The 72,089-nt window shown below is 38.6% G+C and overlaps 2 long non-coding RNA genes across 2 annotated transcripts; both read left to right on the forward strand.

Moving 5' to 3' along the window:
• The first annotated feature begins 18,972 nt into the window (after positions 1-18,972).
• Positions 18,973-25,833, forward strand: LOC124905303 (uncharacterized). The gene is made up of 3 exons (XR_007068456.1): positions 18,973-20,964; positions 21,052-21,800; positions 21,889-25,833. It is a non-coding gene; the product is annotated as an uncharacterized LOC124905303 (long non-coding RNA).
• A 3,617-nt stretch (positions 25,834-29,450) lies between these two features.
• On the forward strand, positions 29,451-30,251 carry LOC105377219 (uncharacterized). Its single transcript, XR_001756090.2, has 3 exons — positions 29,451-29,533; positions 29,621-29,706; positions 29,795-30,251. It is a non-coding gene; the product is annotated as an uncharacterized LOC105377219 (long non-coding RNA).
• Positions 30,252-72,089: the final 41,838 nt, after the last annotated feature.

A 72,089-nucleotide genomic window follows, 5' to 3' on the forward strand; every position in this document is an offset into this window, starting at 1 on the left:
ATCTGTGCCTGGGAGGTAGTATGGCAATCCAAAAAAATATTTACTACTTTAAAATTGTCTCTTTTGATGGTTTCTTGATTGATACAAACCACTGATTTACAGGGTTCAGACAGTTTTTGATTGGTTTGATGTTTCTTTGAATGGTTTGAATCTGCTGCCAGCCCTGCAGTTTTGCCCTCATTTTTATGTGGGAAGCACTGATTGTTTTGTAATGTCAGAGTTTATTTTTATTTAGGAGATCTATTATTTGTCCCATGAAAATATTGTTTAAAATGCTTAAATTGAATTTTACACTTCTAATTGGTGTTTCTAATTGTTAGGTTTTTGTTTTAGTGGTTACAGTATGAAGTTTGTTGTTTGCTTTTTATTAATTGATGTTATCAATTTCATATAAAAGGCAAGGACAATATTCAGTATTATGAATTACAACTTGGTTTTATGTAAAACATGTATACAATTATTTGTTTACAAAGTGACTTTCAAGTACCTATCTAAATAAAACAATAAGGGAATAATTATGTAGGCATGCAGCAAGATTTACAAGTGTGATGATCTCTGGCAGAAGCCTGCATAAATTGTTTGAAAAACAACCAGGTCACTGTGGATGGAACAGACTATGGAAGGAAAATGACTGTAGACAATGAGATTATAGGGGAAACACACAGTCGATGTGATTGTCTAGGATTTCCATAGGTCAGTAGATTTTACATTAGTTTTACTCTAAGCCAAGTTCATGACTGGAAGTGGAATTGGTAAGATTATTACTAGCCTCTAGTGCCAAGAGGCTAGAAATGCTGTTGAATATCTTAAAATCTAGTCTCAGGCACCTTTCAGCAATTAACAGTATTGAACTATCTCTCCAGAAAATTGTAAAAAGAAGCACACTTTTTAGAAAACATTGATTTTATATTTTCAAGGTTACTTAACTCAATCTTTGGTTTCTGTAAATCAGAAGGATTTTAAGAAGCTCTTGTAAAGTTCATTTGATTCAAGTTAGGGTAACTGTTAGTAAAGTGAAGTCAGTTCAGTTAATCAAGAATTAGAAAGTAAACTGTAGGCCAGGTGCGGTGGCTATAATCCCAGCACTTTAGGAAGCCAAGGTGGACCGATCACAAGGTCAGGACATCAAGACCATCCTGGCTAACACGGTGAAACCCCATCTCTACTAAAAATACAAAAAAAAAAAATTAGCTGGGCATGGTGGCGGGTGCCTGTAATCCCAGCTACTCAGGAGGCTGAGGCAGGAGAATGGCATGAATCCAGGAGGTGGTGCCACAGCGCTCCAGCCTGGGTGAGAGAGTGAGACTCCATCTCCAAAAAAAAAAAAAAAAAAAAAAAAAAAGAAAGTAAACTATCTATTTCCTTTTTTCTCCACCTTTCTTTCCCATTAATTTTAAATATTTCTGTAAAACACTAATATAGCCAAATAAAACCCTAGGCACACTCTGTTTTTGGGATATCATGGAGAACACTCAAAGGCTTTTGGGACAGAACTAATCTTGAATACAACTGGAAGTCATACAGAATACAGATACATATACGTGCATTAGTGCAATTCATTATGCATACACACTAGGCATAATGATTGTCATAAGACAAATATTAAATGTCTTATGACATAAACTTTGCTAAGATTTTACAATAACCAAGCCAAATGGAAACCAAGATTTCAAGGATTATAGCCAGGGTCAGAGAATTCTACGTGATGAGTAGAATGAAAACTCAAGCATCTTCTAGGAGAGGTCATGACTGTTGCCATAACCAGCACAGGGATTATCTCTACAGAAACAAGTGAAAGGGCTGATGGCAGCATGAACCACATTCTTCCTGGAAGCAGAAACATAATTTGAGATTATCTGAATGGCAGAGCTGAATGACCTGGAACACAAACAGGGATAAAAGTTTCCCCTTGCTTATCACATTGTGGTAAGACAAAAATAAAACAAGAGCTGTGGCCTTTCAGTGTTCACAGACCTAGGAGCTCTCAAAGCCAGGGAGAGCCATCACACCCTTTGGGGCTTTACTTTTTCCGGCATCTGCAAGATTCTGGGTATCACTACATTCCCCAGTATCAGCTGTGGAAGCTGCTTGCAGTAGGCCTGGTCCAGCTGCAGTTTTTCAATGATCTAGCAGTTATCTTGGCACCTAAAACTTCCTGGTCTGATACAGCTGGCATGACTGATCATGTTTAGCAGCTGGAGTCCACACTTGCTCATACACCACTCACCACTCATCCATGTTTGCCCTTGGCAGGTGATAACTCCTGGCTGTTAACACCAGCTGAGTGCAGCATGTCAGGTAGTGTGGGTAGAACAACTTTGCAGGCCTGATTAAAGCTCAGGGAAAGGCACCACTGGTCACAGAGGTTTTCATCTGGCAAAGTGACTCCCGTAAAATCCCATAGCAATAGAAGCATAGCTGGTTATGTTTAAATGGCTTACTTTTTTCGGTTCATGAAATAATGATTATTCAGCGTCCTATATTTTGGTATTTTTTAACCTCATTTGCAAATGATTATCTTTCAAAATTTTTACAGAATCAAATTTGAAAAATTATTATTTGTATTGAACAACGTGATTGGTCTTATGTACACTGCATTATTTTAGGATGGAGTTTCACTTTTGTCATCCAAGCTGGAGTGCAATGGCATTTTCTCAGCTCATTGTACCTCCTGCCTCTGCTTCCCACAGAGCTGGAATTACAGGAACCCACCATGATGTGCAGCATGGCATTGGAGTTCAGATCAGCATTCTCCTAGTAGATTATGAAGCTTACTTATGAAAGAGTATTTCTAATTCCTGGGCTTTGATGTTGTGTACTTAATATAATTTCTGTTTGAGACTCACTTTTGCTCGGGATTGTAATATGATGAGCAGCATTTCTGGCATTTTCTGCTACATGCAATACTAAAAACCATTTTCTGTGGTTGAAATACCCTAACATATTTGTGTCTCATGGAATCTAAATTGTTGGCATTTACTATTCTAGAGAGTTCTGAAGAAGAAATTAAAAGCCACTTTTTAAAATTTTGCAGAGGCCAGGAGAGGTGGTTCACACCTGTAATCCCAGAAACTTTGGAGACTGAGGTAGGAGGATCACCTGAGTTTAGGAGTTTTAGACCAACCTGGTCAATAGGGTAAAACCTCGTCTTCACTAAAATTACACACACACACACACACACACACAAAGAAAAATCAGCTGGGTGTGGTGGTGGACAGCTGTAATCCCAACTACTCAGGAGACTGAGGCAGGAAAATCACTTAAATCTGGGAGGTGGAAGTTGCAGTGAGCTGAGATCACACCATTGCACTCCAGCCTGTATGACAAGAGCAAACCTCCGTCTTAAAAAAATTTTGCATAAATTTTATATGAGATGTCATTTTTCTCTAATTTTTGACTATTCTAAAATCCTGATATTTTCTCTAACTTGCTGCTATCCTAACATTCTGTCATTTGTGAAATATACCAGGGTGTCCTGCAGGTACCGTGGAACTTAATATAAAACAATATTAAATTAATTAAATATAAATAAAAAGCTTTTTTTTTTCCAGATGTGAGGTTATAGTAGCTTTAAAACGTGTGCCACACATTATTTAAAACATTTTGTAATTACAAATCAGCACCGTCACAAACTGCATTGAAAAGCAAATAAATAGTATATCTCAATTTTTAGCTGATTGAATTTCTTTTCTTTTATTTTTAGAATGAAATCTCACACTATCTCTTTGGCTGGAGTGCAGTGGTGCAATCGTAGGACACTGCAACCCCCTGCCTCCCAGGTTCAAGTATTTATTCTTCCTCAGCTTCTTGAATAGCTGAGAATACAGATGCACACCACCACACCTGATGGATTTTTAGCATATTGGCCACACTTGTCTCAAGCTCCAGACCTCAAGTACTCTGCCTGCCTTGGCCTCCAAAAGTACTGGAATTACATGTGTGAATCACCATGCTTGGCCCCTGATTGAAATTCTAATTCAAAAAAATCCCTCTTGCAAAACCTTATTTTCTATATTATATTTTTGATGAGTTTCTTTATATGTCTCATAATTAAAGCAAATGGTATCATTTTAATGTATTTTCTTATACTTGAAAATGAATTTATTTTTATTAATCTGTAATTAAAATAGTAGGTATATTTAGAATGTTAATTTGCTGTGTGTAAACATGATTAGAAATTTCTTTAAAAAACTAATTTGGATAATTAATTACATTAGTTGATTGTACTTGTGTTATTTTCCTCAGGATTTTCTTTTCTTTTCTTTTATTATTATTATAATTTAAGCTTTAGGGTACATGTGCACATTGTGCAGGTTAGTTACATATATATACATGTGCCATGCTGGTATGCTGCACCTATTAACTCGTCATTTAACATTAGATATATCTCCTAATGCTATCCCTCCCCACTGCCCCCACCCCACAACATTCCCCAGAGTGTGATGTTCTCCTTCCTGTGTCCATGTGTTCTCATTGTTCAATTCCAACCTATGAGTGAGAACATGCAGTGTTTGCTTTTTTGTCCTTGCGATAGTTTACTGAGAATGCTGATTTCCCATTTCATTCATGTCCCTACAAAGGACATGAACTCATTATTTTTTATGACTGCATAGTATTCCATGGTGTATATGTGCCACATTTTCTTAATCCAGTCTATCGTTGTTGGACATTTGGGTTGGTTCCAAGTCTTTGCTATTGTGAATAGTGCCACAATAAACATACATGTGCATGTGTCTTTATAGCAGCATGATTTATATTCCTTTGGGTATATACCCAGTAATGGGATGGCTGGGTCAAATGGTATTTCTAGATCTAGATCCATGAGGAATCGCCACACTGACTTCCACAATGGTTGAACTAGTTTACAGTCCCACCAACAGTGTAAAAGTTTTCATATTTCTCCACATCCTCTCCAGCACCTGTTGTTTCCTGACTTTTTAATGATTGCCATTCTAACTGGTATGAGATGGTATCTCATGGTGGTTTTGATGTGCATTTCTCTGATGGCCAGTGATGGTGAGCATTTTCTCATGTGATTTTTGGCTGCATAAATGTCTTGTTTTGAGAAGTGTCTGTTCATGTCCTTCGCCCACTTTTTGATGGGGTTGTTTGTTTTTTTCTTGTAAATTTGTTTGAGTTCATTGTAGATTCTGGATATTAGCCATTTGTCAGATGAATAGGTTGTGAAAATTTTCTCTCATTTTGTAGGTTGCCTGTTCACTCTGATGGTAGTTTCTTTTGCTGTGCAGAAGCTATTTAGTTTAATTAGATCCCATTTGTCAGTTTTGGCTTTTGTTGCCATTGCTTTTGGTGTTTTAGACATGAAGTCCTTGCTCATGCCTATGTCCTGAATGGTAATGCCTAGGTTTTCTTCTAGGGTTTTTATGGTTTTAGGTGTAATGTTTAAGTCTTTATTCCATTTTGAATTAATTTTTGTATAAGGTGTAAGGAAGGGATCCAATTTCAGTTTTCTACATATGATAGCCAGTTTTCCCAGCACCATTTATTACTAGGGAATCCTCTCCCCATTGCTTGTTTTTCTCAGGTTTGTCAAAGATCAGATAGTTGTAGATATGCGGCATTATATCTGAGGGCTTTGTTCTGTTCCATTGATCTATATCTCTGTTTTGGTACCAGTACCGTGCTCTTTTGGTTACTGTAGCTTTGTCGTATAGTTCGAAGTCAGGTAGCGTGATGCCTCCAGCTTTGTTCTTTTGGCTTATGATTGACTTGGCGATGCAGGCTCTTCTTTGGTTCCAAATGAACTTTAAAGTAGTTTTTTCCAACTCTGTGAAGAAAGTCATTGGTAGTTCAATGGGAATGGCATTGAATCAATAAATTACCTTGGGCAGTATGGCCATTTTCACGATATTGATTCTTCCTACCCGTGACTATGGAATGTTTTTCCATTTCTTTGTATTCTATTATTTCATTGAGCAATGGTTTGTAGTTCTCCTTGAAGAGGTCCTTCACATCCCTTGTAAGTTGGATTCCTAGGTATTTTAATCTCTTTGAAGCAATTGTGAATGGGAGTTCATTCATGATTTGGCTCTCTGTTTGTCTGTTATTGGTGTATAAGAATGCTTGTGATTTTTGTACATTGATTTTGTATCCTGGGACTTTGCTGAAGTTGTTTATCTGATTAAGGAAATTTTGGGCTGAGACAATGGGGTTTTCTAGATATACAATCATGTCATGTGCAAACAGGGACAATTTGACTACCTCTTTTCCTAATTGAATACCCTTTACTTCCTTCTCCTGCCTAATTGCCCTGGCCAGAACTTCCAACGCTATGTTGAATAGGAGTGGTGAGAGAGGGCATTCCTGTCTTGTGCCAGTTTTCAAAGGGAATGCTTCCAGTTTTTGCCCATTCAGTATGATACTGGCTGTGGGTTTGTCATAGATAGCTCTTATTATTTTGAAATATGTCACATCAATACCTAATTTATTGAGAGTTTTTAGCATGAAACATTGTTGAATTTTTTCAAAGGCCTTTTCTGCAACTATTGAGATAATCATGTGGTTTTTGTCTTTGGTTCTGATTATATCTGGATTACATTTATTGATTTGTGTATATTGAACCAGTCTTGCATCCCAGGGATGAAGCCCACTTGATCATGATGGATAAGCTTTTTGACGTGCTGCTGGATTCACTTTGCCAGTATTTTATTGAGGATTTTTGCATCAATGTTCATCAAGGATATTGGTCTAAAATTCTCTTTTTTGGTTGTGTCTCTGCCTGGCTTTGGTACCAGGATGATGCTGGCCTCATAAAATGAGTTAGGGAGGATTCCCTCTTTTTCTATTGGTTGGAATATTTTCAGAAGGAATGATACCAGTTCCTCCTTGTACCTCTAGTAGAATTCGACTGTGAATCCATCTAGTCCTGGACTCTTTATGGTTGGTAAGCTATTGATTATTGCCACAATTTCAGAGCCTGTTGTTGGTCTATTCAGAGATTCAACTTCTTCCTGGTTTAGTCTTGTGAGGGTGTATGTGTCAAGGAATTTATCCATTTCTTCTAGATTTTCTAGTTTATTTGCATAGAGGTGTTTGTAGTATTCTCTGATGGTAGTTTGTATTTCTATGGGATCAGTGGTGATATAGCCTTTATCATTTTTTATTGTGTCTATTTGATTCTTCTGTCTTTTCTTCTTTATTAGTCTTGCTAATGGTCTATCAATTTTGTTGATCTTTTCAAAAAACCAGCTCCTGGATTCATTAATTTTTTGAAGGGTTTTTTGTGTCTCTATTTCCTTCAGTTCTGCTCTGATCTTAGTTATTTCTTGCCTTCTGCTAGCTTTTGAATGTGTTTGCTCTTGCTTTTCTAGTTCTTTTAATTGTGATGTTAGGGTGTCAATTTTGGATCTTTCCTGCTTTCTCTTGTGGGCATTTAGTGCTATAAATTTCCCTCTACACTCTGCTTTGAATGTGTCCCAGAGATTCTGGTATTTTGTGTCTTTGTTCTCGTTAGTTTCAAAGAACATCTTTATTTCTGCCTTCATTTCATTATGTACCCAGTAGTCATTCAGAAGCAGGTTGTTCTATTTCCATGTAGTTGAGCCGTTTTCAGTGAGTTTCTTAATCCTGAGTTCTAGTTTGATTGCACTGTGGTCTGAGAGACAGTTCGTTATAATTTTTGTTCTTTTACATTTGCTGAGGAGAGGTCTACTTCCAACTATTCAATTTTGGAATAGGTGTGGTGTGGTGCTGAAAAAATGTATATTCTGTTGACTTGGGGTGGAGACTTCTGTCGATATCTATTAGGTCCACTTGGTGCAGAGCTGAGTTCAATTCCTGGATATCCTTGTTAACTTTCTGTCTCATTGATCTGTCTAATGTTGACAGTGGGGTGTTAAAGTCTCCCATTATTATTGTGTGGGGGTCTCAGTCTCTTTGTAGGTCACTGAGGACTTGCTTTATGAATCTTGGTGCTCCTGTATTGGGAGCATATATATTTAGGATAGGCAGCTCTTCTTGTTGAATTGATCTCTTTACCATTATGTAATGGTGTTCTTTGTCTCTTTTGATCTTTGTTGGTTTAAAGTCTGTTTTATCAGAGACTAGGATTGCAACCCCTGCCTTGTTTTGTTTTCCATTTGCTTGATAGATCTTCCTCCATCCTTTTATTTTGAGCCTATGTGTATCTCTGCACGTGAGATGGGTTTCCTGAATACAGCACACTGATGGGTTTTGACTCTTTATCCAATTTGCCAGTCTGTGTCTTTTAATTGGATCATTTCGTCCACTTATGTTTAAAGTTAATATTGTTATGTGTGAATTTGATCCTGTCATTATGATGTGAGCTGGTTGTGTTGCTCATTAGTTGATGCAGTTTCTTCCTAGCCTAATGGTCTTTACAATTTGGCATGATTTTGCTGTGGCTGGTACCGGTTGTTCCTTTCCATGTTTAGTGCTTCCTTCAGGAGCCCTACAAGGCAGGCCTTGTGGTGACAAAATCTCTCAGCATTTGCTTGTCTGTAAAGTATTTTATTTCTCCTTCACTTATGAAACTTAGTTTGTCTGGTTATGAAATTCTGGGTTGAAAATTCTTTTCTTTAAGAATGTTGAATATTGGCCCCCACCCTCTTCTGGCTTGTAGAGTTTCTGCCGAGAGATCCGCTGTTAGTCTGATGAGCTTCCCTTTGTGGGTAATCTGACCTTTCTCTCTGGCTGCCCTTAATATTTTTTCCTTCATTTCAACTTTGATGAATCTGACAATTATGTGTCTTGGAGTTGCTCTTCTCGAGGAGTATCTTTGTGGTGTTCTCTGTATTTCCTGAATCTGAATGTTGGCCTGCCTTGCTAGATTGGGGAAGTTCTCCTGGATAATATCCTGCATAGTGTTTTCCAACTTGGTTCCATTCTCCCTGTCATTTTCAGGTACACCAATCAGTTGTAGATTTGGTCTTTTCACGTAGTCCCATATTTCTTGGAGGCTTTGTTCATTTCTTTTTATTATTTTTTCTCTAAACTTCCCTTCTCCCTTCATTTCATTCATTTCATCTTCCATCACTGATACCCTTTCTTCCAGTTGATCACATTGGCTCCTGAGGCTTCTGCATTCTTCATGTAGTTCTCAAGCCTTGGCTTTCAGCTTCATCAGCTCCTTTAAGCACTTCTCCATGTTGGTTATTCTAGTTATAGATTCGTCTAAATTTTTTTCAAAGTTTTTAACTTCTTTGCCTTTGGTTTGAATTTCCTCCTGTAGCTTGGAGTAGTTTGATTGTCTGAAGCCTTCTTCTCTCAACTCGTCAAAGTCATTCTCCATCCAGCTTTGTTCCATTGCTGGTGAGGAACTGCATTCCTTTGGAGGAGGAGAGGTGCTCTGCTTTTTAGAGTTTCCAGTTTTTCTGCTCTGTTTTTTCCCCATGTTTGTGGTTTTATCTACCTTTGGTCTTTGATGATGGTGATGTGCAGATGGGTTTTTGATGTGGATATCCTTTCTGTTTGTTAGTTTTCCTTCTAACAGACAGGACCCTCAGCTGCAGGTCTGTTGGAATTTGCTAGAGGTTCACTCCAGACCCTGTTTGCCTGGGTATCAGCAGCGGTGGCTGCAGAACAGCAGATTTTCGTGAACCGCGAATGCTGCTGTCTGATCGTTCCTCTAGAAGTTTTTTCTCAGAGGAGTACCTGGCCATGTGAGGTGTCAGTCTGCCCCTACTGAGGGGTGCCTCCCAGTTAGGCTGCTTGGGGATCAGGGGTCAGAGACCCACTTGAGGAGGCAGTCTGCCCATTCTCAGATCTCCAGCTGCGTGCTGGGAGAACCATTGCTCTCTTCAAAGCTGTCAGAAAGGGACATTTAAGTCTGCAGAGATTACTGCTGTCTTTATGTTTGTCTGTGCGCTGCCCCCAGAGGTGGAGCGTACAGAGGCAGGCAGGCCTCCTTGAGCTGTGGTGGGCTCCAACCAGTTTGAGCTTCCCAGCTGCTTTGTTTACCTAAGCAAGCTTCAGCAATGGCGGGCGCCCCTCCACCAGGCTTGCTGCAGCCTTGCAGTTTGATCTCAGACTGCTGTGCTAGCAATCAGCGAGACTCTGTGGGCGTAGGATCCTCTGAGCCAGGTGTGGGATATAATCTCCTGGTGTGCCATTTTTTAAGCCCACTGGAAAAGTGCAGTATTAGGGTGGCAGTAACCCGATTTTCCAGGTGCCGTCTGTCACCCCTTTCTTTGACTAGGAAAGGGAACTCCCTGACCCCTTGCAATTCCTGAGTGAGGCAATGCCTCGCCCTGCTTCAGCTCGTTCATGGTGCACTGTACCCACTGACGTGCGCCCACTATCTGGCACTCCCTAGTGAGATGAACTGGGTACCTCAGATGGAAATGCAGAAATCACCCGTCTTCTCCATGACTCATGCTGGGAGCTGTAGACCGGAGCTGTTCCTTTTCAGCCATCTTGGCTGCCCTCCAGGATTTTCTTTTGTAAGAAAACTCAAAATTGCTTCAAGATACATTGAGATGTTCAATTATGTGAAATGAACTTAAAGGTATTTTCTTTGAAAAGGAAGTTTTTATAACCTAACTTTTCTACTAATAATATGTGATTATTTTTTCTAACATATGAGAAATTAATTTTTTTCATCTTCCCTGCACCTAAAGTTCACCTGCAATATATGACAAGCAAAGAACTGCTAACAGAGAAGGCTGTTCTAGTCTGTAAGTCACCCATTACCATAAACTCTGGTTTTGAGCTACTTGCAGCAGCAGCTATTGGCTGTGTAAAAAATTTCACATTGATGCTACACTGTTTGACTGAAACATATTACGTAGACAAAGCAAAAACTGTGAGTATTTTAAATTATAAAGCAGTTTTGTTCATTAATCACACTTTTGTTTAAAATTCTATTATTTCCTTTAGAAAAATTAACTCATTTTTTTTGTTTGTTTGTTTTTGGTCAACTAGTTTACTATTTTGTAGTCATCAGGTATATAATTAAAGCCATTTAAGTAAGAGAACATTAATTTTTTAATAAGCATGTATTTCTTAACTTCTCTTCTATACTTGGTTTTGGTACTTTACCACAGTGGGTTTTATTTAGTCATATGTGAAAAAAAAAAATTAACCCTTTAGAATAACAAGAAACCAAATGTAATGCTACAAAAAGTTTATATTTAAAACGTATTCTTTAAAAAGATTTTCATAACCCAAACATTATAGTTGCTTAATTTATTTTACTTATATTCCGGGTGGTGTTTTTTTAAAAATCATAATGTGAGAAGAGAACATTTGAGTGCATTTTATTACTTTTAAATGTCCATATTAATTAAACAAAATGGGTAGCAATGTTGAAATCTTACACAAAACTGCAATTCAGAGTGGGAACCAATGTAAGTAAGTTAACAAACGATAACCTGAAATTTAGTTTATTTCAAGAGAAACCTGAGAGTTAAGAATATAATTAACAAAGCATTCTGTACAGATATTTCATTGGAAATGTGAAATTATATTTCTTTATATTTTTTCTCTGTGAGTATATTTTTTAATACATTGTAGGAGTTTCTAGCTAAACTCACTACTCAAAATTTCAGATGTTTATGTGTTCTGTAGGATCTACGTAGAGAGAAGAATTTCCTTTTTGAAAACACTTTTTTTTGTTTAACTATTGTATTGGAATAGTAAATATATATTTTCAAAAGAGTTTTTTAAACAAACAAAAAATAGTATTTGTTTAAACTATTTAGCCACTGTTTTCTTGTGATTAATATATATTTTCAAATATATAAGAGGACATGCAGTAAAAACTATGAACTTGTCACCAATAATATATTTCTGGTCCAGAGATTTTCTTTTAGGTATATGCGCATCTTCAAATGCTTAGCTATTTTTTTTTTATGGAAATGAGCATAAGCAATATACAATATGGTTAACCTTGTTTTGTACTTAGTCACACACCTGTCAATACATGAAGATCTGTTTAATTCTGTTTTGAAGCTACATAACTTGAAGTTCAATATGTTCTAATTTATGCAATCCACCTGTAAGATGGAGTGATGTGTAAGTTGTATTCTGTTTTACAAAAAGTAGCATTTACAATTTTCACAGGTATTTTAAAGACACCATCTAATTGACTTCTTCTCACAATAAAACTGTGAAGATATATAAAGCAATTATCACTATCAGCTGAGGAAGAAAGTGATATTTATGTGAAGGTTATAGTTTTTATGAGTCAGAACAATAATTTAAATGAAGTGCTCCATTAAAACTGAGAAAACGCTAATGTTCTATTTATATAAAGTTCTGATGGAAGTGTATTGTATACACTTATTTTAAGTGCAAAAGTTTTTTAATATGTAAAGTCATAACGATTAATGCTAAGTCTCTGTTTAACACATGAGAATTTAATATTATATCATCGTGTATGACTCTTTCTAAGAAAATTGTTGCAAAAACAATGCCGTTAAAAATGTGGACTTAAAAAGTCTGCATGCAATAGTCTTTATGGTGGCTCACATTGCTGATGTAAAAGTTTAAAGTACTCTTTCAAAATGGCTGTGTTAGCCTCATAGAATAAATTTCACAGCCTGATTAAGAGAACAATGGGTAAAATCATTATTTTTGTTGCATAAGCATTATTTTTTCTTAGCTTGTGAAGCACTCAGTGAACAGGAATATCTGCCCTCTGTTGGATCCTGCCCACCAAAAAATTGGTGGGACTCAGAGAAGCTGGTGCTACTTTTCACATAAATTCTGTGATCCAGCAACTATATATAATCCTAGTCATCAGAAACAGTATTTCTACAATTGAAAAAACAGTTAGTGATAAAGATGATGATTGTTCAAAGATGAGGAACAAAATTGTGAGGTAAGTTTTAATTATAATTTTTTTAATGGTCTGATAGTAAATACTGTTATTCTTCCTGAAATTAGTGTACTTTCATGAGATTTTTATCAGGACTGCATTTTGATGATACGGGTAGAATATGTGAGATACTATGACTGGCATGTTTACTGTGCTTGCTATCTAGTAACTTGAAATTTTAGTTAATAATATTTACTACTTTTTGTTTGTTTGTTTTCAAACCATGGTAGATATAATCACATTTGTGTGACACGGAAATGCAATTCAGTCTTTGAATAATGAGAATTTTTTTTTTTTTTTTTTTTTTGAGATGGAGTCTCGTTCTGTCACCCAGGCTGGAGTGCAGTGATGTAGTCTCAACTAACTGCAAGCTCTGCCTCCTGGGTTCATGCCATTCTCCTGCCTCAGCTTCCTGAGTAGCTGGGACTACAGGTGCCCACCATCACACCCGGCTATTTTGTTTTTGTATTTTTAGTAGGGATGGGGTTTCACTATTAGCCAGGGTGATCTGCTGACCTCGTGATCCACCCATCTCAGCCTCCCAAAGCACTGGGATTGCAGGCATGAGCCACCATGCCAGGCCTTTTATTTTTAGTAATTATATTTCCATTTTGTTTTTTAAAGTAGGCTTTTTTTTTTTACTGTTGTTCTGTCTGTGTTATATAAGTTGTGCTTATTTTTATGATTCTCTGCATATTTTTCTCAAATTCAGGTTTTTTCTGCTAAGGAAAAAAATCTTTTAAAAGAATCTGTGTAGTAACATTTTGGAGCTCATTGAGGCCTATGGGGAAAAAAACAGAATAACCCTAGAGAAAAACTAGAAAGATGCTATCTATGAAACTGCTTTGTGATGTGTGGATTCAACTTACAGAGTTAAACTTTTCTTTTGATTCAGCAGGTTGGAAACACTCTTTTTGGAAAATCTGCAAAGGGACATTTTGCAGCTCATTGTTGCCTATGTGGCAAAAGAGAATCCCCAGATAAGAACTAGAAAGAAGCTATTTGTGAAACTGCTTTGAGGTATGTGGGCTCATCTCACAGAAGTAAACTTTTCTTTTGATTCAGCAGGTGGAAAACACTCTTTTTGGAGAATCTTCAAAGGGACATTTGGGAGTCCGTTAAGGCCAATGGAAACAAACAAACAAACAAACAAATATCTCCAGATAAAAACTAGAAAGAAGCTATGTGTGAAACTGCTTTTTGACGTGTGGATTCATCTTGCAGTGTTAAATCTATTTTTTTTATTCAGCAGGCTGTAAACACTTCTTAGACAGTCTGTGAAGTGACATTTGGAGGACCATTCAGGCCTATGGTGAAAAAAACAAGATAGCCCTGAATAAAAATTAGAAAGAAGCTATGTGTGAAACTGCTTTGTGATGTGTGGATTCACCTCATAGGTTTAAACCTTTCTTTTGATTCAGCAGGTTGGAAACACTTATTTTGGAGAAGCCTGCAAAGGACATTTGGGAGACATTGAGGTCTATTGGGAAGAACCAAATATCCCAAGATGAAAACTAGAAAGAAGCAGTCTGTGAAACTGCCTTGTGATGTATGGATTTATCTCATAGAGTTAAACATTTCTTTCGGTCTAGCAGGTTGGATAGACTCTAATTAAGAATCTGTTTAGGGACATTTGGAAGCCTATTGAGGCCTATGCAGAAAAACTGAATATACCCAAATAAAAAGTCAAAAGAAGCTATCTCTTAAACCTCTTTCTGATGTGTGGATTCCTCTCACAGACTTAAAGCTTTCCTTTGATTCATCAAAGTGTAAACACTGTTTTTAGAAAACCTGCAGAGAAACATTTGGGAGCCCATTGAGGCCTATTGAGAAAAAATGAATATACCCAAATAAAAATTAGACAAAAGCTATATATGAAACTGCTTTGTGATGTGTGGAGTCCTCTCAAAGAGAAAAAGCTTTCTTATGATTCAGCAGTTTGGAAACACTCTTTCTGTAGAATCTGCAAAGAGAAACCTGGGAGCCAATTGCAGCATAAGGGGAAAACCTGAATAAACCCAGATAAAAACTAGAATAAAGCTCTGTGAAGATGCTTTGTGATGTGCGGATTCATCTTACAGATTAAAAGCTTTGGTTTATTCAGTAGGTTGAAAACACTCCTTTTCCAGAATCTATGAATGGTCATTTTAACTCCCCTAGAAGCCTATGGGAAAAAAAATTGAATATCCTTAGATAAACTAGAAAGAAGCTATCTGTGAAACTGTTTGTGACATGTGGATTCATGTTACAGAAGGAAATTTTTCTTTTGATTCAGCAGTTTGGAATCATCTTTTTTTTTTTAAAATGTGCAAAAGGATGTTTGAGGGCTTGCTTATGCCTATGGAGAAAAAACTGGATATTCCCAGATAAAAACTTGAAGGAGGCTATCTGTGAAATTGCCTTTTGATGTGTGGATTCATCTCACAGAATTAATTATTTTCTTTCAGCAGGAGGGAAACACTCGTTTTGGAGAATCTGTGAATTTGGGAGCCCAGTGATGCTACCAGGGAAAAATCAAATACACACAGTTAAAAATTTACAAGAAGTTATCTGTGAAACTGCTTTGTGATCCATGGATTCTTCTCACCAACTTGAACCTTTCTTTTCATTCAGCAGGTTGGAAACACTGTTTTTGGAGAATCTGTGAAGGGACATTTGGAAGCCCATGGAGGCCTATGGAACAAAACTGAATATCCCCAGATAAAACCTAGAAGGAATCTACCTGTGAAACTTCTTTGTGATGTGTGGATTCATCTCACAGTGTTAAGCCATTCTTTTGATTCAGCTGGTTATAAACACTCATTTTGGAGAATATGTGATGGGACATTTCAGAGCACACTGGGGACTGTGGGGAAAAATGGAATATACGCAGATAAAAACTAGAAAAAATATATTCCTGAAACGGCTTCATGATGTGTGGATTCATCTCACAATACTCAATCTTTCTTTTGATTTGGCAAGTTGGAAACACTCTTTTTGAAAATCTATGAAGTGACAATTTGTAACCCATTGAGGCCTATGGGGAAATACTGAATATCCCCAGATAAAAACTAGAAAGAAACTCTGTGAAACAGCTTTGTGATGTTTGCATTCAGCTCACAGCATTAAAACTTTCCTTTGATTCAGCAGATTGTGAACAGTCTTTTTGGGTAATTGGCAAAGGGACATTTTGGAGCCCATTAAGGCCTACGGGTAAAACGGAAAATCCCCAGATAAGAAACTAGAAAGAAGGTATCAGAGTAACTGCTTTGATTAATCTCACAGAGTTAAATTTTTCTTCTTATTCAGCAGGTTGGAAACATTTTCTTTGTAGAATCTGCAAAGGGATATTTTGGAGCCCATTGAGGCCTATAGGGAAAAAAAGAATATACCCAGATAAAAACTACAAAGAAGCTCTGTGTGATACTTCTTTGTGATGTGGGGATACGTCTCACAGAGTTAACGTTTTCTTATTCAGCAGGTTGGAATTACTATTTTTGGAGAATCTGTGAAGGGATATTTGGAAGTCTTTTGATGTCTAAAGGCAGAAAGAGAATATCCCCAGATAAAGATTAAAAAGCAGCTATGTGTGAAACAGCTTTGTGATGTATCGATTCGTCTCACAGAGTTAAACCTTTCTTACAATTCAGCAGTTTGGAAACACTCTTTTTGCGGTATCTGCAAAGGGACATTTGGCACCCATTGACGATTATGTAGAAAGGCAGAATATCCCAGAAAAATACTAGAAAGAAGGTCTCTGTGAAAGTGCTTCATGATGTGTGGACTCACCTGACAGAGTTAAATATTTCTTTTGATTCAGCATGTTGAAAATACTCTTTTTGTATAGTCTATGAGGATAAATTTCAGAGCCCATTGAGGATCAATATAAAAAAACAGAATATCTTCAGATAAAAACTACAAAGAAGCCATCTGTGAAACTGCTTTGTGATGTGTGGATTCATTTCACAGATTTAAAACATTCTTTTGATTCAGCAGGTTGGAAACACTCTGTGTAGAGTCTGTGAACAGACATTTGGGAGCTCATTGAGGCCTGGGGGAGAAAGAGAATAGCCCCAGATAAAACCTAGAAATAAAGTATTTGTAAAACTGCTTTGTGATGTGTGGATTCATTGAACAGAGTTAAATCTTTCTTTTCATTTAGCTCGTTTACAACACTCTTTTTGGAGAATCTGCAAAGGGACATTTGAACACCCATTGAGGTCTATGGGGACAAATCGAATATCCCCAGGTAAAACTAGAAAGAACCTATCTGTGAAACTTTCAGACATGTAGATTCATCTTAAAACAGTATTTTTTTTCTTTTCCTTCAGCAGATTGGGAACACCCTTTTTGTAGGATCTGCAAAGGAACACTTTGGAGCCCATTGAGAATTACTGGGAAAGAACAAATATCCACAGATAAAAACTAGAAGAAAGCTATTTGTGCTTTTTGATGTATGGATTCATCTCACAGAATTAATTTTTTCTTTTGATTCAGCAGGTGGAAAACACTGCTTTTGGAGGATCTGCAAAGGCACATTTATGAGCCAATTGATGCAGTCGAGGAAAACCCAAATATATTCATATAAAAACTAAAAACAAACTATCTGTGAAAATGATTTGAGATGTGCGCATTCATCTCACAGAGTTGAACCTTTCTTTCAGTTCAGCAGGTTGGAAACAGTCTTTTTGTAGAATCTGCAAAGGGACATTTGGGAGCTCCTGGAGGTCTGTGGGGCAAAACTGAATATCGTCAGATAAAAACTAGAAAGAAGATAGTCTGTCAAACTTTTTTGTGATATGTGGATTCATCTTACAAAGGCAAACATTTCTTTTGATTCAGCAAGTTGAAAGCACTCTTTTCAGAAAATATGCGATTGAATATTTGGGAGCCCTTTCAGGCCAAAGGGGAATAACCACATATACCCAGATAAAAACAACAAAGAAGCTATCTGAGGAACTTTTTGTGATACATATTTTCATCTCTCAGTGTTAAACTTTTCTCCTGATTCCACAGGTTTTGAAACACTCTTTATGCATAATCTACAAAGGGACATTTTGGAGACCCTTGAGGTCTATGGGGTGAAACCAAATATCCCCAGATAAAACTAGAAAGAAGGTATCCGTGAAACTTCTTTGTGATATCTGGATTCATGTCACAGAGATAAACCTTTCTTTTTATTCAGGAGATTGAAAATACTCTTTTTGAAAAATCTACAAAATGACATTTGGGATCCCATGGACAATTATTGGAAAAGAACGAATATCCCAAGACAAAAACCAGACGGAAGCTATCTGTGAAAATGCTTTGTGATGGGTAGATTCTTCTCACAGAATTATACTTTTCTTTTTATTCATCAGGTGGAAACATTCTTTTTGGAGAATCTGTGAAGGGCCATTTCTGTGCTCCAACTGGACTATGCAGAAAAACCAAGTATTTTCAGTTAAAAACTAGAATGAAGCTATCTGTGAAATTACTTTGTGATGTGTGGATTCACCTCACAGAAGTAAATTTTTCTTTTGATACAGCAGGTTGCAACACTTTTTGTAGAATCTGCAAAGGGACATTTTGGAGCTCATTGATGACTGTGGGGAAAAACAGAGTATTCCCAGGTAAAAACAAGAAAGACTCTATCTGTGAAATGGATTTGTGATGTGTGGATTTATCTCACAAAGTTAAACCTTCCTTTTTATTCAACTGGTTGGAAACACTCTTTTGGGAGAATCTGTGAAGGGATATTTGGGAGCCCTTTGAGACTATGGGGAAAAACAGAATATGCCCTGATAAAAATTAAAAAGAAGCTATCTTTGAAATGGCTTTGTGAGTGTGAATTCATCTTGCAGGATTAAACATTTCTTTTGATTCAGCTGGTTGGAGACACTTCTTTTGGAGAATCTGTGAAGAGACATTTGGGAGCCCATTGAGACCTATAAGGAAAAAAACAGAATATCCCAAGGCAAAAACTATAAGGAAGACACCTGTGAAACAGCTTTGTGATGTGTGGATTCATCTAACAGAGTTAAATCTTTCTTTTGATTCAGCAGGTTGGAAACACTCTTTTTGGAGAATCTGCAAAGGCATATTTGGGAGCCTAGTGAGGTCCAAGGAAAAACAACTAATATCCCCAGATAAAAACTAGAAAGAATCTGTGAAACTTATTTGTGATGCATGGATTTATCTCACAGAGTTAAACCTTTTTTTTTTTTTTTTTTTTTTGATTCAAGCATTTGGAAACACTTTTTCTGGAATATCTGTGAAGGGGTATTTTGGATACCAATGAGGTCCATGGGGAAAAACCAAATATCCGTAGGTAAAAACTAGAAAGAAAGTATCTGTAAAACTGCTTTGTGATGTGTAGATTCATCTCACAGACAAAAACCTTTCTTTTAATTGATCATGTTGGAAACCTGTTTTTGTAGAATGTGTGAAGAGATATTTGGAAATGCAATGAGGCGCAGGGGAAAAAAACAAATATCCACAGATAAAGAAGTAAAGACTACCTATCGGTGAAACTGCTTTGGGATGTGTAGATTCATCTCAAAGTGTTAAAACTTTCTTTTGATTCAGCAGGTTGGGAACACTGTTTTTGGAGAATCTACAAAGGGACATTTCGGAGCCCATTGCATCATATGGCCATAAAATTGAATATCCCGAGGTAAAAAGTAGAAAGAAGCTATCTGTGGCACTGTCTTGTGATGTGTGGATTCATCTCACCAAGTTAAACCTTTCTCTGCATTCAGTAGGATGGAAATACTCTTTTTGGAGAATCAATGGGATAATTGGGAGACCATAGATCCCAAATTAAAATCAATGGAAAATTTCCAGATAAAAACTAGGAAGAAGCTATCTGTGAAACTGCTTTGTGATGTGCAGATTTAGCTCATGGAGTTAAACTTTCCTTTTGATTCAACAGTTTGAAAACTGTCTTTTTTGAGAATCTGTGAAAGGACATTTTAGAGTCCATTAAGGCCCATGGGGAAAAAAGTATCCCTATGTAAATAAGGGAAACAAAGTATCTGTGAAATTGCTTTGTGACATGTAAATTCATCTAACAGAGTTAAAGCTTTCTTTTGATCCCACAAGTTGGAATCGCTCTTTTTGGAGAATCTGTGAATGGACAATTTGGAATCCATTCAGGCCCATGGGGAAAACCTGAATATCCCATAATAAAAACTAGAATGAAGCTATCTGTGAAAATGCTTTTTGATGTGTGGATTCATTACACAGAATTAAACATTTCTTTTGATTCACCAGGTTGGAAACACTCTTTTTGGAGAATCTGCCAAGGGCAGTTGAGGGCCTTTGAGGCCCATGGGGAAAAACAAATACAGATAAAAACTAGAAAGACGCTATCTCTAAAACTGTTTTGGGATGTGTGGATTCATCCCACAGAGTTAAACCTTTCTTTGGTTTAGCAGGTTGGAAACACTATTTTAGATAATCTGTGAAGGGACATCAGAGAGCCCACTGAGGCCCATAAAAAACAAAAAAACGAATATAGCCAGGTAAAAACCAGAAAGAAGCTATCTGTGAAACTGCTTTTTATGTGTGGATTTATCTCAGAGTTAAACCTTTCTGTTATTCAGCAGGTTGAAAGCTCTTTCTTGACAATATTTGAAAGGACATTTGGAAGCTCATTGAGGCCTATGGGCAAAAACTGAGTATCACAGGGTAAAACAAAAAGCAAACTATCTGTGAAACTCCTTTGTCATCTGTAAATTCATCTCACAGAGATAAAGTTTTCTGTTGATTCAGCATATTGCAAGCACTATTTTTGGAGAATCTGCAAAAGGATATCTGGTAACACATTGAGGCCCATGGTGAAAACAGAATATTTCATGATAACAACTAGAAAAAAACTATCTGTGAAACTGCTTGGTGATGTGTGGATTCATCTCACAGAATTAAACCTCTCTTTTGACAGCCAGTTGGAAACACGTTTATTGGATAAACTGTGAAAGGCCATTTTGGATAAAATTGAGGCCCATGGGGGGGAAAAAAAAACTAATATCCCCAGTTAAAAACTAGATAATAGCTATCTGGGAAACTGCTTTGTGATACGGATTCATCTCACAGAGGTATACCTTTCTTTTGATTCGGCAGATTGGAAACACTCTTTTGGAGATTCTGCCTGGGGACATTTTTGACCCCATTGAAGCCCATGAAAGAAAACCGAATATCCCCAAGTAAGAACTAGAGAGAAGCTATCTATGAAACTGCTTTGTCATGTGTGGATTCATGTCACCAAGTTAAAACTTTTTTTTTTGATTCAGGAGGTTGGAAACACTCTTTTTTGGAGAATGTGCAAAGGAATATTTTGGATCCCACTGAGGCCCATGGGGAAAAACTGAATAGCCTTAGGTAAAAACTAGAAAGAAGCTATCTCTGAATCTGCTTTGTGATGTATAGATTCATCTCACAGATTTAAACATTTATTTTGATTCAACAGATCGTAAACACCCTATTAGGAGAATCTGCAAAGGGACATTTGGGAGCCCATTGCAGCCTATGGGGATAAACAGAATAACCCCAGGTAAAAACCAGAAAGAAGACATCTGTGGCACTGCCTTGTCATGTGTGGATTCATCTCACTGAGTTAAATCTTTCTTTTGATACAGCAGGTTGGAAACACTCTTTTTGGAGAACATGTGAAGGGATATTTGGGAGCCCATTGAGGCCCATGAAAAAAAAAATTCTAGATAAAAACTAGGAAGAGGCTGTCTGTGAAACTGCTTTGTGATGTGTGGAATAATCTCACAGAGTTAAACATTTCCTTTGATTCAGCAGTATCTGCAAAGAGACATTTTGGGTCCCATTAAGGCCTTTCAGGAAAATTCTAATATCCTCAGTTAAAAACTAGAAAGACGATATCTGGGAAACTGCTTTGTGATTTGTGTTTTCGTCTCACTGAGTTAAGCCTTTCTTTTGATTCAATAGGTTGGAAACACTCTTTTTGGAGAATCTGCAAAGGGACATTTTGGACCCCCATTGAGACCTATTGGGAAAATCCTAATATCCACAGGTAAAAACTAGAAAGATGATATCTGGGAAACTACTTTGGGATTTGCGCTTTCATCTCACTGAGTTAAGCCTTTCTTTTGATTCAGCAGGTTGGAAACGCGGTTTTTGGAAAATCTGACAGTGGACATTTGAGAGACCGTTGAGAACCATGGAGAACAACGTAATAGCCCCAGGTAAAAGCTAGAAAGAAGCTATTTGTCAAACTGCTCAATGATTTCTGGATTCATCTCAAAGGTTTACACCATTCTTTTGAGTCAGCAGGTTAAAAACAATCTTTTTGGATAATCTGTGAAGGGACATTTGGGAGCCCCTTTGAGGCCCAATGGAAAAAAAAATATGCCCAGATAAAAACTAGAAAGAAGCTGTCTATGTAACTCCTGGCTGATGAAGACGAATATGCCCAGGTAAAAACTAGAAAGTAGGTATCTGGGAAAGTGCTCTATGATGTGTGGATTCATCTCAGAGGTAAATCCTTCCTTTGATTCAGCAGGTTGGAAACATTCTATTTGTAGAATCAGCAAAGGGACTTTTGGGAGCCCATTCAGGCCTAAAGGAAAAATTGAATACCCCTACATAAAAACTGAAAGAAGCTGTCTGTGTAACTGCTTTGTGATGTAAAGATTAATGAAAGAGTTAAACCTTTCATTTGATTCATCAGGTTGACAGAACTCTTTTTGGAAAATCTGTGAAGGTACATTCAGGGCCCATTGTGGCCTATGAGGAGAAAGCAAATATCCCCTGATGAAAATAAGAAAGAGGGGTGCAGCCAAGATGGCCAAATAGGAACAGCTCCACTCTACAGCTTCCACCATGACCAATGCAGAAGATGGGTGATTTCTGCATTTCTAACTGAGGTACTGGGTTCATCTCACTGTGGAGTGCCAGACAGTGGGTGCAGGACAGTGGGTGGAGCACACTGTGCATGAGCTGAAGCAGGGTGAGGCATCACCTCACCCAGGAAGCTCAAGAGGTCAGGGAATTCCCTTTCCTAGTCAAAGAAATGGGCAACAGACGGCACCTCGAAAATCAGGTCACTCCCACATTAATACTGTGCTTTTCCAATGGGCTTCAGAAATGGCACGCCAGGAGATTATGTCCCACACATGGCTCAGAGGGTTCTATGCCCACTGAGCCTCACTCATTGCTAGAACAGCAGTCTGAGATCAAAATGCAAGGTGGCAGTGAGGCTGGGGGAGGGACACCCGCCATTGCTCAGGCTTGAGTAGGTAAACAAAGTGGCTGGGAAGCTTGAACTGGGTGGAGCCCACCACAGCTCAAGGAGGCCTGCCTGCTTCTGTAGGCTCCACCTCTGGGGGCAGGGCACAGACAAACAAAAGACAGCAATAACCTCTGCAGACTTAAATGTCCCTGTCTGAGAGTTTGGAAGACTAGTGGTTCTCCCAGCACACAGCTGGAGATATGAGAATGGGCAAACTGCCTCCTCAAGTGGGTCACTGACTCCTGAGTAGCCTAACTGGGAGGCACCCATCAGTACAGGCAGACTGACACCTTACCGGGCCGGGTACGCCTCTGAGCCAAAACATCCAGAGGAATGATTAGGCAGCAGCATTTGCGGTTCACCAATATCCACTGTTTTGCAGCCACCACTGCTGACACCCAGGCAAACAGGGTCTGGAGTGGACCTTGAGTAAACTCCAACAGACCTGCAGCTGAGGGTCCTGATGGCTAGAATGAAAACTAACAAACAGAAAGGACATCCACACCAGAAACCCATCTGTACGTCACCATCATCAAAGACTAAAGGTAGATAAAACCACAAAGATGGGGAAAAAACAGAGCAGAAAAACGGGAAACTCTAAAAATCAGAGCACCTCTCGTCCTTCAAAGGAATGCAGCTCCTCACCAGCAATGGAACAAAGATGGACAGAGAATGACTTTCACGAATTGTGAGAGGAAGACTTCAGAAGGTCAAACTACCCTGAGCTAAAGGAGGAAGTTTGAACCAATGGCAAAGAAGTTAAAAACTTTGAAAAAAAATTAGATCAATGGATAACTAGAATAACCAATGAAGAAAGTCCTTAGAGAACCTGATGGAGTTGAAAAACATGGCGCGAGAACAACGTGCTGAATGCACAAACCTCAGTAACTGATGCAATCAACTGGAAGAAAGGGTATCAGCAATGGAAGATGAAATGAAGTGTGAAGATCAGTTTAGAGAAAAAAGAATAAAAAGAAATGAACAAAATTTCCAAAAATATGGGACTATGTGAAAAGACCAAATCTATGTCTAATTGGTGTACCTGAAAGTGACAGGGAGAATGGAACCAAGTTGGAAAACATTCTGCAGGATATTATCCTGGACAACTTCCCCAATCTAACAATTCAGGCCAACATTCAAATTCAGGAAATACAGAGAATGCCACAAAGATACTCATCAAGAAGAGCAACTCCAAGACATATAATTGTCAGATTCACCAAAGTTGAAAAGAAGGAAAAAATGTAAAGGGCAGCCAGAGAGAAAGGTCGGGTTACCCACAAACGGAAACCCATCAGACTAACAGCTCATCTCTCAGCAGAAACTCTACAAGCCAGAAGAGAGTGGGGGCCAATATTCAATATTCTTAAAGAAAAGAATTTTCTACCCAGAATTTCATATCAAGCCAAACTATGCTTCATAAGTGAAGAAGAAATAAAGTACTTTACAGACAAGCAAATGCTGAGAGATTTTGTCACCACCATGTCTGCCCTAAAAGAGGTCCTGAAGGAAGCATTAAATGTGGAAAGGAACGACCAGTAGCAGCCACTGCAAAAACATGCAAATTATAAAGACCATCAAGGTTAGGAAGAAACTCCATCAACTAACTAGTTAATATCATAATGACAGGATAAAATTCACACATAACAATACTAACCTAAAATGCAAATGGGTTAAATGCTCAAATTAAAAGGCACAGACTGGTAAATTGGATAAAGAATCAAGACCCATCAGTGTGCTGTATTCAGGAAACCCATCTCACAGGCAGAGACACACATAGGCTCAAAACAAAGGGATGGAGGAAGATCTACCAAGCAAATGGAAAACAAAAAAAGCAGGGGTTGCAATCCTAGTCTCTGATAAAACAGACTTTAAATGAAACAACATCAAAAGAGGCAAAGAAGGCCATTACATAATGCTAAAGGGATCAATTCAACAAGAAGACCTAACTACCCTAAATGTATATGCACCCAATATGGGAGCACCCAGATTCATAAAGCAAGTCCTTAGTGACCTATAATGAGACTTAGACTTCCACACAACAATAATGGGAGATGTTAACACTCCACTTCAACATTAGACAGATCAACAAGACAGAAAGCTAAAAAGGATATCCAGGAATTGAACTCAGCTCTGCACACAGTGAACCTAATAGACATCTACAGAACTCTCCACCCCAAATCAACAGAATGCACATTCTTTTTAGCACCACACCACTCTTTTTCCAAAATTGACCACATACTTGGAAGTAAAGCACTCCTCAGCAAATGTAAAAGAATAGAAATTATAACAAATTGTCTCTCAGACCACAGTGCAATCAAACTAGAACTCAGGATTAAGAAACTCACTCAAATCCGCTCATTTACATGGAAACTGAACAACCTGCTCTGGAATGACTACTGGGTACATAACGAAGTGAAGGCAGAAATAAAGATGTTATTTGAAACCAATGAGAACAAAGAAACAACATACCAGAATCTCTGGGACACATTCAGAGCAGTGCGTAGCGGGAAATTTGTAACACTAAATGCCCACAGGAGAAAGCAGGAAAGATATAAAATTGATATCCTAACATCACAATTAAAAGAACCAGAGAAGCAAGAGCAAACATATTCAAAGGCTAGCAGAAGGCAAGAAAAAACTAAGATCACAGCAGAACTGAAGGAAATAGAGACACAAAAAACTCTACAAAAAATCAATGAATCCAGGAGCTGGTTTTCTGAAAAGATCAACAAAATTGACAGACCACTAGCAAGACAAATAAAGAAGAAAAGAGAGAAGAATATAATAGAAACAATAAAAAATGACAAAGAGGATATCACCACCGATCCCACAGAAATACAAACTACCATCAGAGAATACTATAAACACCTCTAATGCTAATGAACTGGAAAATCTAGAAGAAATGGATAAATTCCTCGACACATCCACTCTCCCAAGACTAAACCAGGAAAAAATTGAATCTCTGAATAGATCAATAACAGACTCTGAAATTGTGGCAATAATAAATAGCTTACCAACAAAAAAGAAGCCCAGGACCAGATGGATTCACAGACGAATTCTACAGAGGTACAAGGAGGAGCTGGTACCATTCCTTCTGAAACTATTCCAATCAATAGAAAAAGAAGGAATCCTCCCTAACTCATTTTATGAGGCCAGCATCATCCTGATACCAAAGCCTGGCAGAGACACAACAAAAAAAGAGAATTTTAGACCCATATCCTTGATGAACATTGTTGCAAAAATCCTCAATAAAATATGGCAAACTGGATCCAGCAATACATCAAAAAGCTTATCCACCATGATGAAGTGGGCTTCATCTCTCGGATGCAAGGCTGGTTCATCATATGAAAATCAATAAACATAATCCAGCATGTAAACAGAACCAAAGACAAACAACACATGATTATCTTAATAGATGCAGAGAAGGCCTTTGACAAAATTCAACAACGCTTCTTGTTAAAAACTCTCAATATCATTGTTCAATTCCCACCTATGAGTGAGAATATGCGGTGTTTGGTTTTTTGTTCTTGCGATAGTTTACTGAGAATGATGATTTCCAATTTCATCCATGTCCCTACAAAGGACATGAACTCATCACTTTTTATGGCTGCATAGTATTCCATGGTGTATATGTGCCACATTTTCTTAATCCAGTGTATCATTGTTGGACATTTGGGTTGGTTCCAAGTCTTTGCTATTGTGAATAATGTTGCAATAAACATACGTGTGCCTGTGTCTTTATAGCAGCATGATTTATATTCCTTTGGGTATATACCCAGTAATGGGATGGCTGGGTCAAATGGTATTTCTAGATCTAGATCCATGAGGAATCGCCACACTGACTTCCACAATGGTTGAATTAGTTTACAGTCCCACCAACAGTGTAAAAGTGTTCCTATTTCTCCACATCCTCTCCAGCACCTGTTGTTTCCTGACTTTTTAATGATTGCCATTCTAACTGGTGTGAGATGGTATCTCATAGTGGTTTTGATTTGCAGGAAGGGGAATATCACACTCTGGGGACTGTGGTGGGGTGGGGGGAGGGGGGAGGGATAGCATTGGGAGGTATAACTAATGCTAGAAGACGAGTTAGTGGGTGCAGCGCACCAGCATGGCACATGTATACATATGTAACTAACCTGCACAATGTGCACATGTACCCTAAAACTTAAAGTATAATAATAATAAAAAAAACTCTCAATAAATTAGGTATTGATGGGATGTCTTTCAAAATAATAAAAGCTATCTATGACAAACTGACAGCCAAAATCATACTGAATGGACAAAAATTGGAAACAATCCCTTTGAAAGCTGGCAAAAGATAGAGATGACCTCTCTCACCAATCCTATTCCACATAGTGTTGGAAGTTCTGGCCAGGAAAATCAGGTAGGAGAAGAAGGCAAAGGGTATTCAATTAGGAAAAGAGGAAGTCAAATTCTCCCTTTTAGCAGATGGCATGATTGTATATTTAGAAAACCCCATCGTCTCAGCCCAAAGTCTCCTTAAGCTGATAGGCAGCTTCCGCAACGTATCATGATACAAAATCAATGAGCAAATATCACAAGAATTATTATACACCAATAACAGAAAAACAGAGAGCCAACCATGAATGAACTCCCATTCACAATTTCTTCAAAGATAATAAAATACCTAGGAATCCAACTTACAAGGGATGTGAAGAACCTCTTCAAGGAGAAATACAAACCACTGCTCAATGAAATAAAAGAGGATACAAACAAATGGAAGAACATTCCATGCTCATGGGTAGGAAGAATCAATATCATGAAAATGGCCATACTGCCCAAGGTAATTTATAGATTCAATGCCATCCCCATCAAGCTACCAGTGACTTTCTTCACAGAATTGGAAAAAACTACTTTAAATTTCATACAGAACCAAAAAGGAGCCCACATTGCGAAGACAATCCTCAGTGAAAAGAACAAAGCTGGAGGCATCACACTACCTGACTTCAAACTATACTACAAGGCTACAGTAACCAAAACAGCTTGGTACTGGTACAAAACAGAGATATAGACCAATGCAACAGAACAGAGCTTTCAGTAATAATGCCACATATCTACAACTATCTGATCTTTGACAAACCTGACAAAAAGAAGCCATGGGGAAAGGATTCCCTATTTAATAAATGGTGCTGTGAAAACTGGCTAGCCATATGTAGAAAGCTGAAACTGGATCCCTTCTTTACACCTTATACAAAAATTAATTCAAGATGGATTAAAGACTTACATGTTAGACTTAAAACCATAAAAACCCTAGAAGAAAACCTAGGCATTATCTTTCAGGATATAGGCATGGACAAGGACTTCATGTCTAAAACACCAAAAGTAATGGAAACAAAAGCCAAAATTGACAAATGGGATCTAATGAAACTAAAGAACTTCTGCACAGCAAAAGACACTACCATCAGAGTGAACAGGCAACATACAGAATACGAGAAAATTTTTGCAACCTACTCATCTCACAAAGGGCTAATATCCAGAATCTACAATGAAATCAAACAAATTTACAAGAAAAAAAAAAAAACAACCCCATCCAAAAGTGGGCAGAGGATATGAACAGACAGTTCTCAAAAGAAGACATTTAGGCAGCCAAGAAAACACATGAAAATATGCTCATCATCACTGGCCATCCAAGAAATGCAAATCAAAACCACAATGAGATACCATCTTACACCAGTTAGAATGGTGATTATTAAAAAGTCGGGAAACAACAGGTGCTGGAGAGGATGTGGAGAAATAGAAACACTTTTAGATTGTTTGTGGCACTGTAAACTAGTTCAACCATTGTGGAAGTCAGTGTGGCGATTCCTCAGGGATCTAGATCTAGAAATACCATTTGCCCAGCCATCCCATTACTCATTCTCAGCAATCTATTGCAAGGACAAAAAACCCAACAGCACATGTTCTCACTCATAAGTAGGAATTGAACAATGAGAACACATGGACACAGGAAGGGGAACATCACACACTGGGGACTGTTGTGCGGTAGGGGGAGGGGGGAGGGATAGCATTAGGAGATATACCTAATGCTAAATGATGAGTTAATGGGTACAGCACACCAACATGACACATGTATACATATGTAACAAACCTGCACATTGTACACATGTACCTTAAAACTTAAAGTATAATAACAATAATAATAATAATAAAATTGTGATGGGGTTAGACATTTAAAAAAAAAGAAAATAAGTAAGAAGCTATCTGTGAAACTACTTTGTGATGCCTGGATTCCTCTCATAGGGTTGAACACTTTTGGAGAATGTGTGATAGGACAATGGGGAGCCCACCAATGGCAATGAGGAAAATTCGAATAACCCCAGATAAAAACTAGAAAGAAGCTATCTGTGAAACTGTTCTGTGGTATGTAGATTCACCTCAAATAATTAAACCTTTCTTTTGATACTGCAGGTTGGAAACACATTTTCTGAGAATCTGCAAGGGGACATTTTGGAGCCCATTGAGGCCTGTGGGGAAAAATATGGTATACCTAGGTAAAAACTAGAAAGAACATATCTGTGAAACTGCTTTGTGTTGTGTGGATTCATCTCACAGAGTTAACCCTTTCTTTTATTCAGCAGGTTTGAAATACTCTTTTTAAAGGATCTATGAAGAAATATTTTGAAGTTAATTGAGGCCCATGGAAAAAATAAACGAATATCTTCAGGTAAAATCTAGAAAGAAGCTATCTGTGAAATTGCTTTGTGATGTATGGATTTGTCTCACAGAGTTAAATCTTTCTTTGGATTCAGCAGATTGGAAAAACTCTTTTTGGAGAATTTGTGAAGGGACTTTTTGGAGTCCACTGAGCTGTTGAATAACTGAATATCCCCAGAAAAACAGTGGAATCTATCTGTGAAACTGCTTTGTGATGTGTGGATTCATCTCACAGAGTTAATCCTTTCGTTTGATTCCGCACGTTTGGAGCACTCCTTTTGGACAATCTGGAACAATATATTTTGGTCCATTGAAGCCAATGAAGGAAAAAAAGGAGTATCCCTAGGCAAAACCTAAAAAGAAGCTATCTGTGAAAATGCTTTGTGATGTTTGGATTCATGTCCCAGAGTTAAACTTTTCTTTTTATTCAGCAGGTTGGAAACACTCTTTTTGAACAATCTGCAAAGGGAAACTGGGGAGGCCATGGAAACCCATAAGGAAAAACAGAATATTACCAGATAAAAATCAATAAAAACTATCTGTGAAACTGCTTTATGATGTGTGAATTCAACTGACAGAGTCAAACCTTTCTTTTGATTCAGCAGGTTGGAAAATCTCTCCTTGGAGAATCTGTGAAGGGATATTTGGGAGCACATTGAAGCCCACATGGGAAAACAGAATATACCCGAATAAAAAGTAGAAAGAAACTATTTTTTGAAACTGTTTTTGTGTTGTATGAATTCACTTTACATAGTTAAACCATTCTTTTATACAGACGGTTGGAAAAATCTTTTTGAAGAATTTGCAAAGTGACATTTGGGAGCCAATTGAGGTCCATGTGGAAAAACCTGATAGCCCAAGATAAAAACAAGATGGAAGCTATCTATTATAAGGGGAAACCAGCCCCCAATGTTTCAATGTAGATTTTTTTCTATTTTCCCCAAGTGTAGTCTGGCCTGAGAAATAAAGGGAAAGAGTACAGAAGAGAGAAATTTTAAAGATGGGTGTCCGGGGGAGACATCATATGTCAGCAGGTTCTGTGATGTACCCCAAGCCACAAAACCTGCAAGTTTTATTAGTGATTTTCAAAGGGGAGAGAGAGCATGAAAGGGTTTGGGTCATAGATATCACATACTTCACAAGGAAATAAAATATGGCAAGGCAAATGGGGGCAGAGTGAGATCACAGGACTGTGGTGAAATCAAAATTGCTAATGGAGTTTCATGTCCCACTAAGCATACATTGTCATTGATAACATCTTATCAGGAGACAGTGTTTGAGAGCAGACAACCAGTCTGACTAAAATTTACTAGGCAGTAACTTCCTCATTTTAATAGGCCTGGGAGCACAATGGGAGGCCAGGGCTTATTTCATCCATTACCTGCAATCCTATAAGACAGAAACTCCCAGACCGGCCATTTTAGAGACATATCCCTGGGAATGCATTCCCTTTCTCAGGGCTGTTGCTTGCTGAGAAAAATAACTCAGCAATATTTCTCCTATTCACTTTTGTAAGAGGAGAAATATGGCTGTTCCACCCAGCTCCCAGTCCGTCAGACCTAATGGTTTTCTCCCTTGTTCCCTGAACATCACTGTTATCCTGTTCTTTTTACAAAGTGCCCAGATTTCATATTGTTTAAACACACATGCTCTACAAACAATTTGTGCAGTTAATGCAATCATCACAGTGTCCTGAGGCAATGTACCTCCTCAGCTTAGAAAGATGACAGGGTTAAAAGATTAAAGTAAAGACAGGCATAGGAAATCACAAGAGTATTGATTGGGGAAGTGATAAATGTCCATGAAATCTTCACAATTTATGTTCAGAGGTTGCCCTAAAGACAGACATAAGAAATTATAAAAGTATTAATTTGGGGAAATAATAAATGTCCATGAAATCTTCACAATTTATGTTCTTCTGCCATGGTTTCAGCCGGTCCCTCCAACTGGGGTCCCTGACTTCCCGCAGCATCTCTCCCTTTCTTTTATATAAATGTGCCATGGTGTTAAAGGCTTGTTTGTTCTCTCAATTTTGAGGCAGGAGTCTTTGACTGTTCCAGCACACTAAAGACAAGCTTATTAAACAGAAAAACATAATTCCAAAATTTACTACAGTGAAGCCCCCACAGACTTAATTCAAGTTGTGAGGTTTAGCCCGGAAAGATTTTCTGCCACCTGATCTAATGCCCCAGCTGCAGGCACAATGGACAAATGAGATTGAGAGATTTCAAAAATTTGTTTCTTTAATTTACTTATGTCCAGTGATAAATTATCTTCCTGACCTAGAAGGTGTCCTTTGACCACTTCTCATGAATGATCTATCTCATTGTAGGAATACAGAGTAGTACAGAAATCAGAACTGTTCCAATTGCACTGCAATTGCGTGTGATGTTCGAGACTCACTACCTGATCTCCAAGCAAATAACAGACTGTCTTAAATCATTAATTTGATTAGCCAATTTTTGATCAATGCCTTGTTGAGAATTCCACATTTGGGTGGAATTGGCTTGCCAATCATTAAAAAAATCAGCTGTTTGAATAGATTGATGTAACACCATTCCGGCAGTGGTCACCAGTGCAGTGACTAATTAGGCCCATGATTACTGTGATTAACGTGAAAACAAATCTCTTAGATCTTTTTAGAATTCGTTGTAACAATTCATTAATTAAATGTATTGAGGGGGAAGATTCCCAAGGTCTGGGCAAAATTATTGGAATACAGATTCCTTCTTGAGTTCTAACCACAATACACTTTTCGTGGAGTGAAAATGGGGGTTAATGCAAGTGTATAATGACAGATGATGCATTGAACAGTTTGATTGTTCGTTCAAATTTTGATATTTCCCACTAACAGCATGTAAGGAGGCTTAACATATCTCTGTATGGGAACAGTCGGGTTAGAGGTAAGTAAAACATACTGTCTGGATCTAAGTCAATACTGAGAGAGAGGGATGGTAGTGGGGACAACAGACAGAATAGTTTCCCCTTTCCATGCTCACAGTCCAGACATGGCAATCGCCAATTTTCAAAGTTCTGGGTATTCTGAGCTCAGGATGGGGAATATTATATGCTGCCTCAATGGGGTGGGGTAATGCTTTCATCTTCCCATTTCAAGGGAAAGAATGAGCTCAACCTCCTATGTAAAGTAAAATGATGATTCTCGTTCTCCAGATAAGAAATAAAATAAGCAGCCTCCAGGCATTCCCTTCCACCAGAGGAGCAACAGATTTTAAATAACCCTTTGGTGCCCAGTCTATTACTAAACCATATGAGTCATTTTAAATGTTACTGCATGCGAGTTAACACTGTCTTCCAAAATTAAGGTTTTACATGAGCCATCAAAATTTTTAGGGCATGGTTTTCCTGCAGGTTTATATTGAAAGTATGGGGTATCTCCCATTACTCCCTCTTTCATTTCCTTTAAAGAAGAAAGGGAGAGGCCAGAGACCAAATGTCCCAGTTCCTCTGTGGCTGATCTCTCTGGAAGACAAGTAGCCCAGAATTGAGTTTCTAGATGGATACAATCAGGTGCATGTTGGAGGCACAGAGGTGGGTATTTATAACCCATGATAACATTAAATACAGTGCCTTCTTCCCCTGGTTGAGTGGAGCAATTGTCATCTGTAGCTGCAGTCATCCACACACTATCATTAGTGTAGATTTCTGCAGGAGCATCCGTCCAGGTGAGAGGTCAAACAAGTGGAGGAAAAGGCACATAAGCCCAGTAAGAATAATTTTGTGTAGCAGGTAAATCAGTGTGTGAGGAAACTAGTGAGACAGAAAGTATAAGGGGGAGAATGATTCAGTAAAACCTACTGTAAGCAAGATTTAGTGCTGAAGGAGGAAGAAAAGAACAGAGGGATGTTATTTTTAGGCCAACAGAAATGGTAAGATTTTTAGGTTTGTAAGGAGAAAAATAAAGGTAATTCGAAGTGTAATTAGTTAGATGGGTCTCCGTTGTCATTGGGGGGATTGAATCAGACCCATTGTGATTTAGTGTGCCAGCTTCTAAGGAGTTGACACAGATCTTACCACATCTAAGTGTGGTCTCTGACATTGACGTCTTTTCCCTGTGGTTTTCGTTTGATGATCTCCTGGTGAAACACAAGCATATCCTCTTTCCCACGTTAAATGGAATCAGAGACAATATTTAAAGGCTTGGGGAAATCCTATAAGACAACAATTACAGCAATTAACTCTGCCTCTCGAGTAGTGGTATAAGGGGTAGAAATAAGCTTGTCTGTAGGACCTATATAACCAGCATTTGCATTGCTGGAGCCATTAGTGAACACTGTGATGGCCCCAGGAATGGGCTGATTTTTGCTTAATCAAGGGACCACTGAAGACGTAAGTTTTATAAAATCAAACAATTTGTTCTTTGGATAATGATTGTCAATAATACCAATGAAATCAACCAAGTGAATTTTCCACAGAATGGAATGTTGAAAGGTGGCTTGAACTTTAAACCAGTTTAAAGGAACTACAATTAAATTTGGATCAAATCTGGAAATTTTAAGTATTTTATACCATGTCTATCCAATTGGATTGGCCAACTGATTTGTGATGTATCGATTAATCTCACAGAGCTAAATCTTTGTTTTGATTCAGTAGGTTGGAAACACTCCTTTTGGAGAATCTGTGAATTTATATTTGGGACCCCATTGAGGCCTTTGGGGGAAAACCAAATATTCCCAGGTAAAAATCAGAAAAAAAAGTATATGTGAAACTGATTTCTGATGTGTGGATTCATCTTACAGAGATAAAACTTTCCTTTAATACAGCAAGTTGGAAACAATCTTTTTTGAGCATCTGCAAAGGACATTTTGATGCCCCTTGAGGCACATGGAGAAAAACTGAATATCTCCAGGCAAAAACTAGAAACAATATATCGGTTAAACTGCTTTGTGATGTGTGGGTTCATCTCACAGTGTTGAATATTTCTTTTGTTTCAGCAGGTTGCAAACACTCTTTTTGGACAATCTACCAACAAACATTTGGTAGCCCATTGTGGCCCATGGGAAAAAAGAAATATCCCCATGTACAAATAAGAAGCTATCTGTGAAACTGCTTTGTGCTGGGTGGATTCATCTCACAGAGTTATATTTTTCTTTTGATTCAGCAGGCTTCAATACTCTTTGGAAAATCTGGAAGGGACATTTGAGAGTTCATTGAGGCCCACTGGGAAAAAAACAAAAATCTCAAGTAAAAACTAGAAAGAAGCTATCTGTGAAACTGCTTTGCAATGTATGGATTCATCTCAGAGAATTAAACCTTTCTTTTGATTCAGCAGGTTGGAAAAACTCTTTTTGGAGAATCTGTGAAGGGACTGTTGGGAACCCATTGAGGCCCACAGGGAAAAACCCAGTAAACTTGTGTAAAAAACAGAAAAAAATCTGTGAAATTGCTTTTTGAAGTGAGGATTAAACTCACAGAGTTAAACATTACTTTTGATTCATCAGGTTGGAAACACTTTTTTTTGGAGAATCTGCAAAGGGACATTTTGGATCCCATTGAGGCCCATGGGAAAAAAAACGGAATACATTTAGATCAAAACTAGAAACAAGCTATCCGGAAAAATGCTTTGCAATGTGTGGATTCATCTAAAAGCTTTGAACCTTGTTTTGATGCAGCAGGTTAGAAACACTCTTTTTGGTGAATCTGCAACTGGACATTTGGTAGCCCATTGAGGCCCATGAGGAAAAACTGAATAACTGCATGTAAAACCTAGAAAGTAGCTATCTGTGAAACAGCTTTGGGAAGTCCCGATTTATCTCACAGAGTTCAATGTTTTTTTTTTTTTTTTGATTTACCAGGTGGGAAAGACTCTTCTTTAAGAATGCCTGAAGAGACATTTATTTGGCAGTTCATCAAGGCCCAGGGGGGAAAATTCAATATCCCCAGAAAAATACTAGAAAGAAGCTATATGTGAAACTGCTTTGTGAGCTGTGGATTCATCTCATAGTGTTATATTTCTCTTTTGATACAGCACTTTGGAAACACTTTTTTTGGAGAATCTGTGAAGGGAAATTTGGGAGCCCATTGAGGCCTATGGGGAAAAATTAAATATTTCACAGTAAAAACTAGAAAGATGCTCTCTGTGAAACTGCTTTGTGATGTGTAGATTCATCTCACAGTGTTAACCCTTTCTTTTGATTCAGTAGATTGGAAACACCCTTTTTGGAGAAACTGCAAAGGGACATTTGGAAGCCCAGTGGGACCCATGCAAAAAAACTGAATATTTCCTGTAAAACCCACAAATAAGCTATCTGTAAAACTGGTTTGTGATGTATGGATTTATCTCACAGAGTTAAATCTTTCTTTTGATTCAGCAGGTTCAAGACACTTTTTTTGGAGAATCTCCAAAGGGACATTCAAGAACCCATTGAGGCCCATGGAAAATTTCAAATATTCTTAGATTAAAACTAGAAACAGGCTATGTGTAAAACTTCTTTGCAATTTGTGGATTCATCTCAAAGGTTTGAACGTTTTTTTCCTATTCAGCAGGTTAGAAACACTCTTTTTGATGAATATGCAAAGGGACATTTGGGAGCCAAGTGAGGCCCATGAGGAAAAACAGAATATCCACAGACAAAAACTAGGAAGAAGGTTACTGTAAAACTGCTTTGTGATTGCGGATTCATCTCAAATGAATAAACCTTTCCTTTTATTCAGCATGTAGAATCTGAGAAGGGACATTTTGAAACCTATTGATGCTCTATCAAAGAAACTGAATATTTCCAGACAAAAACTAGAAAGATGCTATCTGTGAAATGCCTTTGAGATGTATGGATTCATCTCACAGAGTTAAACCTTTCTTTTGATTCAGCAGGTTGGAAACACTCCTCTTGGAAAATTTACAAAGATAAATTTTGGAAACCATTGAGGCCCATGGGGAAAAAACTAAATATCTCAGGGTAAAAACTAGAATATATCCGTGAAACTGCTTTGTGATGCATGGATTCACCTCACAAAGTGAAATCTTTCTTTTGATTCAGTATCTTGGAAATACTCTTTTTGGAGAATCTGCCAGGGCATATTTGTGAGCCCATTGAGGCATATCAGAAAAAAACGAATATCCCCAAGTAAAATTAGAAAGAAGCTCTCTGTGAAACTGCTTTGTGATGTGTGGATTCATCTGACAAACTTAAACCTTCCTTTTGTTACAACAGGTTGAAACACTCTTTTTGGAGAATAGGTGAAGGGACATTTTGGACCTCATTGTGGGCTATGGGGAAAAAACAGAATGTCCCCAGGAAAAAACTATATAGAAACTATGTGTGAAACTGCTCAGTGTCATATGCATTCATCTCACAGAGTTAAACGTTTCTTTTAATTCAGCAGTTGAAAAAACTCTTTAGGAAGAATCTTCAAGGTGATATTTGGGAGCCCATTGAGGCCCATGGGGAAAAACAGAATATCTCTTGATAAAAACTAGAAAAATGCTGTCCATAAAACTGCTTTGTGATGTGTGGGTTCATCTCACGGAGTTTAACCCTTTTTTTATTTCTGCTGGATGGAAACACTGTTTTTGTAGAATCTGCTAAGGCATAATTGGGAGTCCATTGATGCTCATGAAAAAAATTATCCCCAAATAAAACTAGAAAAAAGCTACCTGTGATACTGCTTTGTGATGTGTGGATTCATCTCACAGAGTTAAATATTTCTTTATATTCAGTAGGTTGAAAACACTCTTTAGAAGAATCAGTGAAAGGACATTTGGGAGCCCACTGTGGCCCATGGGAAAATATGGAATATCCCCAGATAAAAAATAGAAAGAAGCTAGCTGTCTGTGAAACACTTTGTGTTGTCTGGATTCATCTCATAGAGGTAAACTTTTCTTTTTATTCAGCCAGTTGGAACAACTCTTTTTGGAGAATCTGCCAGGGGACTTTTGACAGCCAGTTGTGGCCCATGCAAAAAAACTGAATATCCCCAGAAAAAAAAAAAAAAACTAGAAAGAAGCTATCTGTGAAACTGCTTTGTGATGCCTGTATTCATCTCACAGAGTTAAACATTGCTTTTGATTCAGCAGGTTGGAAACTCCCTTTTTGGAGAATCTGCCAAAAAATATTTGGGATCTCGGTGAAGCCCATGGGAGTGGAATGTTCCTTGGTGAAAACTAGAAAGAAAATGTCCATGAAACAGCTATGTGATTTATGGATTCATCTCACAGAGTTAACCCTTTCTTTAGTTTCAGCAGTTTGGAAACACTTCTTTTGGAGGATTTGTGAAGTGACATTCAGGAGCCCATTGAGGACAATGAGAAAAAAAAAAAGAAAAGGAATATCCCCTAGTAACATCTAGAAAGATGCTATCTGTATAACAGCCTTGTATTTTGTGGATTCATCTCACAGAGGCAAACGTTTCCTTTGATTCAGCAGGTTAAAGACACTCTCCTTGGAGAATCTCTGAAGGGACATTTGGGAGCCCATTGAGGTCTGTAAGAAAAAAAAAAAAATCTCCAGGTAAAAACTAGAAGGAAGCTATCTGTGAAATTGCTTTGTGATGTGTGGATTCATCTAAGAGAGGTAAACGTTTCCTTTGATTCAGCAGGTTGGAAACTGTCTTTCTGGAAGATCTGCAAAGGAAATTTGTGATCTCAGTGAGTCCCAAGGGGAAAAAATACATATCCCCAGATAAAAACTAGAAAGAAGCTATCTGTGAAACTGCCTTGTGACTTGTGGATTCATCTCACAGAGTTAAACCTTTCTTTTGATTCAACAGCTTGGAAACATTCTTATTGGAGAATCTACAAAGGGACATTTGGGAGTTCATTGAGGTCTATGGGGAAAAAACAAATAATCCCAGGTAAAAACTAGAAAGAAGCTATCTGTGAAACTGCTTTGTGATGTGTGGATTCATCTCACAGAGTTTAAATATTCTTTTGATTCAGCAGGTTGAAAACTCTCTTTCTGGAGTATGTGTGAAGGGTCATTTGGGATCTCTTTGAGGCATAGGCAGAAAAAAACAAATATCCTTAGATAAAAACTGGAAAGGAGCTATCTGTGAGACTGCTTTGTGATGTTTGGATTCAACTCACAGTGGTAAACCTTTCTTATGATGCAGCAGGTTGGAAACACTCTTTTTAGAGAATCTGCTAAGGGACATTTGGGAGCCTATTGAGGCCTAGGGAAAAAATCAAATACCCAGAATAAATACTGGGAAGAAGCTGCATGTGAAACTGCTTTCTGATGTGTGGATTCTTCTCACAGGGTTAAACTTTCTTAGATTCAGCAGGTTCAAAACATTCTTTTTGGACAATCTGCAAAGGGACTCTAGGAAGCCTTTTGAGGTCCATGGAGATACACCAAATATCTCCTGATAAAAACTCGAAATAGGCTATCTGTGAAACTGCTTTGTGATATGTGGGTTCAACTTACAGAGTTAAACGATTCTTTTGATTCAACAGGATGGAAACACTCTTCCTGGAGACCTACAAAGGGATATTTGGGAGTCCATTGATGCCAAAGGGTTAAAAACAAAATATCCACAGGCAAAAACTAGAAAGAAGCTATTTGTGCAACTGCTTGGTGATGTGTGGTTTCATCTCACAGAGTTAAACGTTTTGTTTTGATTCAGCAGGTTGGAAACACATTTTGGGAGAATCTACAAAGGGACATTTGGGAGACCACTGTGGCCTAGGGGAATAACAGAATATCCCCAGGTAAAAACTAGAAAGAAGCTATCTGGGGAACTGTTTTGTGTTGTGTGCATTCATCTCACAAAGGTAAACTTTTCTTTTGATTCAGCGGGTTGCAATCACTCTTTCTGGTGAATCTGCAAAGGGACATTTGTGATCCCCTTCATGCATATGAAGAGAAAGGAATATTTCCAGACAAAAATTAGGAAGAAGATATCTGTGAAAATGCTCTGTGTTGCAAGGATTCATCTCACAGGGTTAAACCTTTCTTTTGATTCAGCAGGTTGAAAACACTCTTTTTGGAGAATCTGCAGGAGACATTTGGGAGCCCATGGAGGCTCCTGTGGAAAACCTGAATATTTCCAGGTAAAAACTAGAGAGAGGCTTTCTGTGTAACTGCTTTGTGATATGTGGATTCATATCACAGATTCAAACGTTTCTTTTGATTCCACCGGTTGGAAAAACTGTTTTTGTAGAATGTCTGAACCAACATTTGGGAGCCCATTTTAGCCCAAGGGAACAAATCAAATATTCCCAGATAAAAAATATAAAGAAGCTATCCGTGAAACTGCTTTGTGATGTGTGGATTCATCTTACAGTGATAAACCTTCCTTTGATTCAGCACGTTGGAAACTTTTTTTTAAGAATCTGTGAGAGGATATTTGTAAACCCATTGAGGTCTATGCAGAATAACTGAATATCCCCAGGTAAAAAGTAGAAAGAAGCTATCTGTGAAACTACTTTGTGATGTCTCAATTAATCTCACTGAGATAAACCTTTCTTTTGATTTTAAAGGTTGGAAACACTCATTTTGGAAAATTTGCCAAGAGACATTTGAGATCCTATTGAGACCAATGTGGAAAAACAGAATACCTCCAGGGAAAAACTAGAAAGAAGCTATCTGTGAAACTGCTTTGTGATGTGTGGATTGATCTCACAGTGATGAAACTTTCTTTTGACTCAGCAGTTTGGAAACATTCTTTTTGGAGAATCTGCATAGGGACATTTGGGAGCCAATTGTGGACTAAGGGAAAAAACAAATATCCCTAGGGGAAAACTGGAAAGAAGCTATCTGGGAAACTGCTTTTGGATGTGTGCATTCATCTCCCATAGTTAAACCTTTTTTTTTTTTTTTCATTTCACAGGTTGCAATCAGTCTTTTTGTAAAATCTGTGAAGGGACATTTTGGATCCCATTCAGGCCTATGAAGAAAATGGAATACATCCAGATGAAAACTAGAAAGAATCTATCTGTGAAACTACTCTGTGATGCATGAGTTAGTATTGCAGAGACAAACTTTTCTTTTGAATCAGCAGGTTGGAAATACCCTTTTTCTAGAAGCTGCAAAGGGACATTTGGGAGACCACTGCAGCCATGTTAAATAAATGAATATGGCCAAGTAAAAACTAAAAAGAAGCAATGTGTGAAACTGCTTTTTGATATGTGCGTTCATCTCAAAGAGTTAAACCTTTCTTTTGATTCAGCAGATTGGAAACACTCTTTTTGGGCAGTCTGTGAAAGGTCATTTGGAAGGCCCTTGAGGCCTATGAAGAAAAACCTAATATCCTCAGGTAAAAACTAGAAATAAACTATCTGTGAAACTGCTTTGTGATGTGTGGATTCATCTCACAGAGCTAAACTTTCCTTTTGATTCAGCAGGTTGGAAACACTCCTTTTGGAGAATCTGCAGAGGGACATTTGGGAGCCCAATGAAGCACATAGGAAAAAATATCCACAGGTAAAATTAAAGAGAAGCTATCTGTGTAACTGCTTTATGATGTGTGGATTCATCTCACAGAGATAGGCCATTCTTTTCATTCAGCAATTGGAAAGAGTCTCTTTGTTGAATATGCAAAGGGACATTTGGGATCTCATTGAGGACTATGGTGAAAAAGCAAATATCACCAGATAAAAACTAGAAAGAAGCAATCTGTGAAACTGCTTTGTGAAATGTGCATTCACCTCACTGAGTTAAACCTTTTGTTTGTTTGTTTTTGATTAAGCAGGTTGGAAATGCTCTTTTGGGGGTTCTGCAAAGAAACTTTTGGGAGCCCATTGAGGCCAATGTGAAAAGTACAACATCTCAATGTAAAACCTAGAAAGAAGCTATATGTATAACAGCTTTGTAGTTTTTGGATTCACCTCACAGAGTTAAACGTTTCCCTTTATTCAGCAGGTTGGAAACACTTTTTTGGTAGAATCTCAAAAGGACGTTTTGGAGCCAATTGAGACCAATAAAAAAACATTCCCAGTTAAAAACTAGAAAGAAGCTATCTATGAAACTGCTTTGTGATATGTGGATTCATCTCACAGAGTTAAACCTTTATTTTGATTCAGTAGGTTGGAAACTCTCTTTGTGAAGAATGTGCTGGGGGACATTTGGGAGCCCTTTGGGGCCTATGGAAAGTAACTGAATATTGCCAGAAAAAGAAAGAATCTATCTGTGAAATTTCTTTTTGATGTGTGGGTTCATCTCACAGAGTTAAAACTTTCTTTTGATTCAGCAGTTGAAAGCAGTCTTTCTGGAGAATCAGTGAAGGGACGTTTTGGAGCCCATTGCTTCCCATGTGGAAATAAGGAGTACCCCCAGTAAAATACTAGAAGGAGTACCCCCAGTAAAATACTAGAAAGAAACTATCTGTGAAACTGCTTTTTGATGTGTGGATTATCTCACAGAGTTAAACTTTTCTTTTGATTCAGCAGGTTGAAATCACTGTTTTTGAAGAATATACAAAGAGAGAGTTGGGAGCCCATTGAGGCTCAAGAATAAAACTGAATGTATCCAGGTAAAAACTGGAAAGAAGCTATCTGTATAACAGCTTTGTAGTTTGTTGATTCATCTCGCAGTGTTAAATGTTTCCTTTGATTCAGGAAGTTGGAAACACTCTGGAGGATCTGTGAAGGGATATTTGGGAGCCGTTTCAGACCTATAAGGAGAAAAAAAAAAAACAGTATTTCCAGGTAAAATTTGAAAGAAACTTCCTGTGAAGATTTTTTTTTTGTGACATTAGGATTCATTGCACAGAATTAAACACTTCTGATCCAGCAGGTTGGAAAAACTCTTTTGGGAGAATCTGCAAAAGGACATTTGGGAGACCATTGTGGCCCATGGGGATAAATTGAATGTCACCATGTAAAAACTAAAAAGAAGCTATCTGTGTACTGCTTTGTAATATGTGGTTTCATCTCACAGAATTAAATATTTCTTTTGATTGAGCAGGTTGGAAACACTCTTTTTGGGGAATGTGCAATGGAACACTTGGAAGCTCATCTAGGCCTGTGGGGTCCAAATGAATATGTCCCATTAGAGGACTAGAAAGTAGCTGTCTGTGAAACTGCTTTGTGATGTGCAGACTCATCTCACAGTGTTAAACCTTACTTTGATACAGCAGGTTGGAAACATTCTTTTTGGAGAATCAGTGAAGGGACATTTTGGAGTCCTTTGAGGCCTATGGGGAAAAACTGAATATCTTCAGAAAAAAAAAAACTGGAAAGAAGCTATCTGTGAAACTGCTTTGTGATGTGTGGATTCATCTAAATAGTTAAATCTTCCTTTTGATTCATAGGATTGGAAACAATCTTTTTGGAGGATCTGTGAAGCAACATTTGGTAGCCCATTGAGGCCTAGGTGAAAAACTACGTATCCCCAGATAAAAATTGGAAAAGAAATGTAGGTGAAACTGCTTTGTGATGTACAGATTGATCTCACAGAGTTAAACCTTTCTTTTGATTCAGCAGTTAAAAAACACTGTATTTGGAGAATCTGTGATGGGATATTTGAAAGCCCATTGAAGCCTAGAGTAAAAGCAAAATATCCCCATATCAAAATTGGAAAGAAGCTATATATGAAACTGTGTTGTGATGTGTGGATTCATCTCACAGAGGTAAACCTTTCTTTAACTCTGCAAGTTGAAAACACTCTTTCGGGAGACCTGTGAGGGGACATTTGGGAACGCTTTGAGGCTTAAGATAAATAATCGAATATCCGCAGATATAAGCTAGAAAGAATCTACCTGTGAAATTGCTTTATGTTGTGTGGATTCATCTCACAGTGTTAAATTTTGCTTTGATTCAGTAGGTGGGAAACATTATTTTTGGAGAATCTGCAAAGGAACATTTTGGAGACTTTTGAGGCCAATGGGGAAAAACAGAATATCCCCAGGAAAAAACTAGAAAGAAGCTGTCTGTGAAACTGCTTTGTGATGTCTGGATTCATCTCACAGAATTAAATATTTCTTTTGATTCAGCAGGTTGGACACCCATTTTTTGGAAAATTCCCAAAGGGACATTTGGAAGACCATTGAGGCCAACAGGGAAAAACTGAATATCTGTAGGTAAAAACTAGAAAGAAGTTATCTGTGAAACTGCTTTATGATGTGTGGATTCATCTCACAGAGTGAAACATTTCTTTTGATTCAAAAGATTGGAAATGCTCTTTTTGAGCAATCTGTGAAGGGAAAAACTGCATATCCTTAGGTAAAAACTAGAAAGAAAGTATCTGTGAAACTGCCTTATTTGATGTGGATTCATTTCACAGAGTTAAACATTTCTTTTGATTCAGGATGTTGGAATCATGCTTTCCGGAGAATCTGTGAAAAGACATTTGGGAGCCCATAGAGGCCTATAAGGAAAACCCCAATGCCTCCCCAAACCTAGAAATAATATATCTGTGAAACTGCTTTGTGATGTGTGGAGTCATCTTGCAGAGTTAGACGTTTCTTCTGATTCAGCAGGTTGGAAGCAGTTTTTTTTGGAGAATGTGTAAAAGAAAATTTGGAAGCACAGTGAGACCCATGGGGAAAAACAAAATATACCCAGGTAACAACTAGAAAGAAGCTATCAGTATGACTGCTTTGTGATGTGTGCTTCATTTCTCAGTGTTAAACGTTTCTTTCAATTCAGCAATTTGGAAACACTCTTTTTGAGAATCTGAGAAGAGACTTTGGGAACCCATTGAAGATTATGGGGAAAAACACAATATCCCCAGGTAAAAAATAGAAAAAAGCTATCAAAGAACCTGCTTTGTGATGTGTGGATTCATCTCACAGAGATAAACATTTCTTTTGAGTCAGCAGGTAAAAGACACTCTTTCTGGAGAATCTACAATGGAACATTCGGGAGCCCATTGAATCTTATGGGGAAAAACTGAATATCCCTAGGTAAATACTAGGAAGAATATCTGTAAAACTACTTTGTGATGTGTGGATTCATTTAACAGAGGTAAAACGTCCTTTCTATTCAGCAGGTTGGAAACACTCTTTTTGGGAAATCTGTTTAGGGACATTTGGAACCCCATTGAAGCCTAGAGGAAAAACTGAATATCACAGATAAAAATTGGAAATAAGATGTATGAGAAACGGCTTCATGAGGTGTGGATCATCTCACAGAGTTAAATCTTTCTTTTGATTCAGCAGGTTGGAAACATGTTTTTTGGAGAATCTACGAAGGGATATTTGGGAGCTCATTCAGGCCCATGGAGAAAAACAAAATATCCCCAGGCAAAAACTCGAAGGAAGGTATCTATGAAACTGCTTTGTGATGTGTGGATTCATCTAACAGAGTTAAAACTTTCTTTTGATTCAGCAGGATGGAAACACTCTTTTTGGGGAATCCACAAAGGGACACTTAGGAGCCCTAGGGGCCCATGTGGAAAAACAGAATGTACCCAGGTAGAAACAAAACAAGCTGTCTGTCAAACAACCTTGTGATATGTGGATTCATCTCACAGAGTTAAAACTTTCTTTGGATTCAGCAGGTTGGAAACACTCTTTTTGGAGTATCTGTGAAGGGACATTTGGAAGTCCATTGAGGCCAATGGGGAAAAATGGAATATCCAATGATAAAAACTAGAAAGAAGCTGTCTGTGAAACTGCTTTGTGATTTGCAGATTCAGCAAACAGAGTTAATCCTTTCTTTTGATTGGACAGGTTGAAAACACTTTTTTTTTTTTTTTTTTTTTTTTTTGGAGAATCTGTGAAGCGACATTTTAGATCCCATTAAAGATCATGGGGAAAGTCAGAATGTTCTCAGGTAAAAACTTGAAAGAAGCTATGTGTGAAACTGCTTTGTGATTTGTGGATTCATCTCAGAATTAAACCTTTCTTTTGATTCAGCAAGTTAGAAAATCTCAGCCAGGTGGGGTGGCTCATGCCTCTAATCCCAGGACTTTGGGAGGCTGAGGCAGGTGGATCACAAGGTCAGGAGATCGACACAGTCCTGGATAACATGGTGACACCCCATCTCTAATAAAAATACAAAAATTTTAGCCAGAAATAGTGGTGGGTGCCTGTAGTCCCAGCTACTTGGGAGTCTGAGGCAGGAGAATGGCATGTAACCAGGAGGTGGAGCTTGCAGTGAGTGGGAAATTGCACCACTGCACTCCAGCCTGGGTGACAGAGCAAGACTCCACCTCCAAAAAAAAAAAAAAAAGAAAAGAAAATGTCTTGTTGGAGTATATGCAAAGGGATATTTAGGAGCCCATTGAGGCCCATGTGGAAAAACTGAATATTCCCAGGTAAAAACAAGAAAAAAGCTGTCTGTGAAACTCATTTGTGATGTGTAGATTCATCTCACAGGGTTAAAAGTTTCCTTTGATTCAGCAGTTTGGAAACACTCTTTTTTAGAGATTCTGCTAAGGGATATTTGTGAGCCCATTGAAGCCTATGGGGAAAATCCAAAAATCCCTAGGTAAAAAACTAGAAAGAAGGTATCTGTGAAACTGCTTTGCCATGTGTGGATTCATCTCATAGAGATAAACCTGTTTTTTGACTCAGCAGGTTGAAACACTCTTTATGGAGGATCTGCAAAGGGACGTTTGGAAGCCCATTGAGGCCAATGTGAAAAACCAAATATTGTCAGGTAAAAACCAGAAAGAAGCTATCTGTAAAACTACTTTGTGGTTTGTCGATTCTTCTCACAGAGTTAGGCGTTTTCTTTGATTCAACAGGTTGGAAAAAATCTTTTTGGAAAATTTGCAAAGGGACATTTGGAGCCCATTGAGGCATACAGGGAAAAACCCAATATCCCCAGGTAAAAACTAGAAAAAACTTTCTATGAAACTTCTTTATGATGTGTGGATTCATCTTACTGAATTAAACGTTTCTTTAGATTTAGCAAGTTGGAAACCCTCTTTTTGGAGAATCTGCAAAGGGATTTTTGGGAGCCCATTGAGGCCCATGAGAAGAAACTGAATTTCCACAGGAAAAACTAGAAAGAATCTGTGCAACAGCTTTGTGATGTGTGGATTCATCTCATAGAGTCAAATCTTTCTTTCGATTCAGCAGGTTAAAAACACTGTTTTTGGAGAATCTATGAAGGGATTTTTGGCAGCCCATTAAGGTCTACTGAGAAAAAAACAAATATCCTCAGGTAAAAACTAGAAAGAAGCTATCTGTGAAACTGCTTTTGTTCATGTGTGGATTTATCTCACAGAGTTAAACCTTTCTTTGGATTCAGCAGATTAAAAACACTCTTTTTGGAGAATCTGCATAGGGACATTTGGGAGTCCATTCAGGCCTATGTGGAAAAACCCAACATCCCCAGCAAAAAATTAGAAAGAAACTGTCTGTGAAATTGCTTTCTGATGTGTGGATTTGTCTCACAAAGTTAAAACTTTCTTTTGATTTATCTGGTTGGAAATGTGGGAAAGAGAGTTTCTGGGGTGCCAGTTGTGTTGGTCTTCCCTGTGTGAGACACCCATGGAAAGCCATGGGTGGCCTCTGAGGAAAAACGTCTCCTTATTACCTTCAGGTTTTTATGCCTCTAGAGCATAACCACTCAGCAGCATTCCACAGTTTTCTCAGGGAGATAATACTCCCTTGAAGCAGTGGAGTATAGTCAAACATCTGGGCTTCTCCTAAAACCTGCTCCCACCTGTTTCAGTCCCAATAAGTTAAAGATCTTAAGTAGTTTAGACACACTCCTCTCCACAAGGAAATACATAGAAATCACCACTGCTGTAGTCTTATCAAATGACTCACAAGATCTCCTTCACTGATTAATCCTTTTCTTCATTCCTTGCTCCCCCTCTCATCTGCTGTAAGAACAGCCTGTATATCAATAGATTGTGTGGAGCCTGAGAGCTCTGGGCTGTGAGCAAACCTTCAATGCTCCAGTCCCCTAGACCCACATTTTAAACACTTATTCTGTCTAACTCTTTTTTCTCCACCAGAGTCAGTGTACCCACTGGGTAGTGCGGGGCTGGTTTCCCCAATATCTGGCACCCAACGCAGGTATCCCTGTAATATCTACAAATAATCCAGTGAAGAAATGCCAGAGCATGGAAAGTGGAGCGTGACTGACAAAGGACACCCACGTACGTTTTTACTTCAGGATCTATGGAGAATTCCATGGTAACCTCAGGAAAATATGGATCAGGCTGAAAGTAAGTTTACTAATTACTTAAGCCTGGTGCCACAGTTATTGTGTCACAGTGGGACAATTGTGAGTACCTGAAATCTCACATCTTTGTTCCATCTCATAGAAGAGTATTCTCCTTGGTTCCCAGAATATGGCACCAGGAATATAAAAGATTGGTATAAGGTTGGTTCAGACTTAAAACCAGCACAGCAAGAGAGCCACAACATTCCTTTCTCCACTTGGTCTGTGTGGTTGGCAACTAAAACAGCACTGAAGTGCTTCCTCACTGAGGAGGAAGGAGTAGGAGTTTCAGGATGACGTAGAAAAGTTTAATAATCAGAAGTCTGATGATCAGCAAAGTGAACCATCACAGTCTAGGTTTAAAAAGGGGGAGAAATGGGAAGCTATATATGCTAACCTCCAAAAAATTAAGAAAGGAACAGTTCCAACTACTGCAGAAACAGTACCACCTACTGTGCCTTTAAGGGAAGGCCTGGAATGGCCACCCCTGCCTCAGCCTTATGAATTTTTGGAAAGGGAGCCTGAGATGTGGCTTACTACTCTAAATGTTGCATGTCCCACCATTAACTATGGTGAAGGGAAGCTTCAGGCTTGCCCAACAGCCAATTACAGTGAGAGAATGATCGCGGCTTGTCCACCAGTTAATTATGGTAAAGGAATGCTCCAAGCCAACCCAAATACAAATTATGATTCAGGGAGGAGGCCAGAGAACATGCTCAAGCACACTGGGAGCTGTTTCCTCTTAAAATATTAAAAGACTTAAAGCAATCAATTGGACAATATGGACCAAATTCTCCTATGTTCATTCCTTATTACAATCTGTGGCTTATAACCAACATTTAATATGGATTAGAAGTCATTAGCCTGATCAACCCTGTCCCTCTCTCAATTTCTGTAATTTAAAACCTGGTGGATGGATGAAGCAACAAATCAGGCATGCAGAAATGCTCAAGCCTAACCTCCCATTAATATCACATCTGATCAATTGCTTGGAATTGGACAGGCATGAGGTACTGGAAATCAACCAATGGTAATGGGTGTTGAAGCTGTTGATCATCTCAGAAATATATGCCTAAGAGCCTCGAAAAAGTTCATGACCCTGGTACTACTTACCCTTCTTCTAACTCAGTTCAACAGGCTCCAAGAGAGCTTTATCCAGATTTTGTCACCCTTTTGCAAGACACAGCTCAAAAGGCCACTTTGGATTATCAAGTCAAGAAAGTGATCCGTGAAGGAAAATTTTGGAGTCTGCTGAAACCTATGGGGAAAAACATTATATTCATAGGTAAAAACTAGAAAGAAGCTATCCGTGGAACTGTTTTATGATGTGTGGATTCACCTCACAGAGATAAAACTTTCTTTTGATTCAGCAGGTTTGAAACACTCTTTTTGGAGAATCTGCAATGAAACATTTGAGAGTGCACTGAGGCCTATGAGGAAAAACTGAATATCTCCAGAAAAAAACTAGAAAGTAGCTATCTGTGAAACTGCCTTGTGATATCGGGGTTTATCTCACAGGGTTAAAGCTGCCTTTTGATTCAGAAGTTAGAAACACTGTTTTTGGAAAATCTGCAAAAAGACATTTGGAAGGCCATTGAAGCCTCTGGGAAAAAAAACAAATATCTTCAGAAAAAAACTAGAATCTCTCTGTAAAACTACTTTCTGATGTGTAGATTCATCTAACAGAGTTAAACCTTTCTTTTCATTCAGCAGGTTGTAAACACTCTTTTTGTGGAATCTGCAAAGGCACATATTGGAGCTCACTGAAGCATAAGTGAAAAACAAAGTATCCTCAGATAGAAACTAGAAAGAAGCTATCTGTGAAACTGCTTTGTAATATTTGGATTGATCTCAAAGAGTTAAACCTTCCTTTTGATTCAGTAAGTTGTAAACACTCTTTTTAATGAATCTCCAAAGGGACTTTTTGAGCCCATTGAGTCCTTGGGGAGAAACTGAATATCCCCAGGTGAAAATTATAAAGAAGCTATCTGTGAAACTGCTTTCTGATATTTGGATTCATGTCACAGAATTAAAATTTCCTTTTTATTCAGCAGGTTGGGAACACTGTTTTTGGAGAATCTGTGAAGGCATATTTGGGAGACCTTTGAGTTTTATGCAGAAAAACATAATTTCAAGAGATAAAAACTAGAAAGAAGCTATTTGTGAAACTGTTTTGTGACTTGTGGATTCATTCCACAGAGTTAAAGCTTTCTGTTGATTCAGCAGGTTGAAAACCCTCTTTTAGGAGAATGTGCAATAAAACATTTGGGAGCCCTTTGAGGCATATGGGGAGAAACGAAACATCTCCATTTAAAAACTAGAAAGAAGTGAGGGAGTGATCCAAGATGGCCGAATAGGAACAGGTCCAGTCTACAGTTCCCAGAGTGACACAGAAGACAGGTAATATCTACATTTCCATCTGAGGTACTGGGTTCATCTCTCTGGGGCCTTTTGGACAGTGGGTGCAGCCCATGGAGTGTGAGCTGAAGAAGGGTGGGACATTGCCTCACCTGGGAAGCACAGGGGGTCGCAAAATTCCCTTTCCTAGCCAAGGGAAGACATGACAGATGGTACTGAAAAATCAGGACACTCCCATCCTAATACTGCACTTTTCCAACAGTCTTAGCAAATGGCACAACAGGAAATTACATTCCATTCCTGGCTCAGAGGGTCTGACACCCACAGAGCTTTGCTCACTGCTAACACAGCAGTCCAAGATCAAGCTGCAAGGCAACTGCAAGGCTGAGGGAGTGGTATACACCATTGCTGAGGCTTCAGTAGGTAAACAAAGCAGCTGGGAACTTCAAACTGGGTGGGGCCCATCACAGCTCAATGAGGCCTGCCTGCTACTGTGGACTCCACCACTGGGGGCAGGATATAGCTGAACAAAAGGCAGCAGAAACTTCTGCAGACATAAGTCCCTGTGTGACAGCCTTGAAGAGAGTAGTGGTTCTTCCAGCATGAAGTTTGGGATCTGAGAATGGACAGACTACCTCCTCAAGTCATTCCCTGACCCCCAAGTAGCCTAACTGAGAGACAACTCCCAGTAGGGGCTGACTGACACCTCATACAGCTGGGTGCCCCTCTAAGACGAAGCTTCCAGAGGAAAGATCAGGCAGCAACATTTCTTTTTGTGCAGTATTTGCTCTTCTACAGCCACCACTGGTGATACCCAGACAAAGAGGACCTGGAGTAGACTTCCAGCAAAGGCCAACAGAGCTGAAGCTGAGGGCCCTGGCTTTTAGAAGGAAAACTAACAAACAGAAAGGAATAGCATCAACATCAACAAAAAGAACATCCATGCCAAAGCCCCATCTGAAGTTCACCATCATCAAAAACCAAAGGTAGATAAAACCACAAAGATGGGCAGAAACCAGAGCAAAGAAGCTGAAAATTCTAAAAATCAGTGTCTTTTCTCCTCCAAAGGAAAACAAGCTCCTCCTCAGCAACAGAACAAAGCTGGAGGGAGAATGACTTTGATGAGTTGACAGAAGTAGGCTTCAGAAGATTGGTAATAACAAATTTTCCGAGCTAAAGAAGGATGTTTGAACACATTGCAATGAAGTTAAAACTTAGAATAAAGATTAGACGATTGGCTAACTAGAATAAACAGCATAGAGAAGACCTTAAATGACCTGATGGAGCTGAAAACCATGGCACGAGAACTATGTGATTCGTGCACAAGCTTCAAAAGCTGATTCAATCAAATGGAAGAAAGCATATCAGTGATAGAAGATAAAATTAATGAAACAATGCAAGAACAGAAGTTTAGAAAATAAAGAGTAAAAAGAAACAAATAAAGCCTCCAAGAAATACGGGACTATGAAAAAAGACCAAATCTACATCTGATTAGTGTACCTGAAAGTGACAGGGAGAATGGAACCAAGTTTGAAAACACTAGGCAGGATATTTTCTGGGACAACTTCCCCAATCTAGCAAGGCAGACCAACATTCAAATTCAGGAAATAGGGAGAATGCTGTAAAGATATTCCTCAAGAAGAGCAAACACAAGACACATAATTGTCAGATTCACCAAGGCTGAAATGAAGGAAAAAATGTTAAGGGAAGCCAGAGAGAAAAGTTGGGTTTCCCACAAAGGGAAGTCCATCAGACCAACAGCTGATCTCTTGGCAGAAACTCTACAAGCCAAAGAGAATGGGGGCCTATATTCAACATTCTTAAAGGAAAGAATTTTCAATCCAGAATTTCATATCCAGCCAAACTAAGCTTCATAAGTGAAGGAGAAATAAAATCCTTTACAGACAAGCAAATGCTAAGAGATTTTGTCACCACCAGGCCTGCCCTACAAGAGCTCCTGAAGGAAGCACTAATAATGAAAAGGAACAAACAGTAACAGCCACTGCAAAAACATGCTAAACTGTAGACCATCAATACTAGGAAGAGACTGCATCAACTAACGAGCAAAAATAACCAGCTAACATACTAATGACAGTATCAAATTCAGACATAACAATATTAACCATCAATATAAATGGGCTAAATGCCCCAATTAAAAGACAGACTGGCAAATTGAATAGTGTCAAGACCCATCAGTGTGTTGTATTCAGGAGATCCATCTCATATGCAGAGACACACATTGGCTCAAAATAACCGGACGGAGGAAGACCTACCAAGCAAATGGAAAACAAACAAACAAAAAGCAGGGTTTTCAATCCTAGTCTCTGATAAAACAGACTTTAAACCAACAAAGATCAAAAGAGACAAAGAAGGCCATTACATAATGGTAAAGTGATCAATTCATCAAGAAGAGCTAACTATCCTAAATACATATGCATCCAATACAGAAGCAACCAGATTCATAAGGCAAGTTCTTAGAGACTACAAAGAGACTTAGAATCCCACACAATAATAACGGGAGACAGTAACACCCCACTGTCAAAAATAGACAGAGCAACAAGACAGAAACTTAACAAGGATAACCAGGACTTCAACTCAGCTGTGGACCAAGTGGACCTAGTAGACATCTACAGAACTCTCCACCCCAAATCAAAACAATATACATTCTTCTCAGCACCACATCACACTTATTCCAAAATTGACCACATAGTTGGAAGTAAAGCACTCCTAAGCAAATGTAAAAGAACAGATATTATAACAATCTCTCTCTCTGATGAAAATGCAATCAAATTAGAACTCAGGATTAAGAAACACACTCAAAACCACACAACTACATGGATATTGAACAACCTGCTCCTGAATGACTGCTGGGTAAATAATGAAATGAAGGCAGAGATAAAGATGTTCTTTGAAACCAAACAGAACAAAGACTAAACATACTAGAACCTCTGGGACACATTTAAAGCAGTGTGCAGAGGGAAATTTATAGCACCAAATCCCACAAGAGAAAGCAGGAAAGACCTAAAATTGACAGCCTAACATCACAATTAAAAGAACTAGAGAATCAAGAACAAACACATTCAAAAGCTAGCAGAAGTTGAGAAATAACTAAGATCAGAACACAACTGAAGGAGATAGAGACGTTAAAAAAAACCCCTTCAAAAATAAATGAATCCAGGAGCTGGTTTTTTTGGAAAGATCAACAAAATTGATAGACCACTAGCAAGACTAATACAGAAGAAAAGAGAAGAATCGAATATAGGCAATAAACCTTCCCAAGACTAAACCAGGGAGACGTTGAATCCCTGAATAGACCAATAAGAGGCTCTGAAATGGAGACGATAATTAGTAGCCTACTAACAAAAAAAGTGCAGGACCAGACGGATTCACAGCTGAATTCTACCAAAGGTACAAAGAGGAGCTGATACCATTCTTTCTGAAACTATTCCAATCAATACGAAAAGAGGGAATCCTCCCTAACTCATTTTATGAAGCCAGCATCATCCTGATACCAAAGCCTGGCAGAGACATAACAAAAAAAGAGAATTTTAGACCAATATCCCTGATGAATATTGAAGCAATAATCCTCAATAAAATACTGCCAAACCGAATCCAGCGGCACATCAAAAAGCTTATCCTGCACAATCCAGTTGGCTTCATCCCTGGGAGGCAAGGCTGTTCATCATATGGGAATCAATAAACGTAATCCATCATATAAAGAGAACCAAAGACAAAAACCACATTATTGTCTCAATATATGCAGAATAGACTTTTCACAAATTTCAACAGCCCTTCATGCTAAAAATTCTCAATAAACTAGGTATTGATGGGACATATCTCAAAATAATAAGAGCTATTTATGACAAACCCACAGCTAATATCCTATTGAGTGGGCAAAAACTGGAAGCATTCACTTTGAAAACTGGCCCAAGGCAGGGATACCCTCTTACCACTCCTATTCAATATAGTGTTGGAAGTTCTGGCTAGAACAATCAGGCAGGGGAAAGAAATAAAGGGTATTCAATTAGGAAATGAGGAAGTCAAATTGTCCCTCTTTGCAGATCACATGATTTTATACTTAGAAATCTCCACTGTCCCAACCCAAAATCTCCTTAAGCAGATAAGCAACTTCAGCAAAGTCTCAGGATACAAAATCAAAGGGCAAAAATCACAAGCATTCCTATACACCAATAACAGACAAACAGAGAGGCAAAACATGAGTGAACCCCCATTCACAATTGCTTCAAGGAGGATAAAATACCTAGGAATCCAACTTCCAGGGGACATGAAGGACCTCTTCAAGGAGAACAACAAAGCACTGCTCAAAGAAATGAAAGAGGACACAAACAAATGGAGGAACATTTCATGCTCATGGTTCAGCAAGTTGGAAACAATCTCCTTGGAGAATCTGCAAAGGAACTTTTGTAAGTCCACTGAGGCCTTTTGGGAAAAACTCAATATCCCCAGATAAAAACAAGAAAGAAGCTGCCTGTGTAACTACTTTGTGATGTGTGTATTCAACTCACAAAGTTAAAACTTTATGTGGATTCAGCAGGTTGGAAATGCTCTTTGTGGAGAATCTGCAAATGGACATTAGGCAGTCCATTGAGGCCTAAGGGGAAAATCAGAATATCCCCAGAAAAACTAGAAAGTAGCTTTCTGTGAAACTGCTGTGTGATGTTTTAATTAATCTCACAGGGTTAAAAATTTATTTTGATTCGGCAGTTTGAAAACACTCGGTTTGAGGAATCTGCTAAGGGGCATTTGGGATTCCATTCAGGCCTATCGGGAAAAGTCAAATATCCCGGGGTAAAAACTGGAAAGGATCTCTCTGTGAAACTGCTTTGTGATGTGTAAATTTATCTCACAGAGGTAAAACTTTCTTTTGTTTCAGCAGGTTGGAGACAACTCTTTTTGAAGAAATTGCAAAAGGGCATTTGGAAGCCCACTGTGGCTCATGGGGAAAAACTGAATATCCTGAGACAAAAACTAGAGAGAAGCTATCCTTGAAACTGCTATGTGATGTATGGATTCATCTCACAGAGTTAAACCTTTTTCTGATTCAGCAGGTTGGAAACACTCTGGGACATTTGAGAGCCACTGAGGCCTAAGGGGAAAAACAGCTACTTGGGAGACTGGGGGAGGAGAATGGCATGAACCTGTGAAGCAGAGCTTGTGGTGAGCCGAGATTGCACCACTGCACTCCAGCCTGGGTGACAGAGCAATAATCCATCTCAAAAAAAAAAAAAAAAAAAAAAAAAAAAAGACTTTCTATTGATTCAGCAGATGGAAAAACTCTTTTTGTAGATTATGCAAAGAGATACTTTAGAGCACAGTTAAGACGTATGGTGGTAACAGAATATCCCACAATAAAAACAACAGAAAATAGCTGTCAGTGTAACTTATTTGTATTGTGTGGATTTAGCTCACAGAGTTAAACCTTTCTTTTGATTCAGCAGTTTGGAATTACTCTTTTTGTGGATTGTATGAAGGGATATTTCAGAGCCTGCTATGCCCTATAGTGAAAAACAAAATATCTTGTGACAAAGTCCAGAAAGAAGCTATCTGTGAAACTGCTTTGTGGTGTCTGCATTCAGCTCACAGAGTTAAACCTTTCTTTTTATTCCACAGTAGGGAAACACTCTTTTATAGAATCTAGAACAGACATTTCAGAGCCCACCATGCAAATAGGAAAAATTTTGACTATCTTGTGATAAAATCTAGAAAGTAGCTATCTGTGAAACTGAATTATGAAGTGTCGATTCAGCTCACAAAATTAAACTGTTTTTTTGACTCAGCAGTTTTGAAACACTCTTTTTGTAGAATCAGTGAAGGGACATTTCAGTGCACAGTAAGTCCTATAGTGAAAAGCTGAATATTCTGTGATAAAAACTACGAAGAAGAAATCTGTGTAATTGTTTTGTGATATGTGCATTCAACTCACAGAGTTAAACCTATCTTTTGATTCTGCAGGTTGGAAACACTCTTTTTGTAGAATCTGTGAGGGGCAATTCAGAGAACAGCAAGGCCTATAATGAAACACCAAATATGCCCAGACAAAAACTGGAAAGAAGTTATCTGTAAAACTGCTTTGTGATGTATGCATTCAGCTCAGAGTTAAACCTTCCCATTGATTCAGCTGTTTGGAAACACTCTTTTGTAGAATCTGCAAAGGTACATTTCAAAGTGCATTAAGGCCTATAGCAAAAAAACGAATATCCCTAAACAAAAAGTAGAGAGAAGTTGTCATAGAACTTCTTTCTGATATGTGCATTCAGCTCACAGGGTTAAACCTTACCATTGATTCAGCAGTTTGGAAACACTCCTTTTGTAGATTCAGCAAAGGGACATTTGGGAGGGCATTGAAGTCTATAGTGAAGCATCAAATATTCCTTGATAAACAATTGAAAGAAACTCTCTGTAAAACTGCTTTGTGAGGTATGGATTCAGTTTACAGATTTAAACCTTTTTTTTTCATTCAGCAGTTTGGAAACACTCTTTTTGTAGAATCTGCAGGAGACATTTCAGAGTGCAGTAAAGCCTATAGTGAAAAACCAATTATCTCACAATAAAAACTATAAAGAAGTTATCTCTGAATCTGATTTGTGATGTGTGCATTCAGCTCACAGAGCTAAACCATTGTTTTCATTCAGCAGTTTGGAAACACTGATTTTTAAACTCTACCAAGAGACACTTTGGAGTATATTGAGATCCACAGTGAAAAACCGAAAAGCCCGGGATAAAAACTAGTAACAAGCTATCTGTGAAACTGCTTTGTGATGTGTGCATTCAGCTCACAGAATTAAGCCTTTGTTTTGATTCAGCAGATTGGAAACATCCTTTTTGTAGAATCTACAAAGTGATATTTTGGGGTGCAGTAAGGCCTACAGTGAAAAACAGAATATCTCAAAATAAAAACTAGTAAGAAGTTACTTGTGAAATTGCTTTGTGATGTGTGCATCCAGCTCACAGAGTTAAATTTAACTTTTGATTCAAAAGTTTGGGAACACTCTTTGTCTAGAATCGGTGAAGGGATATTTCAAAGGGCATTGAGGTCTATACTGAAAAAATGAATATGCCACTATTAAAACTAGAAAAATAATTGACTGCGCATCGTGGCTTATGCCCCTAGTCCTAGCATTGTGGGATGCTGTGTGGGTGGATCACGAGGTCAGGAGTACAAGACAAGCCTGGCCAAGATGGTGAAACCCCGTCACTAGTATAAAAACAAAAATTAGCTGGGCACAGTGACAGGAGCCTAAATCTCAGCTACTTGGTACGTTGAGGCTGGAGAATCACTTGAACCAGGGTGGCAGAAGTTGCAGTGTGCCAAGATCCAGCCTCTGCACCCCAGCCTGGTTGACAGAGTGAGACTCCATCTCATAAAAAAAATCTAGAAAGAATCTATCTGTGAAGCTCCTTTGTGATGTGTGCGTTCAGCTCACAGAGTGAAACCTTTATTTTGATTCAGCAGATTGGAAACCCTCTTTTTACAGTACCTATAAAATGACATTTTGAGGCATAGTAAGGCCTACAGTGAAAAACAGAATATCCCAAAATAACTAGTAAGAAGCTACTTGTGAAACTGCTTTGTGATGTATAAATTCTGCTCAGATAATTAAACCTTACTTCTGATTCAGCAGTTTGGAAACACTCTTTTGGTAGAATCTGTGAAGCGACACTTAGGAGCCCACTGAGGCAAATAGTGAGAAATGGAATATCCCAAAATAAAAATTTGAAAGATACTATCTGCGAAACTCCTTTGTGTTGTGTGCTTTCAGTTCGTGGTGTACAGCATTACATTTGATTCAACAATTTGAAAACACACTTTTTGTAGGATCTGTGAAAGGATATTTCAAGGCCCAGAAGGCCTGTACTGAAAAACACTATATCCCATGATAAAAACTAGAAAGAAGCTGTCAATGAAACTGTTTTGTGATTTGTGCATTAAACTCGTAGAGTGAAACCTTTCTCTTTTTTTAATTCAGAAGTTTGGAAGCACTCTTTTTGTAGAATCTGAGAAGGCACATTTATGAGGGTATTGAGGCCTATAGTGAAAAACCAAAAATCTTCTGATAAAAACTAGAAAGAAGCTTTCTGTGAAACTGCTTTGTGATGTGTGGATTCAGCTCATAGAGTTAAACCTTTCTTTTAATTCAGCAGTTTGGAAACCCTCATTGTGTAGAATCTGCAAAGGGACATTTGGGAATGCACTGAGGCATATAGTGAAAAACTGAATATCCCACGACAAAAACTACAGAAAAACCTATCCATGAAACTACCTTGTGACGTGCGAATTCAGATCACAGAGGTAATCCTGTCCTTTGATTCAGCAAGTTGGAAACACTCTTTTTTGTAGTATTTGCAAAGGGACAATTTGGAGGGCATTGAGGCCTATAGTGAAAAACCGAATATACCACAATGAAAACCTAGAAGAAGCTATCTTTGAAACTTCTTTGTGATGCATGCATTCAGCTCGTAGAGTGAAATCTTTTGTTTGATTCAGCAGGTTGGAAACACACTTTTTGTAGAATCTGCAAAGGGTTTTGGAGCTCTTTGGGGCATATAGTGAAAACCTGAATATCTCTGGATAAAACCTAGAAAGAAGATATTTGTGAAACTGCTTTTGATGTGTGCATTCAGTTCACAAAGTTGAATCTTCCTTTTGAATCAGATGTTTTTAAACAGCTTCTTTATAGAGTCTGTGAAGAAACAATTTAGAGACCACAGAGCCCTGTAGTGAAAAACCAAGTATCCTGAAATAAAAACAAGAAAGAAGATATTTGTGAACGTGTTTTGTGACATGTGCATGCAGTTCACAGAGTTAAACCTTACTTTTGATTCAGTAGTTTTGAAACACTCTTTTTGTAGAATCTGCAAAGGGACATTTCAGAGCCCACTGAGTCCTAAAAGTGAAAAACTGAATATCACAAAATAAAATATCCTAGAAAGAATCTACCCACCAAACTTCTTTGTGATGTGTGCATTCAGTTCACAGAGTGAAACCTTTCTTTTGATTCAGCAGACTGGAAACACTTTTTCTAGAATCTACAAAGCGACATTTTGGGGTACAGTAAGTCCTACAGTGAAAAACAGATCACAAAATAAAAACTGGGAAGAAGCTATTTGTGAAACTGCTTTGTGATGTGTACATTAATGTCAAAGATTTCAACCTTAATTTTGATTCAGCAGTTTGGAAACACTCTTTTTGTAGAATCTGCAAAGTGACACTGCAGACCTCACTGAGGCCTATAGTGAAAAACTGAATATCCCAAAATAACATCTAGAAAGAAGCTATCTGTGAAACTGCTTTGTGACATACACATTCAGTTCGCATTTTTCAATGTAACGTTTGACTCAACAGTTTCAAAATATTCCTCTTATAGTATCTGCAAAGAAACATTTTGGTGCCCACTGAGGCACCAAATATATGAAAAAAATATATATCCTAAAATGAAAATGAGAAACTGTGGAACTGTGAAACTGTAAATCTGTGAAACTGCTTTCTCATGTGTGGATTCAGCTTTCAGGGTTGAACCTTTCTTTTGATTAAGCAGTTTGGAAACACCCTTATTGCGGAATCAGCCAGGGGACATTTCAGTCCACTGAGACCTGTAGTGAAAAACAGAATATCCCATGATAAAACTAGAAAGAAGCTATCTGTGAAACTGCTTTCTGATGTGTACCTTCAGCTCACAGAGTTAAAACTTACTTTTGATTCAGCAGATTGGAATGGCTCTTTTTGTAGAATATGCAAATGGAAATTTTGGAGGGGATTGAGGCTTACAGTAAAAAACCGAATATCTCATGATAAAAACTAGAAAGAAAGTATCTGTGAAACTGCTATGTGATGTGTGGATTCAGCTCACAGAATGAAACCTTTCTTTTGATTCATCAGTTTGGAAATATCCCATGACAAAAACTCAAAAGAAGCTATCTGTGAAACTGCTTTGTGATGTCTGCATTTGGCTTACAGAGTTAATCCTTTCTTTTGATTCAACAGTTTAAAAACACCCTTTTTGCAGAATCTCTGAAGGGAGAATTTAAAGGGCACTGAGGGCTTAAGTGAAAAACAAAATATCCTGAAATAAAAACAAGAAAGGAGCTAGCTGTGAACCTGTTTTGTGACGTCTGTATGCACTTCACAGAGTTAAACCTTACTTTGGATTCAGCAGTTTGGAAACACTCTTTTTGTAGAATCTGTGAAGGGACATTTCTGAGCCCACTGAGGCCTGTAGTGAAAAACTGAATATCTTGAAATAAAAACTAGAAAGAAGCTGTTTGTGAAACTGTTTTGTGATGTATGCATTCAGCTTACAGAGTTAAGCCTTACTTTTGATTCAGCAGTTTGGAAACGTTCTTTTTGTAGATTGTGTGTCAGAACATTTCAAAAGGCATTGAGGCCTATAGTGAAAAACTGAATATCCTTTGATAAAGACTAGAAAGAAGCTATATAGAAAACTGATTTGTGATGTGTGGATTCAGCTCAGAGACTGAAACCTTTCTTTTGATTAGGCATGTTGTAAACACTATTTTTGTAGAATCTATTAAGGAATTTTCTCAGCCCGCTGAGGCCTATAGTGAAACACAGAATATCAAGCCATAAAAATGGGAAAGATACTGTCTGTGAATTTGCTTTTTGAGTTGTGAATTCAGCTGACAAAGTTAAACCTGTCTTTGATTCAGTAGGCTAGAAACAGTTTTTTGTGGAATCAACCAAGGGACATATCACACCTCACTGAGACCTATAGTAAATGTCAAATATCTCACAATACAATTTAGAAAGAAGCTATCTGTGAAACTGCTTTGTGATTTGTGGATTCACCTCACACACTTAAGCTTTTTTATTTGATTCAATAGTTTTGAAGCACTCTTTATGTAGAATATGTGAAGAAACGTTTCAGAAGCCCCTGAGGTCTTTATTGAATAACCTAATATCCTGTGATAAAAACTAGAAAAAAGCTATCTGGGAAACTGCTTTATGGTGTGTACATTCAGCTCACAGATTTAAACTTTTCTTTTACTAAGAAGTTTGGAAACACACTTTTTGTACAATCAGCAAAGGGAGATTTTGCAGTTCAGTGAGGCCTATGGTGAAAAAAATGCATATCCCATGATAAATCTACAAAAATCTATCTGTGAAACTGCTTTGTGATGAGTCCATTCAGCTTTCTTTTGATTCAGCTTTTTTTGATTCCATAGGATGGAAACTCTTTTTGTAGAATCTGTAAAGAGACAGTACAAAGTTAACTGAGTTCTCTAGGGAAAAACTAATTATCCTGTAATAAAAACTAGAAAGAAGCTATCTGTGAAGCTTCTTTGCTCTGTGTGTATTCAGCTTACAGTGCTAACCTTACTTTTATTCAGCTATTTGGAAACAGTCTGAAGAATCTACAAAGGGACATTTTGGAACACAGTGAGGTCTACAGTGAAAATCAGAATATCCCACAATAAAAACTGGAAAAAAGGTATCTGTAGAACTGCTTTGTGATGTGTGGTTTCATCTTGCAGGATGAAACCTTTCTTTTGATTAAGCAGATTGGAAAGACTGTTTTTGTAGAATTGGCAAAGCATCATTTTGAAGGTCATTAAGACCCACAGTGAAAAACAGAATATCCCTTGATAAAAACTAGCAAGAAACATCTGTGAAACTGCCTTGTGATGTGGGCATTCAGCTCACAGGGTTAAAACTTTCTTTTGATTTGGGAGTTTGAAAACACTCTTTTGTAGGATCCATGAAGCTACATTTCAGAGATCATTTTGACCTATAGTGAAAAACCGAATATTTCTTGATTAAAGACTAGAAAGAAACTATATGTGAAACTGCTTTGTGATGTGTGGATTCATCTCACAGATTCAAACGTTTCTTCTGATTCAGCAGTTTGGAAACACTCTTTTTGTAGAATCTGCAAAGGGACATTTCCTGGCACAGTAAGGCCTATAGTGAAACATGGAATTTTAATAGATAAAAATTAGAAAGAAGCTATCTGTGAAAATGCTTTGTCATATGTGCAAACAGCTCACAGAGTTAAGCTTTACTTTTGAATCAGCAGTTTGCAAGTTCTCTTTTTTGTAGAATCTGTGAAGGGACATTTTGAGTACAGTGAGACTTACAATGAGAAAAAAATTTCCAGCAATAAAAAAGAGAAAGAAGCTCTCTGTCAAACTGCTTTCCTATTTCTCTATTCAGCTCAGAGTTTAAACTTACTTTTTAATTAACCATGTTTGAAACATTTGGTTTGTAGAATCTGTGAAGGGAAAATTTGAAGCCCACTGAGGCTTATTGTGCAAAACCCAATATTCAGTCACAAAAACTAGAAAGAAGTATCTGAAATTGTTTTGTGATTTGTGGATTCAGCTCACATAATTAAACCTTTCTTTTGTTTCAGCAGGTTGGAACACTATTTTTGTAGAATCTGCAATGGGACATTTCTCAGCCCACTGAAACTTATAGTAAAACCTCAAATGTCCAGCCATAATAATGGGAAAGATACTATGTGTGAATCCGCTTTGTGAGATGTGGGTTCAGCTGACAAAGTTAAACTTATCTTTTGATTCAGCAGGTTAGAAACTCCTTTTTTTGTAGAATCTGTGAAGGGATATTTCACACCTCTCTGAGGCCTATAGTAAAAAATCTAATATCCCACCATAAAACCTAGAAAGAAGCTATCTGTGATAATGCTTTGTGACGTGTGTATTCTGCTCACAGAATTAAACCTTACTTTTCGTTCAGCAGTTTTTGAAACACTTGTTTTGTACAGTCTCCAAAGGGACATTTCGGAGGGCCTTGACACTTACAGTGAAAAACTGAATATCATGCTATAAAAACTAGAAAAAATAACTATCTGTGAAACTGCTTTGTAATGTGTGGTTTCAGCTCAGAGAGTTAAACCTTTCTTTTGAATCAGCAGTTTGTAAACACTCTTTTCATAGAATCTGCCAAGACATATTTCAAGGTGCAGTAAGGCCTCTAGTGAAAAACTGAATATCCCACAATACAAACTAGAAAGAAGCTATCTGTGAAACTGCTTTGCAATCTGTGAGTTCATCTCCAAGAGTGAAATCCTGCTTTTGATTCAGCAGCTTGGTAACATTCTTTTTCCAGAGCCTATGAGAGCCATTTTGCAGCCCACTAAGGCCTATATTAAAAAACCGAATATACTGCAATGAAAACTAGAAAGTTATTATCTGTTAAACCACTTTGGAAGGGGTGGCTTCAAAAAATTAAACTTTTCTTTTGATTCAGCAGGTGGAAAAGACTCTTTTTCTAGAATCTTCTAAGGAACATTTCAGAGCCCACTGATGCCTATATTGAGATATCCCACGATAAAAACTAGAAAGAAGCTCTCTGCTTTCTGATGTGTCAATTCATTTTAAAGAGCTAAAACTTTCCTTTGATTCAGCATATTGGAAACCCTCTTTTTGAAGAATCTACAAAGGGACATTTCGTATCCCATTGAGGCCTATAGAGAAAAATGGAATATCCTTCGAAAAAAACTAGAAAGAATCCAACTGTAAAACCACTTTGCGATGTGCAGATTCATTTCACTGAGATAAACATTTATTTTGCTTCAGCAGGTTGAAACCACTCTATGTATGGAATTTATGAACGGACATTTCAGAGCTTTATGAGGCCTATAGTGAAACACCGAATATCCTGTGGTACAAACTACAAAGAAGTCATTTGTGAAACTGCCTTGTGTGTGTGTATTTGGCTCATGGAGTTGAACTTTCTTCTGATTCAGCTGGGTGGAAAAAATCTTTTCGCAGAATCTTTGAAAGAAAATATTGGAGCCCATAAGGCCTACAGTGAAAAACCGAATATCCCACAATAAAAACTAGAAAGAAGCTATCTGTGAAACCACTTTGTGGTGTGTAGATTCAGCTCACAGAGTTAAAGCTTTCTTTTGATTCGTCTGGTTGGAAACCCTCATTGTGTAGAATCTGCAAAGGGGCATTTCAATTCCCAGTGAGGCCTATAGTGAAAAAACAAATATTCTGTGACAAAAACATGAAACAAACTTTCTGTTGAATTGTTTTATGTTGTATGCTATTATTGCACAGAGTTAAAACTTACTTTTGATTCAACATGTTGGAAACACTCTCTTTCTAGAATCTACAATGGGACATTTTGGAGCCCATTGAGGCATATAGTGAAAAACTAAATGATAAAAACTGGAAACAAGGTGTCTCTAAAACTGCTTTGCTATGTGTGGATTCACGTTATGGAGTTAAAAATTTATTTTGATTCTGCAAGCACTCCTCTTGTGGAATGTACAAAGGACATTTCTGGGCCCATCAAGGAATATAGTGAAAAACAGAATATCACGTGATAAAAACTAGAAACAACTTATCTGGGAAACCACTTGGCATTGTGTGAGTTCATCTAACAGAGTTAAGCCTTTCTTTGATTCAGCAGGTTGGAAACCCTCCTTTTTTTACAATCTATTAAGGGACAGCTAGGCATGCTCTCACCTGTAACTACAGCACTTTGGGATGCTGAGGAAACTGGATCATGAGGTCAGGATCTTGAGACCATCCTGGCTAACATGGGGAAACCTCATCTCTACTAAAAATTAAAAAAAAAAAAGCCAGGCATGGTGGTGGGCATTTGTAGTCCCAGCTACTCGGGAGGCTGAAGCAGGAGAATGGTGTGAACCTGGGAGCTGGAGTGTGCAGTGAGCCGAGATCATGCGACTGCACTCCAACCTGGGTGACAGAGTGAGACTCCATCTCAAAAAAAAAAAAAAAAAAAAAAGCATCTACTAAGAGACATTTTGGAGCCCATTGAAGCCTACAGTGAAAAATTGAATATCCCACAATAAAGACTAGCAAGCAGATATCTGTGAAACCGCTTTATGATGTGTGACATGTATGATTCATGTCACACAGTTAAGCCTTTCTTTTGATTCAGCCAGTTCAAAACACTCTTTTTGTAGAATCTGCAAAGGGACATCTCAGAGCCAATTAAGACCTACAGTGAAAAACTGAATATCCTGCTATGAAAACTAGATCAAGCTATCTGTGAAATACCTATATCATATTTGGATTGATATCACAGAGTTAAACTTCTCTCTTGATTCCACAGGTTGGAAAAACCCTTTAAGTAGAATCTCTGAAGGGACATATTGAAACCCACTGAGACCTATTATGAAAAACTGAATATCTCACAATAAAAACTAGAAGCAAGGGCAGGTACTGTGGCTAAAACCTGTAATCCCAGCACTTTATGAGGGTAACTCACCTGAGGTCTGGAATTTGAGACCAGCCTGACCAACATGAAGAAAGCTTGTCTCTGCTAAAGATACAAATTGCTCTGGGCATTGTGGTGCATATTTCTAATCCCAGCTATTCGGGAGGCTGAGGCAGGAGAATTGCTTAAACCTCCTGTAGGTGAAGGTTTCAGTGAGCAGAGATCGCACCATTACACTTTAACCTAGTCAATAAGAGCAAAACTACGTCTCAAAAAAGAATCTAGAAACAAGCTATCTGTGAAACCTTTGTGTGATGTGTGCATTCATCTCACAGAGATGGACCTTTCTTTTGATTCAGCAGGTTGGAAACCTCTTTTAGTAGAGCCTAAGAAAGGACATTTTAGAGCCCATGAAGTCTATTGAAAAAAAATGAATATCCCTCAATAAAAATGAGAAACAATCTACCTGTGAAGCCTCATTGTGATATGTGGATTCATTTAACAGAGATAAACCTTTCTTTAGATTTAGCACACTGGAAACACCCTTTTTGTAGAATATATAATGGGACATTTCAGAGCCCATTAAGGCCTATTGTGAAAAAACTGAATATCTGGAGATAAAAAACAGATACAAGCTATCTGTGAAGCATCTTTGGGATGTATGGATTTATTTCACAGAGTTGAACTTTTCTTTTGATTCAGCAGGTTGGAAACACATCTTTTTTAGAATCTATGAAGGGGACATTTTGGTAACCATTGAGGCTTATAATGAAAAATCGAATATTCCATGACAGTAACTAGAAACAAGGTATCTGCGAAATTGTTTTATGAAGTGTCCATTCATCTCACAGAGGTAAGCCTTCCTTTTGATTCAGCAGGTTGGAAACACTATTTCTTTGTAGAATCCATGAAGGGACATTTTGGAGCCCATTAGAGCCTATAGGGAAAAACTGAGTATCCCGCAATAAAAACAAGAAACAAGCTGTCTGTGAAAGCACTTAACAATGTGTGGATTCATCTCACAGAGGTAAACCTTTCCTTTGATTCAGTACGTTTGAAAAATTCTTCTGGTAGTATCTACAATGGGACATTCCAGAGCCCATCAAGGCCTATAGGGAAAAACAGAATTTCCCATGATAAAAAATATAAACAAAGTATCTGGGAAACGGCTTTGTGATGCATGGATTCATATCACAGAGTTAAACTTTTCTGTTGATTCAGCAGGTTGGAAACACTCTTATTGTAGAATCTATGAGGGAACATTTCGGAGCCCATTGCCGCCTGTAGTGAAAAACCGAATATCCCACGATATTAGTCTGATGGGCTTCCCTTTGTGGGTGACCCGACTTTTCTCTCTGGTTGTCTTTAACATTTTTTTCTTCATTTTACCTTTGGTGACTCTGATAATTATGTATATTTTTCGGGATTCTTCTTCTCAAGGAGTATCTCTCTGTTGTTCTCTGTATTTCCTGAATTTGAATATTGGCCTGTCTTGCTAGGTTGGGGAAGTTCTCCTGGATAATATCCTGAGCAGTGTTTTCCAGCTTGGTCCCATTGTCCTTGTCACTTTTAGATTACCAATCAAGTGTAGATTTGGTGTTTTCACATAGTCCTATATTTCCTGGAGGCTTTGTTCTTTCCTTTTTAGTCTTCTTTCTATAATCTTGCCTTCTCGCTTTATTTCATTAAGTTGATTTTTAATCTCTGATTTTTCTCTGCTTAATTTATTCAGCTATTGATTCTTGTGTATGCTTCACAAAATTATTGTGCTTTGTTTTTCAGCTCCATCGGGTCATTTATGTTCTTCTTTAAATGGGTTATTCTATTTATCCATTTCTCTAACCTTTTTCAAGTTTCTTAGATTCCTTAGATTGGGTTAGAACAAACTTTTTTAGCTCAGAGGAATTTCTCATTCTGCACCTTCTGAAGCCTATTTCTGTCAATTCATCAAACTCATCCTCCATCCAGTTTTGTTGCCTTCCTGGCGAGGTGTGATTTTTTTTTTTTTTTCCCTGAAATGTAGTCTCACTGTATCACACAGGCTGAAGTGCAGTGGTGTGATCTCGGCTCACTGCAACCTCTGCTGCCTGGGTTCAAGCAATGTTCCTATCTCAGCTTCCCAAGTAGCTGGGATTACAGATGTACACCACCATGCCCAGGTAATTTATTGTATTTTTAGTAGAAACAGGGTTTCACCATGCTGTCCAGGCTGGTCTTGAAGGACCTGACCTCATGTTCCACCCACATCAGGCTCCCAAAGTGCTGGGATCACAGGCATGGACCACAATGTCTGGCCTATATTTTTTATATGTGAATAAAGAACAATCAGTCCCAGTCGTCAGTGTGGCAAATTGCTAGGCAACAATGGAGGGAGGAACTTGGAAGTGGGGGCATGCCAGGGGCAATGAAGAAGACATAGTTGCCTCAGGCTGTGTGCAGGCAGCCTGAGCGGCCCTCCTCCTTGAGGCCTCAGTTTTCAGAGTAAGTGTCTGCTAGGTGATATCCAATAGCAGTAATCTCCTAGGTGGTCCCCACAACAAATCAGCCAGTGTCCCTGGAAGACATAGCTTAAGTCCCTAACCATCAGATCATCTGGAATTTCCAATCAGAAATGAGAGACCAACTGGAAATTCTCAGTCAAGGTCCAAACTAAAAGAATCACTGGCACACCCACCAAGGCTAAGACAATTTTTAAAAGAATCATTTGGGTGCAACCGTGTATTTCTGTAAAACAAAATTACCTATTGTAAATGTTACTGTTTTTACTCATTATGTGTACGGTCCTATGATAGACAGCCCAAGGGGATTGTCACCTCAGAGTCCAAAACACCAGATGCTGATATCTTCAATTTCTATTTAGATTGAATTTAAACAAGCCAGCCAAACACTCTGCGGTGAAACTCTCATGAAGACAAGTGATTGAAAAAGGGAAAAAACAAAACAAAACAAACAAACAAACAAAACAGTGTGTTCAGGGGAACTGGTTCATGCCTGTCATCCCTGCACTTTGGGATCCTGAGGGCACATGGATCCCTTGATCCCAGGCAATCCAGAACAGCCTTAGCAATACGATGAAACCTCCTCTGTAGAAAAATACAAAAATAGCTGGTTTCATAACCTTGACTCAAAATTAATAAATAAATAGATTAAAATTTAAAATAAAAACTTAAATGCTGTATTATCTTATTTTTGCTTCCTACCCTGAGAAGAACATAATACAGCTGGTCTCCGTCCGACTGTCTGTTTGTGACAGAGTCTCACTCTGTCACCCAGGCTGCAGTGCAGTGACACCATTATGGCTGACTGCAGCACCAACCTCCCCAGGCTTAAGTGAGTCTTCCACTTTGGCCTCCTGAGTAGCTGGGACCACACAGGAATGCACTTCGGGTTTTGGCTGTGTTTTCCAAGACTTGACTCGATCTCCTGCGCTAAAGCATGCCTACCTCCTCAGCCTCCCAAAGTGCTAAGGTTGCAGGTGTTACCCACTGCATCCGGCCTGACTTAATACATCTGGTCTCATTACAACTTGACCACATGCCCACAAAGAACTCAAATCAAGGGAGAATCAACAAGAGACTTTCAGCATTCTTTCCCTAAAGCGGGGAGGTGGATGGTGGCCGAATGTCCTGCACTTCTGTGGTTTTAGGTGGCCACGTTTAGAGGATAGATTTCAAATGTTTCTGTTAGAGGCACAAGCCACAGTCATTTGGAGCAATGTTTCTGACAGTGTCTTAAGGGCCAGGAAGGGCCAGGATCTGCCAAGGCCTGTGTTCCAGGGTGGGGTCGATGGAATCCAGGGTAGAAGGAGCCATCGGTCCTCACTGAGTTCTAGCCCTAGGCTCCACTGTGCAGACCAAGTCAGAAGGAACAATCCCTCGTCCTACATGCCACATGCATCTACTGAACTTGAAAGTGGATCCATTTTCCAAACATGAGGTGACTCTTTGTTGGAAATGGATGACAAGGGGCCGGCCTTTCCGGAGTCGGTATGATAAAGAACTCATTCTGTGGCATAGAATGAGGTGTGGCTTGAATCTTGAATCTCCATTTAAAACCAATGAAGGTGGCCATGGACTGTGGCTCATGCCTGTCATCCCAGCACTTTGGGAGGCTAAGGCAGGCAGATCACGAGGTCAGGATTGTGAGACCCGCCTAGCCAACATGGTGAAACCCCATCTCTACTAAAATTACAAAAATTAGTTGGGTGTGGTGGTGCATGCCTGTAATCCTAGCTACTCAGGAGGCTGAGGCAGGAGAATCACTTGAACCTGAAAGGCGGAGCCACTGTAACTCCAGCCTGGGGGACAGAGTGAGACTCCATCTCAGAAACAAACAAACAAACAAAGCCAATGAATGTGTTTAACTCAAAGCGTCATGCCCAGGTCTATTGACAGGATATATTGAGCACGCAGGGAAATGTTGTGGGGTGGGGTTGAAAATATTTTATGGCCTCAAGGAAGGGTTTGAGAGGTAGTCACACAAACCTGACAGCCTAAGGAATCCCCTGCACTTAAGAAGCGATATGCACTTCTAGCCTGTAGCCACGCATGCGGGATAATTAGGCTCTCTGCAGAACTCCTCCTGAAATGGGCTCTCGCTCCATTCAATAAAAATGGGAGAATCTGTTTCCTAGCATGCAGCCGCAGATGAACGATGATCCAGACACTCACATAAGGAGCGTGTCAGGCTCTACTCATACCGTGTGGTTTTGTAACCTCCAGCGTGTATGCTGGTGGGGGGTACTGTGGACAGAGGAGGGGAGAGAATGGCGGTGTCCGGCATGTGCTGGAGACATGGGACGTGGTTGGGTTGGTCAAAGTCTAGGGAACTCATCACCTGCCAGGACGTCTCACCTCCTGCTGTCCTCTCTACCCTACTCTCCACATCTTCACAGTGCAGTGGAGATGATGTAAGTGGAGTTTGCCATCACGTTGGACTTAAGCAGAGGAAGGCCGCCCTCCCAGGGGTTTCCCTGGAGTGGGTGCCTTGGGCAAGCTCACAAGGATGCCGATGGTGACAGTGAGAGGGATGTATGGTGGAGGCAGCAGGCCAATGTAGAGGTATGTATTTGACCTATTTGGGGGTGGTCAGCTTTGTGGAGTCCCATGCATCCTTCCAGAGAATCATTCAGCACTAGCAAGCATGGTCTCCAGGATCACAGTTCCCAGCAGAGGCACTTTTGTTCACACAGAATCCTGGGAAGGAAAGTTCTCAGCAGGCTTACACCTCCTATCCGAGAAGCTGAAACCACTTCTGGGAGGTTTTCCAAAGAGCCAGTGGTTCCACAAGGGGCCGTGGGACTTCTGGAAATTGAGAGAAGTATTTGGAGATATATATTTTAGAAAGAATGGACAGAGCTTGGTCACGAGTTGTTTAGGACACAGGGGATACAGATTGAGAAAACCCTCCTAGCATCCTAGGTGAACAGAGGTACGATTTATTGAGACAGTAAGTCTGGGTCACAGCCGAGGCAAGGGAAAAGCAAACCCAGATTTTAAGGTTGCCTTTTTATTAGTGTGTAATATCCATGAGATATCCAAGCCCAGAAATGAACTCTCCAGTTCTGTAGTTTTCTGTATGGAAATCAGATCTGGGAGTTCTACAGTTAATAATTCAGCCTTGGTAATAGATTAGATCTACCCGAGCCTATAGTAGAAAAAAGACAGGGAGGGAAGAATAGGACAGAGAAAGAAAGTTACAGAGAGAGAGAGAAAGTGAGAGAGGCAGACAGAGACAGACAGAGAGAGACAGAGACACAAAGAAAGGAAAGAGAAAAAGGAAAGACATAGAGAAAGAAAGAGAGAGACAGATGGACAGACAGGGAAAGAGACTGACAGAGAGAGACACAGACAGAAAGAGAGACAGAGAGAGAGACATGGATAAAGAAAGAATGACAGAGGACAGAGAGACAGACTGAGAGAAACAGAGACAGGAAGAGAGAGACAGAAACAGAGAGAGACGGAGAGATAGATGGAGAGAAAGATAGACAAGGAAAGAGACAGAGTGAGAGAGACAGAGAGAGAGACAGAGACAGAGAGGGAGAGAGAGAGGAAGAGGAATGGGGTACTCAAGAAATAATTACATGTATTGTATAATGCTCTGATGCCATAAACAGTGGCCAGAATATGATTGAAAACAAGAACATCAAAAAGAACAGCGGCAGCAGCAACACTCACTTGCAGATTTTTAGAAAGTAAGATGTTATGAACTATAGTTTACATCAACTGGCTCTCACTATACGTTGAGAGATTCACAAAAGTGCTAGTTAACAACAGAAGAAAACAGCGGCTAATATGTCCTTGGGAAAATATACATCTTCCTAAAAATTGGTGAATTCTACTTCAGCGGAAAATAAATAAATACGAAAAAGAAAAAAAACACAAACAAAACAAAACAAGCAAGCAAACAAGGGCCAAAGCATTGTCTCTGGAAATCTTAAACCAGCAAAATGCTTTGTAGAAAGCGGTTCTATTTTGGGCACATACTAATAAGGCCCAGGGTAGAGCGGTGACGCCCTTCCCATTTTGAAAATATGCTGGCCTGAGGGAGGAGAAAATTAAAAAAAAAAAAAAAAATCTTGATAAAAGGTGATTAAGACCCAGCCAGGATGGAACTTTCCTAGGGAGAGAGGCCTGAGGAACAATGGGGGAAAAAACTCATAACTGCAGTCGGTCCCGCCTGCCTGTCCGCTTGTCCACACGGGTCAAGCTCTATCCCATCGGCCCAAGCTGCCTCTCGGGAAGTGGGACAGTGCCGCCCCCATCTTTAAAAACTGTGGCCAATGAGTGAGGCCTGACGACCACCAATGCAAATGTCAGCCTGG

The sequence above is a fragment of the Homo sapiens genome, chromosome Y (assembly GCF_000001405.40).
Source record: "Homo sapiens chromosome Y, GRCh38.p14 Primary Assembly".
NCBI classification, from domain to species: Eukaryota; Metazoa; Chordata; class Mammalia; order Primates; family Hominidae; genus Homo; species Homo sapiens.